Here is a 72089-nt window from a genome sequence, read left to right on the forward strand (position 1 = left end):
GAAGAACATTAGCCAACTCAGATCTCTACAAGGATGGTTCCAGTCAATTAGGCGATTCATCACCCAACTAATGAACCCAACTTAGATATTTAAAAGTCTACCATTCAATCATTTGCTATACAAGAATGTACCATTCAGATGGGAAGCCAAATGTGCAGAATTGTTCTATCAAATCAAGCAATATCTAATGAACCCACTAGTTTTGGTACCACCAATAGCAGGAAATCCACTTATTCTCTACATATCAACAACAGACATATCATTGGGGGCACTATTAGCACAAGAAGATCAAGAAGGTAATCAATGAGATATCTATTACATCAGCAAAACCTTAAATGGATATGAGCACAATTACACATTCATTGAGAAATCTTTCTTAACTGTAGTCTTCGCTTCTCAAAAGTTTCAACATTACATGATAGCTCACACAATCAAGCTAGTAGCCAAAATTGATCCTCTCAAGTATTTACTCAGCAAAGCATCTCTCATAGGTCGACTAGCTAAATGGGTCATGATTCTCGATGAATTTGATATCCACTACACAGAGCGTCAAGCTATCAAAGGATGGGTATTCACATATCAACTAGCTGATGCACCACTACTAGATAAACAACCAATGGAGATCAAATTTCTAGATAGAGATGTCCTTACTGTTACCACCAAGCAATGGACCCTGTACTTTGATGGTTCCTGCACTCGACATGGCTCAGGTACTGACATCTTGTTCATCACTCCTGAAGGACACACCATACCAATATCGTATAGACTCATGTTTCCATGCACAAATAACATTATTGAGTATGAGGCATTGGTTATAGGAATCAAAATGGTCGTGGAATGGAGAATCACAGAATTAAAAGTGTATGGAGATTCCCAATTAGTCATAAATCAGATCAACAATGACTATTAGACAAAAGATGACAAACTGTTGCCATACAAAAGAATGGTGGATGACTTCAAATTGTATTTTGTACACATCACCTTTGAGAAAATACCAAGGTTGGACAACAAAGCAGCTGATGCAAATGGCTACTATCGCTTCACTATTATAAATTCCAGAACAACAGAGTCATTATGAGTTTCTGGTAGAGAAACTATTTTCCCGAACCTATTATAGTTCTACATCCCATGTTACCGGTTGAGACTCTTGATTATACGAAACAATATATGAGTATCTCAAAACCAATACCCTACCCATTGACCTATCTCAAAATAAAAAATGTAACTTTATCCGACAAGTCATCCATTATAGTCTAACTGCTGATACTCTTTACCGTCAAGGTCTAGATGGTACTCTTCTTCGTTGCCTTGATCATAATGAATCTGAATCTTCTTTACAAGAGCGTCATGAAGGTATATGTGGCACACATTCAAGTGGTCCTACTCCTGCTAAAAAACTTCTAAGAATGGGATATTAGTGGCCAACAATGGAAAAGGACTCTTATCAATTCGCAAAGAAATGTCCTAAATGCCAAATCCATGGCAATCTTATACATGCACCAGCACAGGAATTGCACCCCTTTACAACATCTTGGCCTTTTTGTCAGCAGGGACTGGACTTAGTAGGCAAAATACAGCCTTCATCTTCAAATGGACACAAGTTCATTATCATTGCAACATAATATTTTGCAAAATGGATTGAAGCAGTCCCAATGACCACGGTAACTGGAAAACAAATTGCCTCTTTTATTCTTAATTATCTGATCTACAAATACAACATTCCTAGTTCCATCATCACAGATAATGGACGTCCCTTCAAAAACCAGGATGTGTGAGAACTATGTGAACGATTCAAAATCCAACATCGTTTCTCTAGACCTTACTACCCACAGGGGAATGGTCAAGCAGAGGCATCAAATAAAACAATATTGAAAATCTTAAAGAAGATAGTAAATGATGTAGGAAAGGACTGGCATGTGCAACTCAATCTGGCACTTTGGGCATATAGGTCTAACATTCGGATACCTATAGGAGCTATGCCATATTCATTGGTGTATGGATCAGAAGCAATTTTACCTCTTGAGGTAGAAATTCCCTCACTCAGAGTATCTTTGAAAGGCCTCATTTAGGATGAGGAGTATCGAGTAAATAGACTACAAGAACTAGAACTTCTAGATGAAAAGCGACAACATGCCTATAATCACCTCAAAGCATACTAGCAGTGCATGTGTAGAAGCTACAACCACAAAGTCATCCCTTAGAATTTTAAAGTCAGTGATCTCATACTCAAAGAAAATCCCAAAAATCAACAGGATCGAGAAAAGAAGGGGAAGTTTGAACCTAACTGGTTGGGTAGCTATGTCCTCATCTTAGCCTATGGATCAGGCGCCTATCAGCTAACAACTTCAGAAGGTGATGTGCTTGATGAACCAACCAACAACATCCATATGAAGAAATAATATACTTGAGTAGTCTAATACATGGAAAAAGTGAAAAAAAATCAGAAAATAAAAGAAAATAAAAAACAACAAAAGGTGCAATAAAAAAAAAATGGTGAAAACCTGGCAATAGGTGATACTTGTGAGAGAACAACTCTTCTATCTATCTTTGCTCCTATCTTTTGTATCCAAAATTAAGCACCACTGACCACCACCCAACACTTTATCAAAACAACATTATCCAGGACATACTTAGCGTAGTCACTATTCTTGCTTATATGAATATCAATTCATCATATCCCACCATGGCTTGGTAATCACTGTACATATCCACATTGATCGGTACCTCTAGCTAGGGACAACATTCCTCTAACTTCAAACATGTTAATAAAACAAGAATCACAACATGCCAAGATAACTCCTATCAAGAAAAACTCCAGCAGTCAAGAGAACAAAACATTGATCCACTTAACAAATTCACAACACATGATGGATGATTTTTTGAAGTATAATTTATTTACATCTTGCCTGAAGTTTTGACTATTTTTGCACTTGAACTCTTTTGAACTATTGGATCCCCTAAATTTTCTCAATGATGCATCGAGCTAGAGAAAGTGATTGGGAACTCCAATATTTTTGTAGTTTTCTGTTTGTGAGGTGATCACTTGTATTGTGCAAACACTTGTCTTGAGACGTGATTCAAAGCATATCACTGAAGACATTGTTCCACTGTGCGCATACTAATGGTTTAATCTTGTCTATTTTTATGCAAGCAACACTCAGGTCATTTTGGTTCAATTATACCTTGATGCTTGTGCCATCTTGCAATATCCAAATTCATGTAAATTTTGCTCAGGTCATTATGGTTCAAATATACCATTATGCTTGTATAAATTGTCAACATATCAAAATAGCTCAATGATGATAAACACAAAGAAAGCAAAAATATGTGACTATATGGGAATGACAAAAGACCGAATGAGGATGATCAATTAGTTGAATATCATTTTACAATTAGTTGCATATCATTTTACAATTAGTTGCATATCATTTTACAAATAGTTGCATATCATTATCATACGTTTCATTTTCAAGATACATCTCACAACATATCACTATCATACATCTCATTTTCAAGATACATCTCACAGTTCATATCACTGCATCATAATTATAGAGCCATCACATCAAAAGCATTTATCTAAGCATTGCATTATCATCATAGAACCATCACATCAATACATAAATCATCATCCATAAAATGCATCACATGTGGATCAAAAAAATCGGTGTCGTATATATAACTCAAAACTGGTCAAATATACAAAAGATGTCATGTTTGTCCAAATACAACACAATGATCAAAATACAATGGAGGCAAGTCTCTTAGGTATGACTATATCCTCAGGCCGATGGTCTTGTAGTAGATGTCCTGGTACCTAGATCTCTGGGTGGATCATGACGAGATGGCCCAGTCACACCTCTGCTCTCAGTCCTCGAATGAGTCTACATGGATCGACTGGATCTCACCGCAGCATAGCTAGGAGCTCTGTGATCTCTAGGAACCACCTCCTCATATAAACACCTATAGTACTAAGCCTCATTGGCTACATACTACATCTCTCTTAGTGTGTCTCTCATAGAACCACTAGCCACCACTCTATCCAGGATATCCGCTCGAGCCTCTTCTCGACCTAAGCACTCCATCACTGTATCTCGCTCTATGATAATTTGCGTAATCTAACATTGCTGAGCCAATACCTATACCTGCAGCTACTACACTGACAACTGTAGGGTCCTAATCTATGCATCCTCTTGGTGGGTATCCGCATTTGGAGAGGTATCTGTGTCATGGTACCCCTATCGCTATCCCTATCCTCGACACCGGTGGTGGTAACACATCTGATCTCCTCCTTTGAGTTGGTTTCCTACACTCATCCATCCCACCCACAACTGCTATAATCTCACCCACTCCACCAACTCTAGCCATCAACTGCTCACCTCACTAATCCACCTCCTCTCCCCCCTCTATCTCCTCCAATCTCCCCTCCTCTATCTCCCCCACCTCCAGCCACCAAACCTCCCCTCCCTCCCTCATCAACTACTCGCCCCACTAATCCACCTCCTCTCCTCCCTCTATGTCCTCCAATCTCCCCTCCGCTATCTCCTCCATGCCCTCCTCTATCTCCTCTCCTCCCTCTATCTCCTCTCCTCCATCGAACACCTCCCCTCCCATCTCCCCCGTCATCTCCTCCCCCATCTCCATATCCCTCCTCCAGGTCCTCTCCCTCATCTCTCTATCTCCCTAGCCTCTCAGGCTGCTCATCCTCATCATCATCAAAAGTGGGAATCATCTCCGCTAGATCTGACATTCATGCCATGACATGAGCCATGAAGAGTGCTGCAAACTCCTTTGTCATCCCCACATCTACCACCATGTAGGCATAGTCCCATATCTGTCTAGCCAAATGCATGTACTCCTCCACCACCGTAGCACTATCAATAGTTGGACCCCACTCTCACACATCCTTCCTCCGATGAGCGTATAAGCATGCTCTCTATGGTATACCTTGCTCTCAACCATACTGTCGCTGAACTCGGCTGTGCAAGAACCTCTCAATCACAAAAGGCATTTTCCCTATCAAGTATTGTGACATATATACATAGGGCATCTCTAGCCCATCCTCAGCCCACACCTCACACTCCATATACGACCTCCAAATAACCATATCAATGTCATCCAACACCCTCCTCCAATGCTCTAGCTTGCCTAGCTTACGCTAGACAACTATCCCTATATATCCATACACATAAGCACAACGAACTAGCCTATCCATGTCTGCAAGTGGTCTCATTGCGGGAATGTGCTCGCAAGCCCACACCTGTAATAATGTGACCTGGGCTGATAAACTACTGTATCCTAAGTACACCACCTGATGCAAATCTATGTACAAATGGGCCAACATGCAGGACCCCCATGCAAACTGGTGACCCTGTGTCACCATATCCTCAAGAACCAATCCCCATCCCACTGCTAGTCCCTTCGACCTATGGTCAGGACATAAGAAGCGAGCTACAAAACTTGCTAGTACTGATGGTATTGGGGCATAATCAAAATCTATGAACTCCTGCCAAGGGATCTCATATCCACAAATCAGATCATCATGGAAAATCTAGCAAAGCACCTTTATCCCACCCTCCTTGGTCTTCTCATAATGCAATAGGGCCCCTACCATAGGGATCCGTAGAATCTGATAACAGTCCTTTGGAGTGACTGTAATCTCACCTGTAGCCAAGTGAAAGGTGTTGGTGTCATTGTGCCACCTCTCTGCCAATGCTGTTAGTAAACCCCTATTAATGATATACCGAGGCATGTCAAACAAAGAGGACAACCCACATCTCTCAATAATATCTCTATTCGCTTGTGTCAATCATGGAATCAGAGACCATGGCCTCGAAAAATCATTGTCACAATTGAAGAACACCAAGACGTTCCTGTAACAAGCAAAACATGTCCAAATATTAGTTCCCACATCAAATCCGATATATCCAATCAAAAATTCCATATCAACTTGAAACAAATCCAAATCAAATCAAGTTTCATATCAAAAATCAAACCCATATCAAAATCAAAATTCCATATCAACTTGAAACAAATCCAAATCAAATCAAGTTTCATATCAAAAATCAAACCCATATCCAATCAAATTCCATATCAACTTGAAACAAATCCAAATCAAATCTACTTTCATATCAAAAATTCAACCCATATCCAATCAAATTTCATATCAACTTGAAACAAATCCAAATCAAATCAAGTTTCACATATCAAATCCATATCGAGCAAATCAACTCAACTCCATATTGAGAAATAAAATAAAATCCATATCAAAAGACTCATATCAGGAACCATATAGGAACTCATATTGGACATCATATTCACGACAAAAAAATCAAAGATCTAACTCAATAGACAATCAAGATCATCATTCAATCAATCAGCTTAGAACTCCAATAGCAAAAGCAATTCCAACAAAATCTATCAAACAATCACAAATCAGCACAACAAACACAAAGACTGGCTACAACACCCATCCAGGAACACTTGGCAGACACCTACTCACCCCAACCCATCTTCCTTCATCTAATTTTACCCCACAACATCATATTTTCCTCCTAAATCACTACATTTTCTGGCCACACGCTTAGAAATATTCCCTATGCGCTAAGCTACCACCTATGCGCTAGCTAAACTTAGCTATGTGCTACAAACTTTACCCTATGCGCTAGACTACCCTACACGCTACCTTGTTCCACGCATGCGCTACCATTTTAGCCCTATGTGCTAGGTTACCCTATGCACTACCCTTTTCCCACCATATGCTATCCTGTTAGCCCTATGCACTAGGTTACCCTATGCGCTACCCTTTTCCCACCATGCGCTATCCTATTAGTCATATGTGCTATCCTACCCTATGTGCTACCCTAAACCTGTGATGCACCATCCAAAAACACCTCGATGCTACCCTAATTCACTAACCCTACGTGCTAACTGTTTTATCATATGCGCTATGAAAATGACCCTATGCGCTAAATTGCGAGACTCCAACCCAAAACATAAAAAACGTGATCAAAATCGACAAAACAAAAAGCAGAAGGGGCAAAATTTAGATGACTTATAGGTGGACCATACGTGGTGGGCCTCTGGTATCGATGAACATGCTCGAATTGGTGCAAAGCATAAGGAACCGACATTTTGTCACTCTCCAAATGTCACTATCACCAAAAGTCAAAAGGCACAAATGAGACAAATAAAATCTTTTCACCTTTTTATAGGGTAAAAGGAAATTAGGGTTAGTAGGTGGGGCATGTATTTTGCTCGTGCTCTCGCTTGTAACCCTAGAAAACATCATTATCGGGAGATGAATCAATTGATGCGCATTAAAAACAGATGAAATTTTAAAATGCGATCAAATCTACAACAATTATCAACAGCAACCAAATCTTCAATGTTTTTTTATTCATCTCCCGAGGGGGCATTATCAATACCATTTATCAAATCTGGGGCACTACATCGACATCTCGACACACGATATCACACTGATCAAATTTTAGCGACACATCAATTTTCTTTGAATCAACATGTGCACACACGTCACTTCAAAGAGGGGCAAAATGTAGATGTATAAAAATGACCACTTTCCTAAAGGAATATATAATGTTCATTTTATTCTCATTCCTCTATTTAGTTAAATCTAATTTAATTAAATCATCCACATTCCTCTATTTGATTAAATAAATTATTCAATTTATTTATTTAAATTCACCTAAGCCTTTCATATCATTTAATTTAATTAGCTCCCCTTTCTTTCCTTTTTAATTAAATTGTTCACTCCAAATAAATAAATCTAATTTATTTAAATCCTCCACTTGCATCTATTTTGTTGAAATAAAGCAATTTATTTTAATTAAAATTACTCTTCATCCACTTGCATTCTCCTACATCTCCCACTTGCCTCCTAACCCTCTTTCTAAATTCTTCTAGAACCTATCTAATCCTAATCAATTAGCCTAAACCCTTCAATTATCCCCTTTCCCTAAGTTTGAGGATGTCACTTCTCAAATTTGGAGGAAAGTCTTCCAAAGGCATTAAAGCCTTTATGTCTTCAACAATCTAACTTGTTGAGTTTCCCCAAATTTGGAAGGACTATTACAAATTTGTCCCCAAAGTCTTCCAAACCATTAATGGTTAACTAACCCTTGTAGCATGGTTAGAGACTTTTTTCCTAACTCAACCTACATCTAACCCAAGGGTCTCATCAAGCATTCATGGCTTTACCCTTGGTTATCCCTTTAACCATTGTAGAAAAGTTTACCCTTTGGGTAAAAGCTTTATCCAATGGGTAATCTTAACCTAACCTTAAATCTTACCTTCTAAGGTAACCATGAGGTCTTCTCAAGCATTTAATACTTCTTACATCTCCTCTCAAGCATTCTCTTGTTGACAATTATCACCATTTCATTGGTGAGAACTGTAAACATGGATTGATAACTTTCAATCCTGACCCTTGATAGGATCATCCAATCTTGACCCTTCATTGCCCTATTTTTCCTATAAATAGAGCTCTCATTCCTCCATTTATCATCCAAGTCTTTAGCATCAAACTTATAGACATTTTACTAAGCATCTAAATCATCTTTATCTAGCATTTAGCCTCTCTTTGATAGAAATAATCATAACATCTTTATTTGTATAATCGTGGTAGACTAGTATGATATGCTAAGATAGTTTTTCTACTAATCCTTTCATCTTATCATCATATGCATGCTAGTTTAGTTCATATTTTGTAAATATCATGCACATTAGGATTGCATTCATGTTAGATTGATCAAAACATCCCTCATTCTCATGATTGTCATCCCTAAGTCACTTTGCTCAATGATATGAGAGCAAAGACATTGGCTTAAGGGGTCTTGTGAGATAGAGAACAATGGAACATCCCTTGGGAAGTTGAGCTATTCCATATAGCTCCATAATTTGCACCAAGAGTCCAATTCGTGTGTGGGCTAGACAATTATGAGCAGGGTAAAACAACTCTTCCACCAGGAATTCACAACGCTGTTGATTTTCCTGTTTCTGAAGGAGAGAAGCAAGTGTAGCCGTGGCATCTGCTACTTTGTTGTCATTTCTTGGAATCTGCTGAAAAGTTATTTCTACAAAGTATTTCTTGATATCATCAACCATCTTTTTATAAGGCAACAATTTTTCATCCTTTGTTTGGTAATCGTCATTGATTTGATTGATGACAAGCTGAGAGTCTCCAAAGACTTGTAGTTGTGTAATATTCCATTCTATAGCCATTTTGATACTTGTAACCAAAGCTTCATATTCTACTATATTGTTGGTGCATGGAAAGCTTAATTTGTATGCTTTTGGGATTGTATGACCTTGTGGTGTGATGAATAGAATACCTGCTCCTGATTTGTGCTGTGTATATGAACCATCAAAGTATAATTGCCATGTTTTTGTGGTGACTATTAGGATATCAGCATCGAGAAACTCAATGTGTAAAGGATGATCATCTTGAAGTGGTGTCTCTGCTAGTTGGTTTGCAATGACTTGTCCTTTGATAACTTTTCTATCAATATACTCAATAACAAACTCGCTCAGGATCATGATCCATTTTGCTAATTGTCTTGTCAATGTTGCCTTGCTGAGAAAATACTTGAATGGATCAATTTTGGCTATTAACTTGATGGAGTGAGATAGTAAATAGTGTCCTAATTTTTTGAGAAGCAAAAACTACAACCAAGCATGCTTTTTCTGTTGGTGAATATTTGATCTTGTATCCTACTAGTGTTCTGTTGATGTAGTAGACAGCTCGTTCTTTTCCTTCATTATCCTGTTGTGCAAGCAAAACTCCTAATGATGCTTCGGTAGTTGATATATAGAGTAATAATGGTTTTCCTGGAATTGGTGACATTAGGATGGGTGGTTGCATGAGATATGCCTTGATCTTGTTGAATGCATCCTCACATTGATGGTCCCCCTTGAAATTAACATGTTTATGCAATAGATGTGTAAATGGTTGACATTTATCTGCTAGTTGAGCAACAAATCTTCTAATTGATTGTAGTCTTCCTTGGAGTGATCTTAGTTGACTAATATTCTTGGGAGATGCCATTTCCATGATTGCTTTAACCTTAGTTGGATCCACTTCGATACCTCTAGCTGAAACAATGTACCCCAATAAGTTTCTTGAAGTTACACGAAAAGAACATTTCTTAGGGTTTATCCATAGCTTGTATTGTTCTAACCGGTCAAAGATCTTTTCCAGTATCTCTATATGTTCTCCTTTGTTGTATGATTTAGCCAATATGTCATCCACATAGTCTTCCATGAATGTATGCATCATGTCATGAAATATAATTGTCATAGCTCTTTGATATGTACCACCGACATTCTTTAGTCTAAAAGGCATGACGTTTCAGCAAAAAGTACCCCATGGACATGTGAAAGATGTCTTTTCTTGATCTTCAGGTGCTATTTTGATCTGACTGTATCTGGAGAAACCATCCATTAGAGAAAACATGGAGTGTCCAATAGTTAAATCTACAATGATGTTGATGTTAGGCAAAGGAAAGTCATCCTTTGGACATGCGTTATTAAGATCTCTGAAGTCTGTGCATATTCTGATGCTTTTATCTAGTCTGGAAATAGGAATGATGTTGGATACCCATTGAGGATAAGCTATAGGTCTAATGAATCCAACATCCAATAATTTCTTTAGTTCTGCCTTGACTAGAAGAGTAATATGAGGATGCATCTTTCGTAACTTCTGTTTAACTGGTTTGGCTCTTGGACTAACATTTAAGGGATGCATAATAAGCTTTGGATCTAACCCTGACATGTCTGCATATGACTAGGCAAAATTGATTTGTCGTCATTTGAAGAATTCCACATATTGTTGCATTTCTTGCTCAGATAGAGAAGTTGCTTGGTGTAGAATCTTTGGTTGCTCTGATGTGCCAATGTTAACTACCTCTGTTGGTTTGATCAAAATGGATGACCTTTCTTGATAGTGCTCAGGTAAAGTGTCAAATATCCCATCTTCCAGTGCCTCAAGGAGGTTTTCACCGTTAGATGCGTTCTTTCTTTTTACTTTTTCTCGATCTAATGTTGCCAAGAAATGGTTTTCAGCATTAGACCTAATATTCTTTTCTTTATTTTCACTTTTGCGATTAGGAGATTTGGCACCCACTTGACTGGAAGATGCGTTGCTGAAATTCTTGGTGAAATTTGTTACGGGTTTGATTGCATTAAGATATACAGATATAGCATGGTCATTTGGAAAGGTATCAATGGTAGTATGTCCTTCATTTTCCCAATCAATAAGCTCAGGGTGGAGTAGAGGTAAGGGATCTTCAGGTTGGGATGTTTCGAGGATATCAAGGGTCATGATAGATGTATCAAAGTTTTCAATATGTATGACAATGTCTAGAATGATACTTTCATCAGAATGACATTGCAAAAGGAGTTCCTGATCATCCTTGATTAAGTCCGAGTTAGCCGAATGTGATTCTAATTCAAGTGAACTAGTTCTTGATGTTTGTCCTACATATGTGTGAACTACATCAACTTCTACATCTCCTTCAAAGCAATTTTCTTCAGAGTGATAGGAATCCCATTCCCATTCATTAGAATCTGTATCACTTGCAGCCTGCAATCTACAAATTTGGTCATATAGCATTTCTTCTGCTTTTGTGGCTATTTTTTTTTCTTCTTTCATATTCAACCTCTCCAGGATTGAGATTGAGTTCTGTCAATCTTGATATGAGCTCTCCTTGATTAATATTAGGTTCATGTTTGTTTTGATTGAGATTTAATGCTGCTTGAGAGGTGCTTTTAGTTTGTTTCTCTTGTTGATTTTGAAGCTTTCTTCTTTTCCCATTTCGTGTTTGCTTGTGCTTGTTGTTTAGCTGATTTTTCTTCCCTTTCAATTGCCAGTTGTTCTTGTCTGTTTTCATATTCCTCTTGTTGTTGACTAAAAGATGTGTTTTTCGGTAGAGTGACTTGTCCATACCCTAAGCCTGTTTTGTCAATAGTCTACTGAGTATGAGGCTAAATAGGTTCTGAGATACCTTCTTTTCTTTTTCCTATAGGACCCGTTCCGGTGTATCCCATTCTTTGAAGAATGTTAAATCCTTTTCCATATTTTTCTATAGGTATTATGACATTGTTGACCTTTTGTTGAACTTCTTCATCTTTGTATAGCCACTGTAGCACATCTTTGTCTTCTATCTCCTCTGATAAGGTTCCAACACTAATGAATGCTCCATCAAATATCGAAAGATGTTTCACAATTGGTTTTTGTTTAGAGTTTGATGGTTTTCCAAAGGATTTAGGAGAAAGTGGTAATTGTGATATTGAATATTCTCCATTCTCTCAATCTCTTAGCTGCATTTGTTTTTCCATACTTGATAAAATAAAGGAAAATGATTGTTCCTTGGATTGTGTGTTCGAAGATGTTGCCTCCCTATTATGAGGAACAATGACTTCTTGAATTGGTTTAAGATTACTACAATACTGAAATGGATTTGAATCTGCTGAAATCATGATTTCCTGCCCATTGTAGGGACATTTTAAGCACTGATGATATGTAGATGGAACAACTTGTATGTCATGTATCCAAAGTCTTCCCAAGAGTATGTTATATGATAAGTTCTGAATCTAGAACTTGGCATGCTGTGTCTTTTAGCAAAGGTCCCACTCTGATTGATAACATTACAATTCCTTTAGAGGAACATTCTTCTTCATCATACGCTTTGATATTGATCTTTTTTTGGGGATCAAATGCATCTTCTGAATATCCTAGAGCATGGACTAGACTCAAAGAGCAAATGTTTAAGCCGACTCCTCCATCTATCAGGACACATTTAACTCGCGTCTTATGAATGATGACTTCGATATGCAATGGAGCATTATGAGGATGTTGTAGGGACATGTCATCTTCTTCAGTGAATGATAAGAAATGAGTGGTTGTGAGGTGTACCACCATGGTTTGGAATTGATCAATATCAAGATCTTTGGATACTATTGTATTGATTAATGTTCTTTCTAGAATTTCTTTGTGTGCAGGTGAAAGCTTTAAAAGTTCTAAGATGGATATTTTTGTGGGTGTTTTCTGTAATTGCTCCACTAGACTGTATTGTTTTGCAGTAGTGGATGATGCATTTGTTGTAAGACCCGGCAAAACAACTTTGGCTTTGCTTCTTGTGATAGCATGAGAATGTTCTTGATTTTTTTTCTTTAACTACAATCACATTTACCACATTGTCATATGTATGAGCGTAGTTTACCTTCACTTTACCCTTACCATTATTTGTTGTTGATGATTCATCTTTCTTATAGTTTGGAAATGGAGTCTTAAAAGTTGTATGAGATTCATTTGTTGTATGTCCATCCATAGTTATTACTCCATTATCAATCAAATCTTGTATGACATGTTAAAACTTTTGACAATTATCTGTGTGATGTCCCTTGTTTCGATGGAAATCACAATAATGGTTATCATTCCACCAAGGTGGTTTTATTTGAGGTTTGTAGTTCCTTTCTTTTGGTAAAGTGATCAATTTGTTTGTGAGAAGTGTCTTTAGTGCTGACCCCAGGGGTTCACCAATGTTTGTAAATTGTCTTTGAAAGAAAGTTTTGATAGTTTCTTTTTGGTGATTGTTGTTTTGCTGAGCCGCTGCTGAGTGAGTAGATAAATTAAAAACTGATTGTTTTGGTTTCACATTGTTGTTATCTACTATTGCATCGTTGACAACATTTCAATTTCTATTCCAAAATTTTGGCTTATCATTATGATTGTTGTTATTGTTGTTGTTAGGAGGATCAACTCCTTCTTTGTATATTTTCAATTCACCTTTCTTTATCATGGCTTCCTCCATTTTGATTTCATTATCAATCATTTTTCTGAAACTTTGATTTCCTTGCATTTTTAGATGATAGCTCATTTGATCATTTAAGTTGTCGATGAATATGTCCATTTTTTCATACTCTGGCACTGTGTGAGGATACTGCAAAGCTAACCATCTCCATCATTGTAAAAATGTCATGAAAGGTTCTCCACTTTTTTGTTTGGCATTACATAGGTCTAGCATTGTTATTTCATGTTGTATGTTGTAAGAGTATTGTGAAACAAACTTATCCACCAACTCTGAGAATGATTTGATTCTAGGTGGAAGTTTGGAGAACCATTCAATAGCTAGTCCAGTTAAGCTTTTCGAAATTAATCTCATTAAGTAGGTATCCTCATGTGCAAACTCCATACTCATTGTGAAAAATTCTAATATATGATCTTGAGGGTCAGTGCTTCCATCATATTTTTCATATCTAGGAGTTTCAAAACCTATAGGAAATGGTATCATGTTTAGATTTATGTCGAATGGATAAGGATAAATTTCTTGAAGTGAGTATCTTCTAACATTTCCTCTCTGCATATCTTGAATTTGTGTTTGCAGTGTTTGTAGTTGTTGCATGAGAGTTGTGATAGGATTATCAACATGATTTGTTCTTGCATAACCATGATTTTGCATTCTAGGAGGATCCAGATCTCTTCTTGTGTCATCTCTAGTCCTTCTTGTATCTTCATTGAATTGAATGTTATTCGGAATTTCTTCTTCATCTCTTTTGGGTATGTAAGTTTCTTCATTGGTTCTAGTATTACTGGGAATTGGCATGTCATTCATTTTGAGACCAAAGATATCCTCATATTGTTTGTTAGTAAGGGGAGGGTCACTTTTCTTTTGTGTCAATTTGTTTACATTAAAAATCTTGGGGGAGTGTAGCACCAGATTTGGCTAACATTAGGAAATATTTTTCTTTTTCTCCCTCCAACAAGTTTTGCGTAAATTTATCGAATTGAGGATCTTTTTTGATGTCTTTGATATTTTGTTCTGTTATTTCTCCTTCAACTTGTATTTCATCTTCATGTTCCATGGTTATAGTTGTTTCCACTGTTTCAATTTCTGTCTCTATGATTCTTCGTCTCTGAGCTCTAGTTAGAATGGGCATACACATGTGTTAGACATTGTGCTAGAATTTGATTGTCCAAAAGTTGTTTTGATAAGTGATCAATTGTCAATGTAAATGTGATAGCGCGATATGACACGAAAAGATGATTCAAGTGTTTAAAAGTTTGCAAGTTTTTCGATCTTCGGTTTTGGAGTAATGATGATGATTTGAAAAAGACCAAGTCCAATAGGAACGATATATCCTACAATGTGGGACAATATTATCCTGACCAACCATTTTAGTTTCATGATAAAGGATGATATATCCTGATGAGAAACTATGTTTGAGTGATCAGTTTATCAAACAGGGTGATACTGCACTTTGAGATGTTTAGATCTTGAACTTGTTGAGGGTGAGCACTTGAAAATATTAAGGTGTTTATGTTCTAAAGTCTGATTTGATGGATAATAACTTGACCAAGCAAACAAAGGAGACAATCCAAGCACAAAGTGACATATAACCGAGTGTTTATGATTACTACAAATTGATAAAGCAGAAATGACATATCCAAAAAAGGCATACAGGACACAACTTTGGATTGGCAGAAACAGAGGCTCGTACGATAGACTATATAGCCCCAAATGATAAAAGATACAAGGCCATATGACAAACTAGGATTTTCATGTAAAAAAGAAAAGGCTCGTACGATAGACTATATAGCCCCAAACGACAAAAGATACAAGGCCATACGATAAACTAGGATTTTCATGTGCAAAAGAACAGGCTCGTATGACAAAAGTTTCTAATGCATACGACTAAAGATTGATCTCATACGACAAATGACTAGTCATTACAACAAACTTTTATGAACCATACGACAAGATAAATGTTTCATACGACAAATAATAGAACATAGGTAAATGTGTTTGTTTGGTCAAATTTTGATCAATGAATTCTGATGTTTTGCTTATGTTTTTGAGTTTTTAGATGTATGATTTTTTGATTTAGGGATAAATACATAGAAAACATGTGATATGATAAGTGACCTCAAGCATGCTAAACCCTAAGAAAGTTGGCTAAGGAGAGAAAGCCTTTGCTTGCAAACTTAGGTACACACCCAATAGCTAATTAGAATACGGTCGCTGAGTCTCATGCAATGGATTTTGAACATCATATTATCCAACTCCAAATGCTAATGGGGGCATGATATGGCAAGTGTCTTGGGAGAGCTACTATCTCTCTTGCACAAAGATTATTACCCTTTCGGAGGTGAATCAGGTAGCTTCTCATTTAATCGGAACTAGTAAGGGATCTGTTTGACTCGTCGGGGTATAATACTCAATTAAGAGGTCTCCCAGCCTTGAAAAACAAGGATTGATATACCCGAAGGTATGGAGGAGAGCTATTCCCAAGCACTTTCATTGACTTGATTTTCATCAAATCACATTTATTGTATAGTGGGTTGGATTACTTGGCATTAGCCGTTCCCACTTAGGTCGTTCCCCTCTCACCGACCTTAATTGCTAAGAGTTATTAGCTCCTTGGGAGGGTAGACCCACTAAAGATATGCACTCATGAAAGTAAAAGATGAGTCTAGCTTTTTGATCACCTAAGAAAGGTGAGAGCATACTCTCCTATCATCACAAACACAAAATACATGATTGTTCATTCCTTTAGAAAAAGACAAGTGTGCCTAGAAAGATTTAAGAAATACACAAAGTTTTGTTGAATCCTTTTTAGGCAACCTGCAAAATAGATCCATTAGTAATCATGATGTGTTTGGTTGAAATAAGTCTTTGGCTAGCGTATCTTTGACAATCGTCCTACAAAACTAGTTGGGCTGTAAAAAAAGCTCATAAACAAACTAGGGTTAGCATTAATAATGATCAGATTAAAACTTGAAAACCCTAAAATGCAGTCTATTTAAGAAAAACAAAAGCAAAAAGTCATACGACATACTTTACCAGCTCATATGACAAAACTTTAGATCTCATGCGAAAAAAGAAACAGGTTCGTACGACAGAGAAATGAGCTTATACAAGTAAAGGAATATTTTCATGCCAACTCACAAACAAGTTCGTACGATCCAGCAAAGGAGCTCGTACGAGTTTCTAAACCAAACTCGGGCAGAGATGAGTGTTGATGAAGCTTGAGAGGCCAAAAATGATAATTTCGGCCCCACGGTGGGTGCCAAAATGTCATACTTGTGAATCGTATACCTGCAGCTGCAACACAAAATACTCAATAGATCATTACAAGAATGGTTAGCAAATTTAAAACAAGTAAAGATAAAACCATGGCTAATCGATCTATTGCCTCCTAATAAATCCGAGTGTGGATTTTCTCTCAGATATGGATAAGCAAATTCCAGTGACTTGAATACACGTAGACGAAGGATTTGAGATGATAATGATGCATTTAAGATAGAAAATAGAATTATTAAGCTACATGATTCAACAATTATGCTAGAAAATAAGCTAGATCTAAGAATGCAATTGCGCATAATAACAATGCTCAAATGATATGCTAAGAGATATTATGCCTATAGTAACAATGACTGAAATGCAAATGAGATGGGATGATTATTGCTCCAAAATGGGATCTATTTATAGGATTTCCAAGGCCAGGGGTGAGGTGACAGGAATCAACGGTCAAGATTAAGTCTGAAGATATCAATGGTGAAATTGGAGGAGGTTGGAAAAGAGGTTGGATGAAAGGGAACATTTGTCATCTCTATGGTGACAAGTGTCAAGAGACTTCCAAGAAAGGGGACATGTGGCCCAAGAATGCCATGTGTCTCAAGGGCAGAGTATCCACACCATAGGAGGTTAGGAAAAGGAGGTTAGGAAAAGGAGGTTAGGATGCATGTGGGTAATTTGAATTTAGAAATTCAAATAAGACTAATTAATTTTTAACAACTCATAAATTGATTTGTTTTAATTAATTAGGAGATTAGAAGAAATTATTTTGAATGGGGAAGAATTAATTAATCAAAGGGGATTATTGAAATGAACCTATTAAATAAATCCTTAGATTTATTAATAAGTAGATGAAAAGGGAGAATTTAATCAAATTCTTGATAAATTCAATTAAATTGGGGAGGGAGATCAATTAAATAATTGCTTATTCAATTAATTATCTTCAAACCATTTTTAGATGTATACACATACAACACAAATTTCTATCCAACATTTGACCAACAAAAACATCAAAACAAAGAGCAAACAAGATATCAAATTATATGACCATCCTTCAAATCTTGAGAAAAAAGGAATCTTCATCAACATGTCAATTTGAAGAAAAGACCATTGAGTTCAAAATCTTTCATCAAAAGAAGGAAATCTTTCTATCTCAATAGACAAATTTTTAACTCACACAGAGCCTTCTTGCGTCATATACGTCTTTATCTTCAAGGAAAATCCAACAAGTTTGATAAAGAGTCTCTTAACAACAGAGATTTTACTAAGTATAGAGCTTTGAGTTATCACAAAACAAAGGAGGCAAAATCAACCTTGCTTTCTTTCCAAACATCTGCATTACATATAACATAGCTTGAGAAGAACCACCAACCCCTGAGTGAGAGGAAGAAGAAGAAGTCCCATTTGTTACACAAAGTTTTTATTGAGGTCCATATTCTATCCACTCTCACATTCATACGTCATCAATCCATTCAACTCTCAAAACATAAAAAGGTCTTGTCCTAATTTCTTTTTAGATATTGCTTAAATCAAAACAACACATCACTTTTTAGAGTGTCTCTACATCTAGGATAAATCATCCTAAGAGGCATTTCTATGGAGGTTAAAACTAGTCTATGAGTTCATCCTCTCATTCCTAGGTAGCTTGGTTTGTAACACATTTCAAACCTTTCTATACCTTATCACATCAACATTGTTGACAACACAAAGATAAATGCATAAAATAAATTTGATAACTTCAAACCTTCAGTGTTAGAGATCCATCTTTTAAACACTTCACAAAACATTTATCTCTCATTCCATCACCAACTCATAATCACTTTCACAAAATCTCAAAAACTTGCAAGACAAAATGGCTCACACCATATCAAAAACTAGACAACTAGAGATCAAAGAAGAGGAGGACAAAAACCTCAATGCCTTTCAATAAGCCATTGAAGGAGGTCCAAATGATGAAGATCCTAGTACCCCAACTCCTGAAGCAATAGAAAGAGCACAACACAACCCCAGATTCTATCAACTTTTTGATGAAATCCTTAAAAACAACGCAGATGCTCATTTTTTGAGACTTGCTCAAGAGGGAGCTAAACTACCCTCTGATTTTGATACTGCACAAATATGTCAAACATCAGAAAACCATAGCCATAATGAGGTTGGAAGAGGTAGAGATTACTTCCGATATTACCTTAATCAAGGAAACCTCCCACCTCCTCCTAACAAAATAGACATGTTGAGGCAACAAGTCGAGAATCTCGCCCAACAACTCCAAAGTGGTGTGAAGACTACCCAGTTTTCACTTAGTGATATTTGTCCCTATCCCTTTGATAGGAACCTACATATGCCACCTTTTCCATGAGGGTTTGAAACACCTAAGTTTGAAAAGTATCAGGGAAAAGGAGACCCTAGGGATGATGTCCGGGAATTTCACTCAGCTTGCCTTAAAGTGGCATATGAAGACACATATCTAATGCGCCTCTTTCCTCAGAGTTTGGGGGCAACAACCACGCAATGGTTTTCCCAATTACCAAGCGACATTAGGACATTCGAGGAACTAGTCCAAAAGTTCATCGTGCATTATTCACACAGCATAGAACGCGATGTTACCATGAAAGATTTGTGAAATACCAAACAAAATCCAGGGGAGCTATTTTCAGCTTTCCTACAATGGTGGAGACAACTGTCTAGTAGACGTTCTCTTCATCTACCTAAACGAGAGCTAGTGGAAATATTTATTTCCAACTTGAACGATGAAATGGAATTCCACCTAGACATGAAGGGCACAGAGTCCTTTGAAGACATGTTCACCCAGTGATTAAAATGTGAATGGGCCCTTATCAAAAAGGGACTTATCAAGATATACAATGACCCAAAAGATGGCCCTCGATCGTGTTTTAGCAGTGATAAACCTAACTTCTGGAATAAGAACAAAAACATCATCAATGATGGGGTCATAGATGCAAGGACCATAAAGAGTGCACAACCTGTGGTCAGATTTGCATGGAAAAATCCCCCTCCTAAAAACAACACCATTGCTCCTCCACAAAATCAAGGTCGCAATGCACCACAAGAGGAACCAAGACAACGACAAAAAAAATTATAAACCAAAACATGCATACACACCCTTAGGGAAACCCATCAAAATGGTATTGCATCAATTGGTCTCTTCAAATCTAGTGACCTTACCAAAGATATCTAACTATGAACCTTAGGTCAAACCTCCATGGTGGAAAGATAATGAACATTGTGAATTCCACCAAGAGAAAGGACATAAAAAAAGTAACTGCCATAGACTGAAAGATCTTGTTCAAGATCTTATTGACCGAGGAGAAATTGAAATCGAAGGACACGACCCAAAAAACTCAAATGATGATCATCTCATGTTCAAAAATTTGCTTTCATCTCATGATCAAAGGGGTCCTTCCACCTTAGGGAGAAACACAAATACAACTAATTATACGCGAGCTACCTATAAATATACCATGAATCACCTATATGATGCCAATGAACAAATTGCAACCCTCACCATCAAAGATCCGAGCCCTATCTACAATGTTGTTACATGTCATAGCAAGATCACTATTAAAGAATCTCCACAAGGAACAACATCCATCCCCAAGCAGTATAACCTTGTGGAACAATTTGACAAAACACCTGCACTCATCTCCATACTAGAGCTCTTACACCTATCTCCATCCCACAAAAATATCTTGGACCAAGCTCTCCAAGAAGTGTCAACCCCTGCCAACCTTAATACAGATCAATTTCAAGCTATGGTTGGTAATCTGAGGTCATCAGCATGTCTCACTTTCTTTGAAAGCGACAATACATCCTTCCAACAACCTCATAACACCTCACTCCATATTGAAGGATTTGTGAACCAACATAGGATCAAGTGAGTCTTGATTGATAATAGCGTCAGTCTGAATACATGTATATTACAGTTGGTCACAACATTGGGATATGCAATAGAATCAGTGGACCCCTGCAAAAAGATAGCCATAAAAGCCTATGATGATGCAAAGCATTCTTCCAAAGGAGCATTTGTGTTACCAATTCGAGTGGGCCCAGTGGTGAAGCACATCATCTGTCAAGTTCTGGACCTTCCTCTGCCATATAATATCTTTTTAGGAAGACCTTGGATACACGCCATGCAGGCCGTTCCATCCACCTATCATCAGTTTATCAAGTTTCCCCATAATGGTGTAGAAATCACAATCCTGGGTGATGCAAATCCATTTGCATATTGTAACAATATTAACCATCAACTAGAGATCACCATTCCTAACAACAGAGAAGCCACCTCATGCACATCATATGTTAGTCAAGCCTCTCTTTCTAGTTCAATCACCCCTATACCAAAGCAAGAGAAGTTGAAAATGAAAATGGCTGAGGAAGGTCCTAGGGAATATAATCTAAGCCAACTCTTTTGTGTTGGGAAATTACCCTTTTCTCATAGAACTTATGGCAAGCCTTAGAGGTTACGTCAACCACCACTGGTCAAGCCAACATGCACTCTGGCAAAATTCATCCCTGGAAAAAGTCAGGAAGAGGAGACCAAAGATGAGGACCTAACAGAATGGATCTACAAAGACCCTATCAAAGACATCCCATAGGATAAACTACCCAATGATAAATATGGCAAAGGTCTTATTATCATGCAGCGAATGGGCTATGATGGCTAGAGTGTTTTGGGACCTTCCAAGAAAGGATGAAATGAGCCCTTATAACCAGAATTAAAACCCAAAGATAACACTGGATTAGGTTTTGAAAAGGAATCTCTTCCTAAGCTCAAATTCAAAGGAAAACCCAACAAACCTCTATATCAACCTAATACTCTAAAGAGGCCACCCTTGATTATATCGGCAGCACCAAGAACAACACCAACTTCCCCAACAAGGCTGAGAATTCTATCAGTAGCATCCACAACACCACTCACACTGCTAAAAATACCTGTAAAACCCATAATCCCACTAGCAACACCAATCATCCTACCAATCCAACCAACAACCCCATCAGCAACAACAACCACATCAACAACACCATTAGTAGTATTCTGTACCCCCAACAGCATCAACAGAACTGGTAAACCAATCAGCAATATCAGTGACACCCACAATACCAACAATTCCATCACCAACAGTACATTAGCCGATCACAACTACAGTGTTCAACTCAAAAGATATCCCGGTTTGGTATAGTAATCGAATACTAGAAAGTGACTCAGAGACTGACTCACATGGGTGGGAATTTTATTCTGTACATCTTAATACTTCAGATGAGGAAGACGGATCACCACCTCCACCTCGCAAAGAAATCCCTATTTACGGAGAGGCATAGATTAAAACCTCTTGGGTTCTTGAACTGGAAACACCTTCCATAGACCCTACATCACATCCTACGCCCGATTCTGATAGGGAGAGTACCATCAATGACCTTCACCATAGTGTCTTAACCCTCACTGACACATCCCATGAACTTAACTTGATCGATGAGGTAATGCCCATTATCCATCGTGAACTCATCGAATGGAACCAACCTAATCCTCCATGTCTTGACCAATTCCAAAATGATTAGGCGATCATTGAATTTTTGGAACTATGGGATAACATACCAAGCAGGGATCACAAAGCTGGATTTACCATCGAACTTGATAGTGCAACATACATTGGGGTGGATGCCAAAGTTTTCAACTGCAAAAATATCACAATAAAACATGGATCCTCCAGTGAAAACTACACTGTGGCATTGTTTGATCACAAAAAAGTAAAAAGAAAGAACGTATCCAACGGTGAAAACCTCTCTGAGGCACCTATGGATGAAAGGTTTGACATCCTCCCCTCTAGTACAAATTAGGAGAGATCGACAATCCTAATCAAGGAAATAAAAGAATTCAATGTGGGGACCCCTGAGACTCCTCACCAAATACATTTGGCATCTCTACTCAATCCAGAGGAACAACCAAAATTTATAGAATTCTTCAAGAAGCATCAAATCAACTTCACATGGTCTTACGCAGACATGCCTAGCCTGATTTGGTCATGCATCACCTAACCGTGGCAAAAGGAGATAAACTGGTAAAACAAAAGCTCAAAAAGATGCACCCACAGATTGTTGCACTTGTCAAAGAAGAACTCAAAAAGCTCTTAGATGTAGGTTTCATCCGACCAATCGATTATGTTGATTGGATCTCCAATATAATACCTATTGGTAAACCAAATGGGGGCATCCGTATCTATATCGATTTCAAAGATCTAAATAAGGCATGTCCTAAGCATGACTTCCCCCTACCAAACATCAACATGATTGTGGACCTAATGATGGGACATGCCATGCTTTCTCTTATGGATAGCTTTTCAGGGCACAACCAAATAAAGATCACCCCAGAAGATCAACATAAAACTGCCTTCACATGCCCATGGGGAACATACTATTGGAATGTGATGCCTTTTGGTCTAAAGAATGTAGGGGTGACCTATCAAAGAGATATGACCACCCTCTTTCATGATATGATGCATACCATAATGGAGGATTATGTTGATGACTTACTGGCAAAATCATTAACAAGAGAAGGTCATCTTGCCATATTAGATAAAATCTTTGACAGACTAGTACAATATCATGTTCGACTCAATCCAAAGAAATGTGTCTTTGGAGTAACCTCAGGGAAGCTTCTAGGGTACATTGTCTCAAGCAAAGGCATTGAAGTAGATTTGGCAAAATTCAAAGCAATCATGGACATGCCACCTCCCAAGAACATTAGTTAATTAAGGACACTACAAGGGCACCTACAATCAATTTAGAGATTCATTGCACAACTGGTAGACAAGTGTCATCCCTTCACGCATCTATTACATAAAAATATCCGCTTTCAATGGGATACAAAGTGCCAGCAAGCATTCCAAATGCTTAAAGATTACCCGATGAATACACCGTTGCTAATCCCACTAGATCCAAGTAGACCTGTATTACTATATATTTCAGCTACTAATACAACATTAGGAGTACTACTAGCACAACACAATGCAAAAGGGAAAGAGTGTGTAATTTACTACATCTCTCGCACACTCGTCAACTATGAACTCAATTACACACCTATTGAGCGAGCTTGCCTAGCAGTTATCTTGGTAGCCACAAACTGAGGCACTACATGTTGACACATAAAGCACAACTCATTGCCAAGATTGATCCACTAAAGTACCTACTCAAGAAAGCAACATTGATAGGCCGCTTAACCAAATGGGTGATGATTTTGAGTGAATTTGATATTGAGTATGTGGACCGTAAGGCTATCCAGGTCCAAGCTATTGTAGATTCATTGGCCGATGCACCGCTAAAAGGTGATCATCCTCTTGTTTCTAACTTCCCAGATGAAGAGATCTTCATGATCACAATAGCACAACCTTGGAAGTTATACTTTGATGTCTCATATACTAGACATGGCTCGGGGGCAGACATTCTATTTATCACACCTCAAGGTGACAGTATCCCGAAGTCTTACAGGCTAAATTTTCCATGTACAAACAACATAGCAGAATATGAGGCCTTGATCACAGGACTCAGACTAACCATACAATGGAAACTGAAAGAGGTACAGGTATATGGCGACTCCCAACTGGTCATCCGAAAAGTCACAGATGAATATCAAAACAAGGATGATAAGATTATGTTGTACAAACAAATGGTGGACAGTGTAAAAGCATCATTTACAACTATCACCTTTGAGCAGATACCCAGAGATCATAATCAAGCTGCTGACACCATGGCTACAATTGCATCTCTCTTAGATCTTCCACATAATTCAACATGCTACAAGTTCTTGGTATTTCAGCTTTGGAATCCCTCTTATGATATCCCTAAATCCGAGATGATATGTCACCTTACCTATTCTGATTCCCCATGGTACGGTGAGTTCTACACCTACCTATGTGGTCACACACTTCCTCCTAACCAATCGAATAACCAATGCAAAACCTTCATCCTACAAACCACTCGATACACTATCATCGCTAAAACCCTATACTGACACAGTCTTGATGGTACTCTCCTTCGATGTTTGGAATAGGATGAGACAACAAAGGCCTTGGAAGAGGTACATGAAGGAATTTATGGGACTCACTCAAGCGGTCCTTCCTTAGCAAAGAAGATCATGCGCTCTAGATACTATTGGCCATCCATGAAAAAGGACTCCTACTATTTTATCAGAAAATGCAAGAATTGCCAAGTTCACAGAGACTTGATACATGCACCAACACAGGAATTGCAACCAATCACAACACCATGGCCCCTTTGTCAATGGGGACTTTTCCTTGTGGGTAAAATTCATCCATCTTCATCTAACAGCCACAAATTTATCATTACCACCATTGAATACTTCACAAAGTGGATCAAAGCTGTTCCACTTACCCAAGTCACAGGCAAGCAGATCGCCTCATTCATCCTTATTTACATCATCAGCTAGTATGGTGTACCCATGTCCATCATCACAGATAATGGACTTTCTTTCAAAAATTAGGATGTCCGTGAGCTCTGTGAGAAGTTTCACATCCAACACCGCTTTTGCACTCCCTATTACCCACAAGGAAATGGTCAGGCTAAAGCATCAAATGAGAACATATTGAGAATCCTCAAGAAGACAGTCAATGATGTTGGCCGTGATTGGCACGTTCAATTGAATCCAACACTATGAGCATATCGAACTAGCATTCAAACCCCTACAGGCGCAACTCCCTACTCACTGGTCTATGGACCAGAATCCATCCTTCCTATTGAGGTTGAGATACCATCTCTACGGGTTTCCTTGCATAATATGATAGATGATGATTCATATCGAGTCTCCCATCTTCAAGACTTGGAACTACTTGATGAAAGGCGACAAGCTGCATACAACCACCTCAAGGCCTATCAGCAACACATGAGCAGAATCTATAATCATCGAGTTAAACCTCATACATTTGAGGTAGGTGATCTTGTTCTTAGGGAAAGTTTGAATCAAATTGGCTAGGTCCATATGTTATCACTGCTGTATTTGGGTCCGGGGCATATCAGTTGGCTACTTCAGAAGGAGAACCGCTAGCAGATCCGATCAACAACATGCACCTCAAACGGTTTCATACATAACCTGTACAGAGCATCAGGCTCCAATACATACTAGAAAAACACCAAAAGAATTCAAAAAAATGTCCTAAAGAAAATACAAAAAAAATCAAAAAATAGTAAAGAAAAATCATTCATCCAAACAGTGAACAACCACTCTGGTGGCACCTTGGGTAAGTACGATGGTGAAAACCTAGCAAATAGGTGCCAATCGTAAAGGCTAGGGCTCCATTGTCTTTCAGACTTATTGTGATCACATTCATTATATCCATGCAGCCATCAGTCAAACCATGGCTTGTTCTTGATTTGCAATCGGGAATAGTACTACATGCATCCTGCATCCTGCTTTTCATTGTAATGTCTAAAAACTGGGGGCAATGCTCTTAAACTATTGATGGAAGTGGATTATACATTACTTGTGATTTATTGAGTTCTTTATTCAAAACTGTCTAGAAATAATACCAAAAACATTCAAAAACACTCACCAAATATCCAAAAAAACATTAAAAAATACTCACAAAATTCAAAAACATCATAAAACATCAAAAATCAATCAAAAACATTGCAACGCATAAAAAATCCTTTGTACATACAAATCACAAACATACATCAAACAAACATTTTGAGCTACTCAAACAATGATCACTTATCAAATCAACCAAACAATCAACATCGACACACAAACTGCCTTAACAAGGATGTATCCTTCCTTACCAAAACAAAGACATGATAACATTTTCTTTGCAAGAAAATTATGTTTAAGCTATCAAGTACTTGGTTGGTTGGTTAGTTATTTATTGATTTATATCAGGTTCGTATGCTACTCCGGGATATCTGCAAGTGATTTGAGTAGTCAGGATGGTTCCTAAGTATTGTTTATTGTTTGCAAATTGTTCCAATGAAGTTTCGAGGCATGTACTAATGGTGTCTACATGGGAAGTTCACTAAGCTACATGATCATATGCAACAATATAATCATGGATCACTATGACTTAGTGACTATAGCGTATACCTCAGCCATCTACACATGAACCAGAATGGATGGTCCATATTCTTTATATATACTACTTGCTTACAGGTACAATTCTCCAAACTTGGTTCCTACTGCCTCATCCAAGATTGATACTACCATGCTCAATGATGAAAAATAAAGCACAATTGATCATCATTTCATCTTATTTGTATATATTGCATTATGTTGCATTCCATCCATCCATACAACTGCATATCACTCATACATAGTAATGACAATGCATACTCTCTTTTATCGACCTTCTTCCATAGGAATCTGTCCTAGGTCCTCCATATCTTCTATCTGACACTGAATCCCCCCCTCACTTTGCCTATCTAGGTCATCATCATAAATCCCTTCATCATTTCCCATCAAACCAATCAAGCAAGTTACTCTGTCTACACAGGTACATCGACTCACACACACCTAGACTATCAACAGATACTTTGATCAAGTATCTTCGGGTCTCAACAGGTAATCGATTATGGCAATCCTAGACTACAACAGGTATTTATTACAATGACCTAGTCTCAACGGGGCTGCTATGATTCAACACAAACAACCTACAACACAAACACTTATCAATTGATCAACCAATCAAACACAATCACAACGGACAATTACATCAATTGTCTAAGTCTCAATGAGTATTTTTCTTCAGATACCTTGACTTCATTAGGCAATTACAATAATTGTCTAAGTCACAATAGGTCACTTTGATTCACTTACTCAGACTTTATCTAGTCCAAGCAAACAACTGACATCAACTGTCATGATTGTCCTCAACCGGGGCAATTAAACCGATTGCACCAGTTTGTCCAACCAATTCTGATCAATTGTATAGCATCAATCAAAATAACACACTACATTTGTACTATATCTCTTGCATGACCTAAGGGTACTCACTGGCTTCCCCTTTCTCCGTATTCACCTCGTTTTCTCCCATTCTTTCACCATTATTTCTAAAATTCTTCTATTCTACCTTCCCCCCAACTTCTTTCTCTTTTTCAAGAGATCGCTCGATTTTTCAAAAAAAATTGGCCCATCTCTCCAGGGGGCATACCACCAAGTAAATTAAAATTTATGGGGCATATTTCTTCACACCTATTTTTCTTTCTTTGAAACGACGCGATAAAATGCACCGTCTCAAAGAGGGTCAAATGTAGTCACATAAATCTGTCCACTTAATTAAATGAATATTTACTACTTATTTGATTATTTAACCTTCAATAATTAGTTGATTAAATTAATATTTAATTAATTCATCCTCAACCCTTTCTCCTATTAATTAAATAAATTATTTAATTTATTTAAATTAATTCATCAAACCAAATTCACAATCAATTAAATGAATAAACCATATTTATTTAATTTCACTCCCCTTTCTTCTTTTAAATAAATAATTAAAACATTTATTTAAATCCCTAAACTACCCCCCACTTGCATTCTCCTACAAATGCAAGTTGCAACTACAATTGAAATAAATAAATTTTATTTTAATTAAAATCCTATTTTCCCTCACCCACCAAACCCACTTGCAATCCTAAATCCCCTTCTAGACTCTTCTAACCAATTTATAAGTTCTTCTAATCCATTCCTAATTAGCCTAATCCCATTTCCTAAATATTGTCACATTCCTAAGCAACTTGAAGTCACTTCTCAAAGCCTCAAAGCCTTTGAAAAGCATTTAATGCTTTATGTGTTCAACAAGCTAACCCCTAAAGTCTTCCAAACCACTAATGGCTCTTACATATCCATTTATGGTTAAATCCACTTGCCCCCATGGTTAGAGACTTTATCTCTAACTCAACCCTCATTTGACTCATTGGTCTCTTCAAGCAGTTATTGCTTTGACCATGCTTATCCTCACTAACTCTTGCACAAGAGTTTATGCATTGGATAAAGGCATTATTTATTGGATAATGGCTTTATTCATTCAACTCAACATTAACCTTACCTCCCAAGTTAACCTTCAAGTCATGTCAAGAATTTAATGCATCTTCCCTCTCCCCTCAACCCATCTCATGTTGACATTTGTCATCCTAGGATTGGATTGAAAGTCCTCACATGGATCATAAACCCATCAATCCTGACCCTTGTTGAGATTACTCAATCTCAACCATCCATTGCTCCATTTTACTTATAAATAGAGCTCACATTCCTCATTTTCAAATCCTCAAGCCTCAAGAATTCTCAAGCACATCTATAATGCTGAAATGTTGCATGCATCTAAGTTATAGTGAAATTTAGGAGAGCATTTTAGCATAATCTACATTTGTCTTTTTGGTTAAAATTAACATTAATTAATTAAATAACATCTCATATTTAGCTTGTTTTACCCTTGCATTGGCATCTCATAATCATTTCAATCTTGAATCTCCATAAGACATCCAAAATAGTACAAAAAGCTACTAAGAGCTACACTCATTTGGAACTTGGGGAGGAGAGGAAGAAGGGAGGAGAAGCTACAAGCATGTTGGAGGGCATTTGGGGATGTTTCATTGCATTCCTTCATTTTGTTAAGCTTTCCATTTTATGTTTGGTATCTCTCTTGATATGCTTGCTTAGGATAGTCTTTCATTTATAATTTCTGACACTAACACTAACATTTGAATTGCTCCTTGTGTTTGTGTGTCTTTCTAACATCCTTTTTGCAGAGCATCTGTTTTCATCTGAGACATCTGCATACCAGTTGCACTCTTTATCTGTAGCTACTCAGCCTTGCCTTCTTCATCATTAGCTTGAACAACATCTCACCTAGTTTGTCAAGGTGACAAACCCATCACTTCTTTACTCTTCCTTCTATGTCTCGGTAGTGCATCATTTCATCACATGTTGATCTGGTGCACATCCTTGATCTCATGTACTTAAGGAAACTTAGTGTTTCACTTGTTCATTTGGTGTGAGCCTTCAATCACCTACCTTCTACTCTTCTCTCTTATTGTGGTGAACTATGATGCATTTCATGCATAATAGGAGATAAGATCCACTTACTGGTGAGAGTGGATCCTTGTCATCTGTATCCTACAATGCACCAATGTGGCATCCCTATTTGAGCAACATATCTTCAAATTGACACATGTGATCTGGTTGGGGCACATTCACTATCAGTCACCTCTTCAAATAGTGACTGCATCTTTATCCATTGGGAGTCTTGTTGGTTGACATCCACATAGTGTATTGGTGACATGTACATTCTTCTCCTTTGGTGTTGATGTGATTTAGGTAACATTCCCTCTCTTCATCACAATCAACCGACCAACATCTTTCTCTCTTACAGATGTCATTATTTACCAATTGTTATATCATACCGATCTCCTGTCCATATCTTCCACACAAGTCAAACACTAAGTTGTGTATCGGTGACTCTAATGACCATTATGCTGGATGACATTCTCTCCCTTACCGATGACCTACAAAGGAAGGTGACATCAAAGACATCACATTCAATATGCATCAATGACAGTGTTTCACATACATCTCTTATAGTGGTAGCCATCCTATACCAGTTGACATCAATGAAAACACAATGCCAACAATTTCCCCATTTGGCATTGATGTAAACACATGTAGTATCCAACATACTACATATTATCTCTCCCTCTTTGTGTGATTCATGGATTCTCACACATGTAGTATGCAGTATACTACAAAATCTCTCTCTCTCCCTTTGACAACAATGGCAAAGGGCACTGTCAGGGTTTCTCTCCTCCTTGTGTCTACTGGATAGTGACAAAGATGTTTCTCCTCGTTTGTTCTAATAGATGCATCTTCTCGTTTAACCTTCATACTTTTGCAACCTCTCAAATCACAACATTTGAGATGGAGGGCTTAACCATCAACTGACACCAATTGCTTAGCAACCAAGTGTATATATAAACCAGAACCTTAATGTATACACAAGACTGAAACCAATTGATGACACATGTGTCAGTGAGTACATCATACCTATCAGTCAGATTGCATCATCACCCTTTTGATATGCAAAAGCCATTCTGACAACAAAATGCTGATACCAATTGTATTTCTTTCGGTACCAAATGCAAGTTCTCTTGTGCAGGTAACTCTCCTTCTCCTGGTGGTCCAGTTGTGACTTCAATTGAATAGGCATTGAAATATCTCACAACCCCTGATACTTCCAAAGACATAAACATGTCAGTATAACCATAGATACTTGCATACCCTCTGTGTCTAGCAAGTCTGACACAAATCAGGAAAACATGGTTTTTGACTCCCCCTGAGTCATGCACCGCAGGTCCACATTTGCCGGTCAAGGCCAATACCGAAACTCTAATCATCTCCACATATCGGTTAAGTTGTGCATATGTGATCAACTGATAATATTTCAGCTCCATTATATCCACCACAACTTATGACATGATCCTAGATGTACACAATGCCATACAATGTCATCATCATGCCATGAATCAAACCGGTTAGCCCTAAAAGGATGCATGCATACATAATCAACAACCGGGCCATCATATGTCATTTAGGTCTTTTCCAATACCACCTAAGACATAAACTCCTCATTTCATGCTACCGTGGCTAATGAAATGATCTCAAACCTCATTGTCTTACATACCCTGCAAGTACCTGTTCAACATTCATGCCGGTAACATTTTGCACACCAGTTCCTTGTACCAGTCCATCATCACTATCGGAGAACCTTCATGAACTCCTATCTTCTTGTGTCAAGTTGCATCTGATCCTATTTGCAATTTCCATCCATTAACACATGCAGTAGTGATCCATCTCTCATTTGTAGGTGTGTAGCCAAGGCAACCACTACACACACTTGCAATCTCATTTTCTTCCTTCTTACTGACAGTATCTTGTTCCTCCATGTGTCCTTCACTAAGGGGGTGGATGATAAGGTCAGTGTACTACTCCCCCTAATGTCCTTGATCTCCTTTAAACCTTAGGAGATATCACCTGTGCATTGAATGCACAGTGTCGGTCCAAGGTCCTACTCTCCTTTTTCTTCCTCCATACCTATATGACTTCACTTTTCTTCCCAATTTTAGTCTCGGTAGTAGGTCTTACCTTCTTTTTCTAATGAATCCTTCCATTTTCAGATTCTTCTTCATAACCAAAAGTAGTGCTATAGTAGCACAAAACATTCATGCCAATCTCATGATTGGGGAACCTTCTAACATACTGATTAGACAATCTTCTCTTGGTCATGTTGTTTTGACCGGCAACCAAAACTGGTGGACCTCTTGATCCTATAGGGACATTTCTCCTTTAGTTCCATGAAGGTCTCTAACTTTGATATGCTCTATAATCATTTCTACGTTGAGCATAACTGCTATACGGACTTCCATATAATAGCAAGTTCTTCTTCTTGCATTCAAACTCTCTATGGCCAAACACTATTTGCATAACTGGAAGAAGAATTATGCATGTTTCTACTACTTGATACATTTTGCTCATATGCATTATATCTATGAGATCCTAGATTGCCCCTACTAGATCCCTTTCTACTTTCTTCTACCCTATGGCCATAACCATTACATGCAAAGTAATAACTGGAGAAGGAAGGTTTATAACTTACAAACTTATTTTGCCATGCATGGGGAGATCTTACAAGTTTAGTATCTCCATTTCTGCTTCTCTGGGGACGGATCCTAGGTTGTTCATTTCCTGCAGCTCTTCTATCTGATATCTTCTTTTCCCATGCTTGCTTTGTCCTGTGGGTGGTAGCATTTCCTTGTCCTCTACTAGTAGGGGGTCTTCTTGGTTGTCTTCCTCTATTCTTTCTTCCAGTGGAGCTGTCTTCTCTCATCTTCCCTTTTCCTTTGGGATCTGCATTGTTTCTCCTTCTTACAACACTAGTCTTCATCCTTGTCTACATGTCTTCACTAGTTGTGGTTAGATCAACCTTCTCCCGGGGAGAATTTCTAACTATGAAGGACTATCCCATGTTATCTCCATTTGAGGAGACAAACATAATGTCATTGTGGGGGAAATTATCACTAGTGGAGCATTCACTGACACCACTTACTAATCCACAAGTATCCTTGGCATACTTTTTCTTTTTCAACATTTTGTCTAAGGCATCACTACTGCCATCAAACCAAATTCTCACCTTGAGCTCATCCTGACATTTCTCAAGGTCATTTCAGAGACTCTCCATTTCTCCAACTAGCTGCTGATATTCTTTATATTTTGCCTCTAGCTCAAATGCTAGATCTTTACAACAACACTCCTTGGTGTCTTCTTGTTGAGTCTTCAAATCTGAGATGCATTTCTCAGATTCCTCAAGGCATTTGATCAACTGGTTTTTCTCCACAACTATAGAATTCTTGAATAACTTGTATTTTCTCACTCTATTGAGTTCTTCAAGTGCATTTACAAGTTCTCCTTCAAGATCAACTTCTGCTTCCTCTTCTTCTTCACCTTCACTATCACTACCAAACACATCTTGCTGGTGGGAGTGATATGCAGGATCATTCTCAGATGTGTGCCTCTCATCTTCTGATTCTTGATCCATGAAGAGGTGGGTTCCTTCTTCATCATTGTTGTGGCAGCTAATAGATCTGCCTTCATCATCTGCAGATACATGAGATGCATTTCTCATCCTATCTTCACAAGCCGGTTCTGCAGTAGTAGGCTCATTTCCATATAGCTTCTTCAATCTATCCCATAAGCTTTTTGTCAATCTACATCTATCCACTTGTGAGGAAACATCATCTAATAACCCATAGAGTATAGCCTTCATTGCTACATCATTACACTGGTTTCTTCTTTCTGCATCTGAATTGGTGGGAGGATCAACTTTACTAGGGCAGCCATTTACAATAGACATCCAGACATCATACCCTAATCAAGATAGGTAGACTTCCATTATGCAAATCCAAATGGAATAGTTTGAACCATCAAATACCAGAGCTAGGATTGACACTGAACAAACCATTGTGTCCTTAAGCCAGAATCTACCCAAGCTAGAGAAAGCTTACCAATTGGGAGCCTAGGCTCTCATACCAATTGTTAGACACAATGTGCTACTGAGAGGGGGTGAATTAGTGGTTCTCAAACTTTTTCATTTTCTATCCTATGTGTGTATACCAGTTAACAAATCTAACAAAAAGTAGGCTTACCGATTAGATGGGAGACTAACACAAATGCACTCACACATAAAAGGGACATCACATAACACCAACATATACGAGGAAAACCCAAGATGGTAAAAAACCTAGGTGAGAAATGCTACTAGAGTCTACTACTCCAATCCAGCCTCACAATGAAACTCTGATTACAATGTTTAGGGCACCAACCAAGGAGCACCAACCCAAGGAGCTACAACCCCTGCACCAAGCTCCAACTTAGTGATCTTGAATAAACATAATCAATTACAAAAGTAATAGCCTTGATACAAATGAACTTTGTAACTCTTCTGCAAATCTCTTCACCAGTTCTCCTCTCTCAAATTTTGTATTGGTTCTCTGCTTACCTCTCTGCTGCAACCCTATCTCATGATGTAACTAACTCTCTTTTGCACCTTCATTGGTTCAGTCCCTTCTTCTTCTTTGTCAATTCTTTCTCTGTCAGTTCTCTCTGCTACACTACTACTCTCCACCGGTACTACACTTTGTTGGTTATTTGCTTGCCTTCTTTGCAATCTTTTGCAATTCTTCTCTATCGGTTATGTCACTACCAGTTTACTCTGTCAAACTCAATGGCTGACTACCAGTTTCCTCATTGTTGCCAGTTGAACTCTTCAACCCTATTCTCTCTCACACTCAATCTCTTCTTCTTCTTCTTGGTGACCACTTGACTAGATTCACTTCTTCAGTAGCAACACCCTCTCATTCCACGACAACGTTCATCGATTTTGTCTTGCATATTTATAAATTGGTTTTCCCGCCAAAAAAAATTTAAAACTTCAGGCGGTTAGGGTTTCTTCTTCGACCTTGAGGCAAACCAAATCCAATCAGATCTCATGAGATTTGATTGCCTTGATTGATGAACTACAACATATCAACCAATCCCACCATTTTCGTGCCTCCTAGCACACACCTTCCTTATTTAGTAGTATGTTTTTAATCTACCAGCTAATTTTTTGGTTGATCACCAAGAATGGTTTTGTGGTTTCCTTCACCAACCTTGATCTGCTCAAATGGTCTAATCTGGATCTCTGTTGTCCATTTGACCTTGAGCCGCAAACCTTTGCTATGCATCCCATGAATCACACAATTGACATAAATGTTGACCTGTCAGCAACTACCTCACCGACAACACATCCACCATTCTCTGCATGCATGCCACCTCAATTCCACGTGGCATTCTTGTCGATATCCATCTCAGCAAAGACCTTAGTGTTGGCTAGACTCGGTTACTGACAATCAACACACAACAGCTCCATCTTTTCTGTCGATTCTCTAAACCTGCCCGTATCTCTCACTTTGTCGGTTCATCAACATGTCTGCACTTTGCTGCTTGTCTTCCGGTAGAACACTCAACTGACAACACTCTTTCTAACCTACCTCATGCACATCTTCATCAAATGGGAGTTTTCTGCATCCGCACTTTGTCAGCATTACCAGTGGACATACTTACTGGTAGGCACCCTGATGACACCATGTCATCAACCTTCAACTATTTCCATCTAAGGCATCTGCATACCAGTTGCACTCTCTCACTAATACATTTGCCCTAAAATTCTGATGACCGTTTCTGATGGAGAAGGTATATTGTGAACAAATTTGATTTTTATTTGAAAAATTGCCCACATTTGTTAGAATTTCGACGATAATTCAATATATGTTTTTGACAGAGAAGGAATTGGCAATGACATTTGTGTTTTTTACAAAAAAAGCCTACATTCGTCGAAATTTCGATGACAATGGGCATTACTTAAAAAAAAAAAAGACCAAGACATTTCAAATCATTTTCGTGGCCTCTTCCCATTCTGACATTGTCGCCCCAGCAGCATATTGCTGCCCACAGTTCCACCTTTATCAAACCCCAATAACTGTATCGAGGTTGTGTCTATGTAATACCATGACTGGTTTTTTCTGGGAGGATGGAACCATAACCTTTCTCGAGTGAGCTAAACAATCCAATGAAGCTGGCTACCTCGCGTCTTTTTCTACCCTTGTTTAGGAAGGGAATCTTGGTGAAATCCAAGAATAGAGATAGATAGTGGTGAACGTTGTGAGTTAGATTTGTCTATTGGTTTCGCTCAGTCCAGCTCAAAACCATACTAAATTAACGAGGCTCTTGTTCTTGTGGGTTTTATATCTCGAACTGTTGTTGGAGGATTTGCATACAGAGTGAACAAAAAGAGCTAAAGATAATGTAGTATTGCTAGTCTTGCCTGTGGCTGTGGGCTATGATCATTCGGGCCTTGAAGTGGACCCGCAGGGGAGAGAGGGATGAGGGCAGAGGCACAGGATGGGTAGAGGCGAGTTGAAGCAGATCAAAATCTACAATAAACCTAGAAGTAATCTCTTTTAGATTAAAAACCTAAAAGCAAACATATTATCTTTCTATGGAATATCTTCAAGGACGTGCACTGACAAATTCAATTGGAAACCTTGGCATTACTGATGCATATGCTGCTACTCTCAACAAGTTGGGTCATGACATTTAGAATATAGTAGAGCAGGTATAGTTATCTGTGAGTTTTGCGATTTCAGTTTACTTGTATCAGAAAAACATATTATGCCTAACTAGAGCATAATGACTTCAAAAGTTAATAATTTTGACATTAATTTGCAAGTGCAACACATATTGTTAACCACGAATTAACTTTTTTGAGTTTATTGCATATTTTACACATAATTGTTTGTTAAATCTATAAATTCCTTTACCATGGACAAATATAAAACTTTTAATTCCTTCAATTTGATAATCATGGCACTAAATCTTATCTTCATTTTCCATATACATTCACAACCATTATTTGCGGTGAAAGTTGAACTTCCAAGGATAGCCACCAGGGTGTTTTTGCCTTCCAGATGTACTTCTGGTGTTTCTCATTTCTTATTCTAATACTTGATCACACTTATGGTGTATATTTACTATGTGTTCTCCATGTTAATGGTCCCCTCTTAAGTAGACATCATTAGGAAACATGTAATGATAGTTTATTGATATAAATAAATTATTCAATTGTACCCAAGTTCTTAGGAAATGCAATGTACTTGTTATATGTGAATCACTTCAAGAGCATTGCTAGGGAAGGACAAGAAGACCATCGGTTAAACCTAGCATGTCATAGTGCAATTTACAGATTGTGGCCTCTTCATGAGTAGCCCAGTTTATGCTTTCACATTCCATTTCCAATCACATAAGGCACATAATGGCATCACTCGCATCTTGAAGCCTTGAGCAAGAGTGGAGCTTAGGCTTGACATGCAATGGTTTTTTGTGGCACATCCCTCTATTCGTCTCTTAAGCCAAAGAGTTTGCTTGTGATTTACTAATAAACAACATACAACACACACAGAACAATGAAGCCATATTACTCACAAAGACACATATACAAAGAGAAATAACTTTTTAAGTCTGTTTCCAATGAATAGACAAGTAGACAAGCATGCAAGTGAGACCCTATTATTTAATCCTAAAAATTGAGTGACTAAAGAGGTCAGATTTAGGGTGACATCTATACATATACATAAGATAAAAAAGCTGCACTTGAATTATACAACAGTTCAACACTATACTTCCAAGGTCTTAGGGGTACATATGATTGGGTGTATACACCAATGAAGAAGATTCATACCATCAACATATTTCATATAATCACCTTTGACATTATAAAATGATTTTGAAACTGTATCTCTTCGCTGCCATATCCATAAGTTTCATGGCCATCTCCCTGGACAAGTTTATTGCTCAGATTCGTCATGCTTGACATGTATTCATGGACGTACCATTGTTGTGTAATCATTTTTTGTTGGGAACTATATTTAAGAAACACATCCTAGGGGAATAACTTGCAAATCACAAACATTCATTAACTCGGATGCCAAGTTTGAGGAGTATATATGTCATCAAATTCACCTATAAATTTTGATCTGATCTTAACACTTTTTGTTTTCATGACATTTGAGTAAAGTAGACCACAACTGCAATTGTTATGGAACCTAGGAAGCTGCTTAAAATTTCAGATTGATCAACCTTGTGAGTAAACCATGACTCCATTGGGTTTGTCATAACAATTTACGCACCATCCATGATTAGTCCATAATCTTTCATGATTAACAATAGCAAACTTATCCAATGTCACATAACACCATGCAATGAAACTTAAGACATAACTCATTATTCTTCTGTATGAGATTTTTTAACCAAGATTATCATATTTCAGCTTGTGTGATAAGTTTTGGCATGGGAATCAACTAATAGACAACATAGATATTTATCATCAACCTCATTTTTTTTCACCAAAGGGATAAAAATTTATTAAACACAATGAGAATTATAGAGCAAGAAGGGCCAGTAGCTCAACAAAGAACATCAAAGCATTGCACTTCCCTATCTTCAGCAACTAACTACTCCAGCATGTGAGACTACTCCAAAGATAATTGTCCCCTATCCATAATGTTCCATCGTATTCATACTATTAGTATTTGAATCATTTACAATTGTGGTGCACACATTTGAGCAACTCATTGCTATCTAATCTCCATTTGCATAACCTAAGAAGGTAGATACAACTAAATAATCTTAAAAGAATTGCATATGAAGGGCACTATTAGAAAAGAACTTATGTACCATGCTAGTCTATGTAGCTACTACTAATTACTGCATAGAAATAGATACATGTGTTAGAATGTGTTGAAATAGTAGCTAGCTTGGATACCTATCTATTGTATTTTAATGTTTTCAATGACAATTAAAATACACATGTATTATCTATTATGTAAATCGAACTTAGGGTTGGGCCCAAATACATGTAACTTGTAATTATGTGTTGCTTGGGCAAGACCTATATATAATGTAACTTGTGGATAGGACACGCCCTATAAATGTAACTTGTAATTTGGTCTGACCCTAATTGGGTGATATAACTTATGGTCCTATATTGAATGTAACTTGTAGATAGGGTAGGTGCAATATGTATTTTGAGCAATTATGTAATTGGGCTGGGCCCAAACTCATGTAGCCTGTGATAAAGGCAATAAAGCAATAACGTCTTAATAGGTCAAGAACTATTTGGACGATATATATAATACTACTATTAAATTAACAAGGTAGGCCGACTTGAGACTTGACTCCACAAGTCAAGTATATAAGCAAATCATTTGCATGGCATAATGAATCAATAACGTACAAGGCAAATTATTCTTAAGGTTGTCAACACGTAATTTTCTCTCCAACATTTGGCAATCTCTCTCTCTCTCTTGTGCGAACTTTCTCCTCATCCATTGTGTGAAGGTTGGCTATTAGGTGATACTAAGGATAAATATTCAAAGAGTATAATAATTACACTAATACATATATCACTCTCCTGCCTTTGTTAATTTGATATAAGGTCCCTCTATCCTGTCAATGCATGATAGCCTCGATAAGGTAAATGATTGGATGAGAGATAAATGAAGTCTCTGATTCAATTATCTATCCTATTGATAAACTATGATGAAGACTTCAAGCTATTGTTCCTTCATTTGATGATCATTCTTAAATTTGTATATATTCAACCATACTTGTAAAGTTTGATCAATGCTTAACTACCGATAATCATTGGTTGTAAACCTCATAGCACAAAATACTGATTGGTATCGGTTTACATTAAAATGAATGCACTTTGAGTAATATCGGTTAACATATTAACTATGAACACCGATTGTTATCGGGCTTAAGCAATGCTCTCTGATTAATATCGTTTAATATATTAACTGTGAACATTGATTGTTATCGGGCTTAACTAATACATATCGATTAGTATCGGTTGTCTTGCATATGATAGATACGTCGATTAAGTATCAGGTTGTTTGTTAAGTGATATACACCGATTTAGGTTTCTATCCTCCTCCTTTGTTAACATCCCCTCCCCCATTGTCTAATATATGTATGAATTTTCCAACAACTTTTAATATCACAACAAGAGATAATTTTGTATGAGTTTCTTAAAGCCAACTTTATTACTCTCCCCTTGAAAAATTGAAGAAAAAACCATAAACAAAATTAGGAAAATCCTTTTTTCAAGCATCATCAACTATTACACTAATGAATGTCATGATTTGGAGATTAAAATTCAACAACTTATTGTAGTTCTAGTAACATTTAAATAATAGGTGACAATGAGTTATACACTCATCATATCCCTTCTAAATGACATTTATAACCTATTATGTTTTTATCTTGCTATACGACATTGGTAGCTTATACCTATTAGGGGCTCATTGTCATTCATGGTACTATGATTTCATGTGCAATCATACTTGGGAGGCAACTTAATAGCCTAGTTCTTCTTGTCTCTACATTGTGGAGCAAGAATAATAGTTGTCAATTGTTCCTCTTTTTTAAGGATCCACTTTACCTTTGTTGATTTTTATCTTTTATAACTTAATATCCTTTCTTGCATAGAATTGTCCTAAATCCAAATTCTCTCCTTGCTTGGACATGTGTGTTCCTTGATTATGACCTCTTTCATTTTTTTGTAGGAAAATAAACAAAGACATCAATCTCTCCTCTCTACTTATACACAAAATGGCTAATTGAAACCACTTCATATACACAAAATGTCTCCTTGCACTGATCGAGCCTCAAAAATATGACACCCTTGTTCAACAAGGGTTGATACTCTACAACATGATGTCTGTCATTCTTGAGCTCAAGGTGGTTGCTTTCATGCTCGATAAAAATATGATCAAAACTTTTTGTAGTTTCACAACTTGCTAGCCAATGAAATCCATGATGTAACATGAATCACCCAACATTACACAACTTGTTAGCTAGTAGTATTCACGTTTCTTCTATTTCCTTTTATCATATGACTAATAGTAAGCATCTCCTTAGTAGACCTAGAAGTCATATCTCTCCTCCCATGATAGAGTGTTCAAGTAGAATTGTTGGGACTAGGAGGTGCGGATTGACCAGATCCTCCACCTGTCGGATGTAGACAAAATTAATATTTTTTGGATTAGGATGGTACACAAAATCTACTATCAAAAGGTTGTAAAAAATTCTTGGGACTAGGAGGTGTGAAATGGCCTACTCTTATGCTTTTCATGCCATCAAAATTTGAGTTTGATTGTCATCATTAACTTTTCCAAATTCTTCACATGTAACTCCTGAATCAATTTCCTACACACAAAATGATGAAAAATAGGTTTGTTGATGGAGGCTTTCCTAGGTCAAACCTCGGGTTGTGAATTAACCTTGAAGTATAATATTTTCCTTTTGAGGGAAAGGATAGATCTAATCTAAAAATGCTTAAAATTGAACATGATACCTTGATGAATCTTTCTTGAATCCTCACACAAGGTTTTAGGATGTCATGCAGAATGGTGTGCTTTAACTTGAATTCTCCTTTAATGCTTGATGAATGCTTGATTGCTTGTTCACTTGGAATTGAATTGATTTTATCATTAAGAGATCACTTGAATTGTAGGTAAACCCCTTCAAATGATAGGGTAGGCTTCCTTTTATACCTAATATATGTCTTGAAAGCATTTTATCTTGGTGGCTTTAAATTAAAGTACTTTCTCTTCTATCTGGTATTGGTGGAGCAGAGGTTGTATTGCATCGACCTAGGATACATATTTTCGCAGATACAACACAAGTTAAATGTATCCCAGGTCGATGCAAAGAAACCTCTGCTCCAGAGATCACCAGAAAATAGAGAAAGAACTTTAATTTAATCGCATCAAGATAAAAGGCTTTCAAGACAGATAAATGGTATGCAACTGTATCTATTTGGAACGCATTACCCAAACAATGCAATCAATCAGTCGCCTTTGAAAAGAAAGTGGTATGATGAAATCTTTTAGCATAAAATAGATGAAATGCACTCCATACTACTACTGCATAATATTTTGGTCGATGATACTTTTAAAATAGTAAAGGAAGGTGTATGGAACTAGCGTACTCTTCTGCTTTTCATTCCATCAAAATATGAGTTTGATTGTCATCATTTACTTTGCCAAATTCTTCACACGTAACTCCTGAATCAATTTCCTACACACAAAATGATGAAAATAGGTTTGTTGATGAGGGCTTTCCTAGGTCAAATAGGTTTGAATATACCTTGAAGTGTGCAATATGGAAGGTTTGTATTCTTAATCTCCTGCCCATTTCTTAATTTAAAAGATGATATCTTTATTAAATATCTCCTCTATTTTTGGAGGTAGACATCTTTAGGAAAAGATCTCTTCCTCCCTCTTTAAAATGATCCCTTTAGATCTAATCTAAAAATGCTTAAAATTGAACATGATACCTTGATGAATATTTCTTGAATCCTCACACAAGGTTTTAGGATGTCATGCAGACTGTTGATCATGAATGTTGTGCTTTAACTTGAATTCTCCTTCAATGCTTGATGAATGCTTGATTGCTTGTTCACTTGGAATTGAATTGATTTTATAATTAAGAGCTCACTTGAATTATAGGTATACCCCTTAAAATGAAAGGGTAGGCTTCCTTTTATACGTAATCATACATAAAGTGTTTGAATTTTTTTCTCACACATGAGGCAAGAAATGAGGGGTCATATTTTGGGTCCCAATCATGAGTACCAGGGCACCTAAGGCGTCCTAGTCTTGTCAATTTAGGATGTGACATGCTAAAGTGGGCATCAATGTCTCAAGATCAGATGGACCTTAAGTGATTGTCTCCCTTGCATATGATTTGTTTGGGTGATAAACTTCACCATTCTACTCACAAGAATTTTATTAAGTCTCAAATATAGGGATCATAACTTATTAATGATGCAGTGAAAGTCCTTCATGAAGGACTTCTAGAAGTATTTTTGGATGAGTCTTTGTCAAGTGCAGAGAAAAAACAATTGATGCTTAATGGATTTAAGGAACATTATTTCAAATTGGAAGCCAAAGTTTATTTGAAGGATGTAGAGAAGAAGGTGAAAGAGAAAAGACTAGAAGTTTTGGTGATTAGATGTGCAACAACACATATCCAACTACAAGAAAGCATAATTTTCTTTTTAGAAAAGTGTAAAGGATGTAGTGGCGGCATACATGTTTTAAAGGCAATGGCATAAATATACTAAGGATATTAAGGGTCACATAGATATTATAGCATCACAAATTGTACAACTATCCAACACTATAGACATGAAGAATGATGTAGAAGGAAATGAAAGGCTTCAAATAGAAAACTTGTACATGCAACTAAATCCATTGACTAATCAGAAGAACAAAATTAAGAAACGGTTCAATCATCTAAGAGATGTTGCAGACTTGCAACTCACCAGCTACTTAGTTTTTGTGGGTCATAATTGTTTTTGTTTTGGTTATGGTTGTGGTGTTTGTAGGGAGACCTTTACAAATTTATATCTATTTTCACTATTTAATGGTTTATAGGTTTGTAATGGTAATTTAATATTCTTTCATATTTTTGTATAGATTCTTTATAATAGCCTATTATAGTGATTTGTTCTATTATGGATAAGGTTGGGGGCCAGATGGCTTTGCTGTCGATGAATGAAAGCATTGCATGAGTTCTACTTTTAAAAATTACATGAAACATTTTTAATTTATTTGATTCAGTGCTATTTGAAAAAAAGTTTATCAATGATGTTTCCTTTCTCCAAGAATTGGATCTAGGATCTTTCGGTTAGATAATCTGTAACATCCAATGACTAAATATTTTCTTTACAAATGCTTATTTTATTTAATTATCATTTGAGTGTGAATTATAATTTATATTTGTGCAGAAGTAGAAGATACAAGTTGAAGACTCGTGAGCAAGTAAATTTTGTAAAAGAAAGCAAGCAAACATTATCTTGAATGACATGGAAACAAGCTCATCAACTGCCTACAAGAGAGAAATTGGAGAAAAGCAGAGGAAAGTGTTAAAGGGTGATAAATACATATAGAGTATGCAATACAAACAAACAATGTTTGGAGTGTTTGATATGACGTCTCTAATTTATGTGCATAGGGACTAACTATTTTTGGAGTTCCTAGGAAACCTATTGGGCCACGCTTAGAGGAAATCAATGTGTTCATGCAAGGGGCACCTTTTTTCTATTATGAGAATGATGCTTTTGCATCGAAGGATATTTGGAAGGCAATATCCGACAATTTCTATAGTGTGGAACCAGAGTTGGCAGACTCGAAGTACTTTTCAGTTTCCAAAAGACCAAGAAGTTATAAACATAATCTCGCAATAGAAGGGTGATTTCAAGCATTACCTCTCCCCCCCCATGACTATTCAGGAAGCACTTCCTTAGACAAAGGACTATGGGCCTCCATGGGATCAAAGAAAAAAATTGAATTGCTAGATTGTAGACGATGTGGTGTGTCCTTCGTGAAGAACTCTGCACTATAATTAAAAATTCACGAGGGAAACTACAAGATAGTGAATAGAAATACATTCTTGAAAAGTGGGAAGAATGGATCTTGGTTTGGGTGGAGCCAAGTCAGGTGGCTCCTTTAGAGGTTGACGAAATAGAAATCATATTAGGATTTGAAAAAGATCACACTCGTGGAGCTTTGTGTGAACAAAAATAGCAATCTGGATTGAATTGTAGTACAAAGACTGTACCTCATTCTATGGTTGCAATGTATAGTTCTCTGCAAAATCAACCACCGATACAATAGTGCCAATCGGGAAAGAGTTCTTACACATCCTGAACTGTTGATCCAACCACTGAGACCTATGGGTGTGCCTTGCATACTTATAGAAAATATTTTCCTTAAAATCCAAAAAAAATCAGCAATACTCACTTTTCTTGAGACTAATCCACATCTAGAACCTTCACCTCCACTCTTCAAAGTATATTTCACTATCTCATATCTTTTTTTCTCAAAATAATTCTTTCCAAACTCGTGTTCGCTGCCGTCATGAAAACATGAAACAAACTTTGACAACCCACCACATTCTGAGCACTTCTCATTCAAACAATCATTTCTATAGAAATAGCAGCCATCATCTCTAGGGCATAAAAATAGATCTTGCAAGTCTCTTGATGATCTCGGAAATAGCATTGCATCACACTCCTGCAATATCTCATTAGTATGCATTGTAGAACGAATATGACATAAAAGTTCATGGTATATTGAAAACTCCACATGGTACTTGCAACAACAAGTATTGCAAATCTTAAGAGGAACACAATAAAATGGTTTCAAAGATTCAAAGGCCCTTTGTGATATTTGCAAAGTTGGATGTAATTCACTAATTTTTTTGTACAACATTGCTTGGCTTGATTCCAAGAAATGTTTGGGATGCAGTGTGCAGTCTTGGTTGCCGATTCTTAATTTCAAAACGTCCTTTACATTGGGTGACACTCTAGAATTAGAGTGCCAAAATTGTTGAATCTCCTCCTTCACATTGTCAGTCAACTTTCTATCAACACGTGGAAGCCTCCCACCAAAAGCCCATGTATCTTGATGAAGTGGATTGTCAAGTCTTTGTCTTCGTGCAAGTGCTCTATCCAAAGTTTTATGGTTTATGTTAAAATCAACACAAGTTTGTCTCATTTGACAAGCCTTCCTCAATTGATGGCTTACTAAGGAGGTTGTAATCACTCTTCGAGTGGCTCTCTTATCTCTTTCTTTGGTATTCTTTCCAATAGAATTAAGAGCGTCAAATAGATTTTTTGCAATAATAGAATTTCTCTCCATCTTCTTGTTCATACGAATCTTTGATTTGTTTAGCAATGGTCTCATCTTTATCATCTTTAGCAATTGAACAAAGAGTTGGTATTTCTCGGTCAATGTCTTATTGCTAATATTTTGGTTGAAAAGTTGTGTAGCCCACAACCAAATGGTTCTTGTTGACCTCTTGCCTTCAAGATTTGCAATAATATTCTCATCGATTTCAAATAACCATTTTGGGGTTCTTGAAGGTCTTGGATTTGGAATTTGTCTTTCATCCATGAGAGGGTCTTCATTTCTAAAGTAATTAGGTGTTACATATGGTTCACTTGGTTGAGCAATTCCACCTTCAATGTCAAAGTTTTCCACATTTTCACCTCCTATGTCAAAATTTTCCACATGTTGAGCATTTTCATTATCACTCTCAACATTTTCAACATTTTCAAAATTTTCACTTTCAAAATCTGCATTTTCATTTTCAATAACTTGTGGCACATTTTCAAATTAAATTCCTCTTCACTTGAAGTAACATTAGCAATATTTAACATACCTTGTCTTCTCCTCCTATGACATTCTCTATCTCTTTCTCTATACACTTCAATTTGGTCATTTTGAAAATTTTCTTTTGCGTTTAGACTTCCGACGACTACTACTCCCCATTTCCCTCCACATAGATTCTCCTACATGATTGACAATGTAAGATTTGACTTTAAGAATCTCCCAAAAGCACAAATTTGTCTCAACCTATCTGAAAACTTGTTATCATCGACATAAAACCGAATATGCAGACTATGGGCCGTTGGAATCCACAAAATGGCCCACAAGGCTCTTTTTTATGTACAAAAATCGGATATCTAATTTTAATGTATAAATTTGTGGTCCCCAAAAATTTTCCCGTTGCCACCTTTTTTTCACTAAACTACCACATTAATGGCAATGGAAGAAATTGGATATCCGATTAAGTTCGATATCAGATTTTATTAGTCATATTTTAGAGAGAGAGAGAGAGAGAGAGAGAGAGAGAGAGAGAGAGAGAGAGAGAGAGAGAGAGAGAGATATTAGGGGAGAGAGAGAAAGAGAGAGAGAGAGAGAGAGAGAGAGAGAGAGAGAGAGAGAGAGAGAGAGGAGGAGAGGGAGAGAGAGAGAGGAGGAGAGAGAGAGAGATTAGGGAAGAAATAGAGAGAGAGAGGAGGAGAGGGAGAGAGAGAGAGAGGAGGAGAGGGAGAGAGAGAGAGAGAGATTAGGGGAGAAAGAGAGAGAGAGGAGGAGAGGGAGAGAGAGAGGAGGAGAGAGAGAGAGGAGAGGGAGAGAGAGAGATTTGGGTCATATTGTGTCCTACGACCCCTTAGGACACCATATGACCCATAACGACACAATTTGGTGTCTTAAGGGGTGACAACATATGACGCCTATGGACACCATATGACGCCTAATGACACCATATGTCATAAGGGGTCGTATGTTGTCCTTAGGGGTCATATGGTGTCCCATGAACCCATATGACCCCTTAAACACCATATTTGGTTGTTATGGGTCATATTGTGTCCTAGTGGGTCATATTATGTCATATGACCCCTTTAAGATATCATATGACCCCTTAGGACACCATATGACCCCTAATGACACCATATTGGGTTGTTTTGGGTCATATGGTGTCCTAAGGGGTCATATTATGTCCTATGACCCCTTAGGACACCATATGACCCATAATGACACAATTTGGTGTCTTAAGGGGTCATATGGTGTCCTAAGACACCATATGACTCCTATGGACACCATATGACCCCTAACGACACCATATGGTGTCATAAGGAGTCGTATTTTTTCCTTAGGTGTCATATGGTGTCCCATGAACCCTTATGACCCCTTAGGACATCATACAACCCGTTAGGACACCATATAACCCATAACAAGACAATTTGGTGTCATAAGGGGTCATATGGTGTCCTAGGACACCATATGACCCCTAACGACACCATATGGTGTCATAAGGGGTCATATGTTGTTCTTAGGGGTCATATGGTGTCCCATAAACCCTTATGACCCCTTAGGACACCATACGACCCATTAGGACACCATATGACCCATAATGACACAATTTGGTGTCTTAAGGGGTCATATGGTGTCCTAGGACACCATATGACCCCTATGGGCACCATGTGACCCCTAACGACACCATATGGTGTCATAAGGGGTCCTATGTTGTCCTTAGGGGTGATATGGTGTCCCATTAACCCTTATGATCCCTTAGGACACCATACGACCTGTTATGACACCATATTGGGTCGCTTTGGGTCTTATGGTGTCCTAAGGGGTCATATTAAATCCTACGACCCCTTAGGACACCATATGACCCCTAACGACACCATATGGTGTCATAAGGGGTCCTGTGGTGTCCTATGACCCCTTAGGACACCATATGACCCATAACAACATAATTTGGAGTCTCAAGGGGTCATATGGTGTCGTAGGACACCATATGATGCCTATGGACACCATATGACCCCTAACGACACTATATGGTGTCATAATGGGTCATATGTTGTCCTTAGGGGCCATATGGTGTCCCATGAACCCTTATGACCCCTTAGGACACCATACAACCCATTATGACACCATATTGGGTCACTTTGGGTCCTATGGTCTTCTAAGGGGTCATATTATGTCCTACGACCCCTTAGGACACCATATGAACCCTAACGACACCATATGGTGTCATAAGGGGTCCTATGGTGTCCATAGAGGTCATATGGTGTCCTACGACCCCTTAGGACACCATATGACCCCTTAAGACACCATATTTGGTCATTATGGGTCATCTTGTGTCATATGACCCCTTAGGACACCATATGACCCCTAATGACACCATATTGGATTGCTTTGGGTCATATTCTGTCCTACGACCCCTTAGGAAACCATATGACCCATAATGACACAATTTGGTGTCTTAAGGGGTCATATGGTGTCCTAGGACACCATATGACCCCCTAATGACACCATATGTGTCATAAGGCGTTGTATGTTTTTCTTAGGGGTCATATGGGTGTCTCATGAACCCTTATGACCCCTTAGGACACCATACAACCCGTTACGACATCATATTGGGTCTCTTTGGGTCCTATGGTGTCCATGAAGCCTTATGAACCCTTAGGACACCATACGACCCATTATGACACCATATTGGGTCGCTTTGGGTCCTATGGTGTCTTAATCTCTCTCTCTCTCCCCCTCTCCCCTAATCTCCCTCTCTCTCCCCCAAATCTCTCTCTCCCTTCCTTCTCTCTCTCTCTCTCTCTCCCCTAATCTTTCTCTATCCCTCTCCCCTAATCTATCCATCTATCTCTCTCCCCTAATCTCTCTCTCTCTCTCTCTCCTCTCTCTCTCTCTCTCTCTCTCCCTCTCCCCTCCCCACTCTCTCTCTGTCTCTCTCTTTGTCTATTTGTCTCCCCTAATCTCTCTATATCCCTCTCCCCTATTCTCTCCATCTCTCTCTCTCTCTCCCTCTATCTCGTTATCTCTCTCCCTTCCTGCTCCCCATCTCTCCCTTCCCTCCCCCCCCTCTCTCTCTCTCTCTCTATCCCTCCCCTCTCTATCCCTCTCTCTCCCTCTCCCCCCCCCCTCTCTCTCTCTCTCTCCCTCTCCCTAATATCATATACTAATTTATTTATAAATTAATATATTAATATATTAATAAACATTAGATTAATTATGGGCAAATTTAGTTAGAGAATTTACTTATTAAAATCAGATATCTGATATAATTAATCGGACATCCGATTTTTGTAGTCAACTTTTTAAATTTCAAATTTTGGCTGGGGAATGCTTTGGTATTTGGCTTGGAAGTGACAAGCCTGGAAAGTCAACTGAAAAAACGTGTTTTTTCAGTATTTCTTGATTTTCCAGACTTTACACTGGTGGCTGACGACTTTTTTGGTAGCCAAAATTGATAAAACGAAAATTATTTTTAAGGACATTCCCATATTTCCAACAATATAAGGCTTGTCTTATTTCGACTTTAATAAATAATAATTATTTATTTTCTAATTGAATTCTGACAATAGTCCTGATTGATAGACTAATTGAAAAACACTCATAACTTTCAAATGGTATAACATTTTTTGAATCTGAAACATGCATCACATCCTATGCTTCGTCTACTATAGGGAAAAATTGTAGTAAAAAATTCATAAATAATTATTATAAAGGTGGTCAGACCTAGGAGTTTCTGAATTTCTGAAAAGTTGTAGTAAAAAATTCATAAATAATTATTTACTTTATAAAAAATTAAAAAAACATGCGTCACATCCGAACATGAGTCTAATACCTATATTATAAATATTATAAAAAAATATTATAATTTAATTATGATTAGGGTGGTCAGACATACATCTACTTCTTATTTTTTTCCTGAAATTTTAGTACCACTGCATTGAAATTTGAAATTTTCATCAAATAGGATTTTTTTTTTCCAAAAAACAACTAGTAGCTTAGAAACTACATTCAATTTTCTATATATTCTCTTCTTACATATTTTAAAAATAATGTTCACAACTTATTCAAATTTTTATGTCAAGTTGCATAACTCCGATTTTCTGAAATTTCATTGCCACTTAAGGGCCTGTTTTGGCACACCGTGATCCTGCACATACCCATATATGTTATCATGATTCCATAATATAATATCATATCAAAATCATCAAATACCACTTTTCAATAATTCCCAAGTTTGGACCAAAAACTAGTCATGAGGCCAATTACCATTGCTGAATGAATGAATGAAAGATTTTAATGATGTCCACGAGACTGAATAGTCTATGGGACCAAGACAAACACCCTTAACTGATGGACCTCAAAAACCCTAAAATTTCAAAGTGTATAAAATGAAAATGCAATATTAGCCTTCTGATTCTAATCAATTCAACAATACAATACTCCCTCGATTTGTCATTTCAACATCCCAAATAGAATTGAACAACATAACCTCATATATACTCGTAATTTCCAAATTTGGTTCATACAAATCATATAATCATCCAAATGGAGAGATTTAAATTGGAAGAATACTTTAATTCACTCAACAACTCATTTGCAATAAACTAAAATTAATTCAATTGAAAAACAAAGGAGGAATTTGAGTTCCTACCTCAAACTTGACCAAATCTTCAAATTGACAATGTAATTGAACATAATTGAGATGAGACATGAGTTTCTTAAGTGAAGTTACCCATAAACTATGTACAATTGTTCTAATTCTTGTAGCATAAACCACAATGAATCTACACCTATAGTCCAAAGTAATCTAGCGACGCATGCTATCTGTAGTCACATAAATCTGTCCAGCTTAATTAAATGAATATTTCGTATTTATTTGATTAAAAATCCACTAGCCACCAATTAATTAAATTAATATTTAATTAATTCATCCCCAAACATTCTTCTATTAATTAAATAAATTATTCAATTTATTTTAATTAATTCATTAAATCCAATTCCAATCAATTAAATAAATAAATCAATTTATTTAATTAAAATCCCCCTTTCCCTCTTTTAAATAAATTAACATTTATTTAAATCATTTTAAAACCCCCCCCCACTTGCATTTTCCTACAAATGCAACTTGCACACATCTTGAAATAAATGAATTTTTATTTTAAATAAAATCCTATTTTCCCTCACCCACCAAATCCACTTGCAAAATCTAATCCCTTTCTAGATTCTTCTAACCCCTTCCTAATTAGCCTAATCCATCCCCTAATTATTGTCACATTCCTAAGCAAAATGGAGTCACTTCTCAAATGGCCCAAAGTCTTGGATAACCATTGAAGGTTTTCAACCTTCAACCACCAAAAACCCCAAAGTCTTTGAAAACCATTAAAGGCTTCCAACTTTCAACCACTTAACCCCCAAAGTCTTCCAAGACCACTAATGGCTCTTACATGACCATTTATGTCTCTTACATAACCATTTATGGTTATTTCAATCTTGTCTCCCCAAACATTTATTGTTTGACCATATTCATCCATTTCACATTTGCACAAGATTTTATCCATTGGATAAAAGCTTTATTCTTTGAATAAAGAGTTTATTCATTCAACCAACCTTGACTCAAAATCCCAAGGTCATATCAGGCATTTAATGCTTATTCCCTCCTCTCTCAACCTATCTCACATTGACACTTGTCATTCTGAGATTGGGTTGAAAGCCCTCACATGGATTTGAAATCATTCAATCCTGACCCTTGTTGAGATTGTTCAATCTCAACCATCCATTGCTCCATTTTTCCTATAAATAGAGCCCATTCCTTCATAATCCAGATCCTGAAAACTTGTAAGCATTTAGACTATAGCCATTTTAGAGAGCATTTTAGCATAAACAATCTAAATCTTGTCTTTTTGGTAAAATACTTCATTTTAGCATTAAAATAGCTTTTCATTTCATGTTTGGAGCTATTCTATAATCTCAATCCTCCATAAGCATCCATAGTGCAAAAAGCTGCTGAGAGCTACACTATTTTGGAACTTGGAGAGGAGAGGAACAAGGGAGAAGAAGCTAAGGCCATGCTAAGAGGCAGTTGGAGATGTCTCATGATCATTTGTTCTATTTATTAGATATATTTAGCATGTCTCTTTTAGTGTCTCTTTTGGAATGCCTTCATGTTTTAGTTTTTGATTGACTAACGCTAATGCTTTGTGTGTTTTGTGTTGTTTGATCTTAGACTAACCTTGTGCCATTTAGGAGGGCGTCATTTGGTGAACCCGACGTGAATCGAAGCACCTAAAAAAACAATTTTTTTTAACCCAACTAACATGTTTGAATGTTGAACTTGACACACAGGTCGCGTTTTGACGCTTTTGTCGCGTTTTAGCGCTATTGTTTTTTTGTCTTTTAGCGCTTTTGTTCTTACAATAGCGCTATTGTCAAAGAATTAGCGTTTTTGCCAGTATTTTGGCGCTTTTGTTCATTAATTAGCGCTTTTGTATTTATATTAGCGCTTTTGTATTGTTGTAAAAATCTTTTCTTTTAGCGCTTTTGTAATATTCTAGCGCGTTTGTGTTAAAGTAGCACTTCTGTTTTCACACAGACTAGCGCTATTGTAACAGAACATTGTAAAAAAAAGGCCTTGTAATTGATAAAATTATTTTTCTTAGGTTTGTGAGAGGCAGAATATATATGGAATATAACATTTAAGTATAAGTGAATACTTTAAGTTATATTCCATATATACTTTCAGGATGTTTGAGAGGGGTTTCAGACCTCTAGGAGTTGTAATGCAAAATCTAGTTTTTGGAAGATCCTCCAAATTTCAGACTTAGTCAAATTTCAGGGCATTTCAGAATCAGGATTTGTAAAATTTGTAACTGAAAAATTGAGTATCTTAGGCTTGTGGAAGCCCCCCTTGAACACCGATTTTTACTAACTTGTTTTTGTTCATACAGGTTAACAACCCAACATAAAAATCACAAATTTGTCATTTAGTGCTTAAAAAGAACTTAAAACTACAAAACCACAAAAAAAAAACAGTTTTTCATTGTTTTCTAGTTAGGCCTCATTTTCTTTGGTGCTTAAAATTAACAACACAAAATTTGATTTCATTGCATCAATTGGGACCTAAAATTTACAATCCACATTTCAAGAATTTGGTGCAGTAAAAAGAACAATCCACTTGTCTTTATTTTTGGCAAAAACAAATTTTCCTTCATGCAATCGTGTTTTTCATTAAGTTGACCAGGACTTTCAACTTCTAGATTACAAAACATATTGCTTTGAAGTTAAAATGAACACCATGGCTGTTGGAGCAACATCTCCAAATAGTTAGATCACATTTGCAAAATGTTGGATTAAAAAGAACAAGTGAATTTGGTGTTTGGCACGCTTGTGCACAAAAGTCAGTCGAGTGGTCCTACCTCTAACACACACTATCCTCTCCCTCGGCTTTCGTGGTCCTAGGTGCAAGAGAAAAGTGTTAGTAACGCTCAAATTTTATCTTTTTAAGAGAGGCCTGCCAAGGGATCGATACTCTTGGGAACGACCTCGAGCAGTAAATCCTTCGAGCCGCTATAGAAATCAGGTGAGAGCGAAAGCTGTAGCCTTGGGTATAGCTGTTCCTACAGTGTAACTGGCCGAAAGGACAAATGGGCCCCACCACCAATTACAAGGCTCTTAAGTGAGTTACTGCAGAATGAACTTATGTCCAAAGCCATCGAACATGACTAAACACCTTTAAGTAGTAGCCCACCTGTTCTATTGATTGAGGATATTTGAGGTATAGTTTAGTGCAAGAGCATAGATGGTTTTGCTCCCAAGATACTCACCATACATATTTCCTTGAGTAGAAACATAGCTTTTTGAAAAGTCACTTGTGGCTTGATAAAAGTGGTGACTCCCCCATCATAGGGATCATCTATTTGTTATGCTCGTGCAAGACTTAGTATATCACATCCTTACCTGCCACAGCGGGATTCATAAGGTATGTAGTACCAAAGTCGAAGAAATATCAAGATGTGGGCTAAATTTATCACAACTGGCCATCTGACCATAGGGATAAAGAGTGTTTGAAGTGTGTTCGTTTTACAGACCTAGTGCAAATTGAGCCGACTTCAGGCTTTGGAAATACACCTTAAAATAAATCTAAAGGAAGGGTCAAAAACAAGTCCAAGAATTGGGTTGATCTAGACCCATACTAATTTGTGCCTTTGAGGCTACAATCTTGTGTTTGTGTGCTTGCTTTGTTTTCTTGTCAAGGAAAAATCAAAAAAAAAAATCAGAAAATCAATCCCAAAAACAAAGTATTCATCCAACATCTGTCAACACAACCAAAAATACCAAAAACAAAGTGCAAACAACACAGAGTCACAACTTTTATGACCATTCTTCATATCTTGCGAAAGAAGAAGTGTCATCAGAATATCAACTTGAAAAGGAGACCATTGAGCTCAAAGGCTTTAATCAAAAGGAGGAAATTCTTCTATCTCAATAGACAAATCTTTGTCTCACATAGAGTTTTTCTATATCGCATTCGTCTGTACCTTCAAGGTAAAACAAACGAATTTGATTCTGAATCATTGAACTGCAGAGCTTTTATGCAATATAGAGCTCTGAGTTATCACAAAAATCAAGGAGGAAAGATTAATCCCAACTTCTTCCCAAACATCTGTATCACCTACAACACAGCTCGAGAAGTACCACCAACGCCTGAAAGGGAAGAGATAGAGTTTGTTCCATTTGTGACACAAAGTTTTTATTGAAAGATTGAAGTTGAAAACAAAAACATCCATCATCTCATTCATACATCATCACTTCATCATCAATCCATCCCAAAACTCTCAAAACATTAAGAGGTTCTTGTCCCAAGATTCCTTTTTTAGATATTGCTTGAAACCAAACACATCACATCACTTTTTAGATTGTTTCTACATCTAGGATAAGCTCATCCTAAGAGACACATCTACGCAGGTTAAAACTAGTTCATGAGTGAATCCTCTCATTACTAGGTAGTTAAATCTGTAACACATCTCAGATTTCTCTACACCTTATCACATCAAAACTTATAAAAACAAGCAAGCAATTCAAAGAAGGAATTTCGGTTACATCTACCTTAAAAGTGCTAGAGATCTACGTGCAACACAAATCATCAACCATCAATCTTTCATTTCATCGAACAACTCATCATCATCTTCAATCAACTTCAAAACAAACTTGCAAACAAAATGGCTCAAACCCAATCACGGTCAAGGCAACGAAAAATTGAAATTGAAGGACATGACCCAAAAACAACCAATAATGATCATCAGATGTTCAAGAATCCACTTCCATCACAAGATCAAAGGGGTCCTTCCACTTCCCGGCGAGGCACTGATACCACTGATTATACACAGGCTGCGTATAACTATATTGTAAATCACCTGTATGATGTCAGTGAACAAGTTGCAACTATAACCTTCAAAAATCCCAACTCCAATTGCAATGTTGTTACGCGTCGTGGCAAGGTCACCATCAAGGCAGCTCCACAAGGCACCACCTCCATCCCAAAGCAGTACAATCTTGTGGAACAATTAGACAAAACCCCTGCACTTATATCCATTTTGGAGCTTTTGCGTCTGTCACCCTCTCATAAAACTATCTTGGATCAAGCACTCCAAGAAGCGTCAGTCCCTGCAAACCTGAACACAGACCAATTTCAAGCCATGGTTGGAAATCTAAAGTCATCACCTTGTCTCACTTTTTCCGAAAGTGACAACTCTTCGTTCCAACAACCTCATAACGCCTCACTCCACATTGAAGGCTTTGTCAACCAACACAGGATCAAGCGAGTCTTGATAGATAATGGAGCAGGCCTAAACATTTGTACACTACAGTTGGTCACAGCATTGGGATATGCACTAGAATCAGTGGATCCTCGCAAGAAGATCACCATCAAGGCCTATGATGATGTAGAGCGTTCATCCAAAGGAGCTGTGGTACTACCAATCCGAGTAGGTCCTGTGGTAAAACACATAATTTGTCAGGTTCTGGACCTTCCTCTGCCATATAATCTATTATTAGGAAGACCTTGGATACATGCCATGCAAGCCGTTCCATCTACCTACCATCAATGTATCAAGTTCCCACATAACAGTGTAGAGATCACAATCCTGGGCGACGCAAATCCCTTTGCATTTTGCCATAATATCAGCCATCAACTAGAGATTACTGTTCCTAATAATAGGGAAGCCATTTCCTCCACATCATATGTAAATCCCGCCTCTCTTGCCAGTTCAAACACTCCTATACCCAAGCAAGAAAAGCTTAAAATGAAAGTCGCAGAGGAAGGTCCTGGAGAATACAACTTGAGTCAGCTCTTTTGTGTGGGACAAATGCCCACTTCTCCTAGAACACATGGTAAACCACAGCAGTTGCTCCAGCAACCACTAATCACGCTAGCATGTGCCTTAACCCCTTTCATCCTTGGAAAGAGTCAAGAGGAAGAAACACAAGATGAGGACCTAGCGGACTGGATCTATAAGGATCCCATCACCACTGACAAACCCCAAGTTACACTTCCTACGGACCAGTATGGTAAAGGCCTCCTCATTATGCAAAGAATGGGGTATGATGGTCAGAGTGCTTTGGGATACTGCAAACAAGGACGACACGAACCGCTGCTGCCGGAATTCAAGCCCAAAGGTAATACAGGCCTAGGTTTTGAAAAAGAGATCCTTCCTAAACTCAGATTCAAAGGAAAACCTAGCAAACCATTTTGTCCACCTACTGCAAAGAGGACACCTTTCATAATCAAAGCACCATCAAGCACTATCCCCACTGCCCCATCGAGGCTCACAAACCCACCGCAACCGTCATCAATATCATTCATCCCACCAAACGAACCAGTAATCCCATCAATAACACCAATAGTAGCAGCAACTGTATCAGAACCCGCAGCAACATCTATGGCACCAGTAGTTCCAGCAGAAACCACTGAATCAACCTTACCAATACTTCCGATAACAAATACTTTTATCCCCATCACGGTTCCTGCAGCACCGATCATCACAAAGATACATAAACCAATCACACCTGCCGTATTTAACTCCAAAGACATCCCAGTATGGTATAGCAATCGGATGCTGGAAAGTGATTTAGAGACTGACTCACATGAGTGGGAATTTGATTCTGTATAGCTTAACCCTTCAGATGAGGAAGACACATCACCACCTCCGCCCCGCAAAGACATCCCTGTTTATGGAGAAGCACAGATAAAGACCACTTGGGTACCTGAGCTGGAAACATCTTCCATAGACCCTACGTCTCATCCTACGCCTGATTCTGACAGGGAGAGTACCATCAACGACCTTCACCACACTGTCTTAACCCTCACTGATACATCACCTGCACTTAATCTAATTGATGAAGTAATCCCTATTATACACCCTGAACTCATCGAATGGAACCAACCAAATCCCCCATGTCTTGACCTCTTCCAGAACGATGAGGCTATCATTGACTTTTTAGAATTAAGGGATAATCTACCAAGCGGGGATCACAAAGCTGGATTCGCCATTGAACTTAACAGCGCAGCATACTTCGGGGTGGATGCCAAACCCTTCAGCTGCAAAAATATAACAATAAAACATGGATCTTCCAGTGACAACCACACTGTGGCACTGTTTGATCCGACAAAAGTAAAAAGAAAGAGCGTATCCAATGGTGAAAACCTCTTTGAGGCACCTGAGGATGAAGGGTTTGACATTCTCCCTGCTAATGCACAACAGGAACGATCAACGATTCTCATCGAGGAAACCAAAGAATACAATGTGGGGACTCCTGAAAATCCTCATATCATACATCTGGCATCTCTTCTCACTCCAGAGGAACAGCCTCAATTCATAGAGTTCTTCCAGAAGCGTCAGATCAACTTTGCATGGTCATATGCAGACATGCCTGGGCTTGATCCGGATTTAGTCATGCATCACCTCACCGTAGCAGAAGGAGCCAAACCTGTCAAGCAGAAGCTTCGTAAGATGCATCCCCAGATTGCAGTGCTAGTCAAAACAGAACTCAAGAAACTTCTGGATGTTGGTTTCATTAGACCAATTGATTATGCAGAATGGATCTCCAACATTGTGCCAGTCGGCAAACCAAAAGGGGGCATCCGCATTTGTACAGACTTCAGAGATCTGAATAAGGCATGTCCCTAAGGATGACTTTCCCCTACCAAATATTGACATCATAGTGGATCTAACAGCAGGACATGCCATGCTTTCACTCATGGATGGCTTTTCAGGATACAATCAAATAAAGATCGCACCAGAGGACCAACATAAGACAGCCTTCACATGTCCATGGGGCACATATTGCTGGAATGTAATGCCTTTTTGTCTCAAGAATGCAGGAGCAACCTATCAAAGAGCAATGACCACCATCTTCCATGACATGATGCATACCATGATGGAAGATTATGTGGATGACTTACTAGCAAAATAACTTACTAGAGAAGGACCTCTCCACATCTTAGATCAAATCTTTGATAGACTGGAACAATATCATGTTCGACTCAACCCAAAGAAATGTGTCTTTGGAGTGACCTCTGGGAAACTTCTAGGATACATTGTCTCAAGCAAAGGTATTGAGGTCGATCCAGCAAAGGTTAAGGCAATAATGGACATGCCACCTCCAAAGAATATCAGTCAGCTAAGGACACTACAAGGGCAGCTTCAATCCATCCGAAGATTCATTGCACAATTGGCTGATAAGTGTCACCCATTTACACATCTGCTACACAAGAACATACGCTTTCAGTGGGATGACAAATGCCAACAAGCATTTCAGACGCTTAAAGACTATCTCATGAATCCACCATTGCTGATGCCACCAGATCCAAGAAGACCATTATTACTCTATATCTCGGCAACAAGTATAGCATTGGGTGTACTACTGGCACAACATAATGCAGAAGGAAAAGAGTGTGTTGTTTACTACATCTCTCGCACACTGGTGGGCTATGAACTCAATTACACACCTATTGAGCGAGCTTGCCCAGTAGTAATCTTAGCATCCACTAAACTGAGGCACTATCTGTTGACGCACAAGGTACAACTCATCGCAAAGATTGATCCACTCAAGTATTTACTCAGCAAAGCAGCATTGACAGGCCGCTTGGCCAAATGGGTGATGATTCTAAGTGAATTTGACATTGAGTATGTAGACCGTAAAGCTATCAAAGGTCAGGTTATTGCAGATCAGTTGGCCGATGCACCACTCATAGGCGATCATCCTCTCATTTCCAATTTTTCAGATGAAGAGATATTCATGATCACAGAAGCACAGCTGTGGAAACTATATTTTGATGGTTCATACACTAGGCATGGCTCGGGGGCAGGCCTTCTGTTTATCACACCTCAAGGTGATAGCATCCCGAAGTCTTACAGGCTCACATTTCCATGCACAAACAACATAACAGAATATGAGGCTTTGATCACAGGACTCAGGCTCGCCATACAATGGAAATTAAAAGACCTACAAGTATATGGCGACTCGCAACTGGTCATTCGACAAGCAACTGATGAGTATCAGACCAAAGATGATAAACTCATGCCATACAAGCAAATGGTGGAGAATCTAAAGACATCATTTAATACTATCACTTTTGAGCAGATACCGAGAGATCAGAATCGAGTTGCTGACGCTATGGCTACCATCGCATCTCTCCTAGATCTTCCACAGAATTCAACACGCTACGAGTTCTTGGTAGAACAACTTTGGATCCCCGCTTATGATATCCCTGAATCCGAAATGATATGTCACCTTGTCGGTTCTGAATCCCCATGGTATGGTGAATTCTACACCTATCTCCGCGATCATACCCTTCCTCCCAACCAATCAAATAACCAACGTAAAACCTTCATTCGCCAAACTGCTCGATATACCATTATTGCCGAAACCCTATACCGACGTAGTCTTGATGGTACTCTCCTTCGATGTCTGGAACAAGATGAGATAACAAAGGCTTTGGAAGCGGTACATGAAGGAATTTGCGGGACTCACTCCAGTGGTCCATCACTAGCCAAGAAACTCATACGAGCTGGATACTATTGGCCATCTATGGAAAAGGATTCCTACTACTTTGTCAGGAAATGCAAGAAATGTCAAGTTCATGGCGACCTGATACATGCACCAGCACAGGAACTGCAACCAATCACAACACCATGGCCTTTCTGTCAATGGGGCCTTGACCTTGTGGGTAAGATTCATCCATCTTCATCCAACGGCCATAAATTCATTATTACCGCCACCGAATATTTCACCAAGTGGATCGAAGCTGTTCCACTTACCCAAGTCACCGGCAAGCAGATCGCCTCATTCATCCTCAATTACATCATCTGCCGGTATGGTGTACCCATGTCCATCATCACAGATAATGGTCTTCCTTTCAAAAATCAGGATGTCCGTGGACTTTGTGAGAAATTTCATATCCAACACCGCTTTTCCACTCCCTATTACCCACAAGGCAATGGTCAGGCCGAAGCATCCAATAAAAACATATTGAGGATCCTAAAGAAGACAGTCAATGATGCCGGTCGTGATTGGCATGTTCAATTGAATCCAGCATTATGGGCATATCGCACTAGCATTCGAACCCCTACAGGTGCAACTCCTTATTCATTGGTCTATGGTGCAGAAGCTATCTTACCTATTGAGGTTGAGATACCATCATTACGAGTTTCCTTGCATAATCTCATCGATGATGAAGCATACAGAGTATCCCGTCTTCAGGACTTAGAGTTACTTAATGAGAAACGACAAGCTGCATATAATCACCTCAAAGCCTATCAGCAGCGCATGAGCAGAAGCTACAATCACCGAGTTAGACCTCGTACATTTGAGGTAGGTGATCTTGTTCTACGAGAGAATCCTCGCAACCAACCCAACAGAGAACATCAGGGTAAGTTTGAATCAAACTGGCTGGGCCCATATGTTGTCACTGCTGTGTTCGGGTCCGGGGCATATCAGTTGGCTACTTTAGAAGGAGAACCACTCGCAGATCCAATCAATAGAATGCACCTCAAACGGTTTTATACCTAAGGTGTACAGAGCATCAGGCTCCCCTGCATACCAGAAAATACCAAAAACATTCACAAAAACATCAAAAATACCAAAAACATTCAGAAAATGTCCTAAAGAAAATACAAAAACATTCAAAAAAGTAAAGAAAAAAATCATGCATCCAAACGGTGAACAACCACTCCGGTGGCACCTTGGGTAAGTGCGATGGTGAAAACCTGGCAAACAGGCGCCACTCGTAAAGGCAATGGCTCCAGTATCTTTCAGGCTCGTTGCAATCACATTCATACATACACACATCCATCCATCCCAACCACGGCTTGTTATTTGATCTGCAATTAAGAAAGTACTCCATGCGTCTAGCATCCCACCTTTTCATAGTCAGGTCTACAAACTGGGGGCAATACCCTTACCCTAGTGATGGAAGTGGATTCTACATTGTCTTATGTGTCATTACGCTCTTCATTCAGGCAATCATCAGAAAATACCAAAAACATTCAAAAATGTCTCAACACAAAATCCAAAAAACATGCAAAAAAATGTCTCACAAAAATACCAAAAACAGTCAAAACAATTCAAAATCCAAAAACATCGGAAAACCCATTGAAAATCACACAAAAACATGGCAACACCTTGTACATACTCATCCCTGCAGATACCAAACAAGCATTGATAAAATACTCACAAACTGACCATTTACCAATCAAACCAAAACAATCGACATCAACAATCAAACTGTCTTTAAAACAAGGATGCATCCTTCCTTACCAAAACAAAGACAAAGTGACGTTTTCTTTGACAAGAAAATTATGTTAAGCTATCAAATACTTGGTTGATTCGTGAGTACAATCGTTTGTTTATCTGTATCAGGATCTTTCAGCATGGTTTTGTATCGTTTGCACATTATTTCCGATGAAGTTCTGGGGCATGTACTAATGGTGTCTACGTGGGAAGTTCACCAAGCTACGTGATCTTATGCAAAATACAGTCATAGATCATTACGGCTTGCTGACTACAGCGTATACCTCGACCATATGAGCATGAACCATTACCAAGGATCCATATTCTTTATTCTTTATGTATATACTGTTTGGTTGCAGGTACAATGCTCATTCTTTGGTTCCTCTTCCTCCAAATTGGATAAAGGTTTTATTTTCTTAGTACGGTATGAACTTGTCTCAGGATATGATCAGCCTAAGATCAAGGAGGACGATCCAAGTCATGCATGAACGGTGATAATCTTTGTCTGTTCCGCAAGCAATACTCTGGTCGACTTGATCCATTATATCAAGTTGCTTGTATTAACTTGCTATATCAAATCCATGTAAGAAATACTCTGGTCATCTTGAATCATTATGTCAAGATGCTTGTATTCTCTTCCAACATTTTAAAGCTCAATGATGAAAATAGAGCACTATGGATCGTCATTCCATCTCATCTGTATATACTGCATTCCGTTGCATTCCACCCATCCATACATTCATAATAGCTGCATATCATGCATACAGAGTCATAATAATGCATACTCTATTTTCCTCTTCTTCCATAGGAATGCGTAATAGGTCCTCCATTTCTTCTATCTAACATCAAATCCCCCCCCTCACCCTCCCCATCTCGATAATCAACATCACATACCCTACATCGTTTCTCAATCAACCCAATCAAGCCACGTTCATCACTATCCATCTCTAAATAGGAGGGATTGTGTTTCCCATCCTCATTCATCCACACAATCAAGCAAGTTACTCTGTCTACACAGATACATCGACTCCCACACACCTAGACTATCAACAGATACTCTGATCAAGTATCTTCGGGTCTCAACAGGTAATCGATTATGGTAATCCTAGACTACATCAGACATTTATCATAATGACCTAGTCTCAACGGGGCTGCCATGATTCCCCACAACCATCCATCACACGCACACACTATCAATTGATCACCCAATCAAACACAATCCAACGGACAATTACATCAATTGTCTACGTCTCAACGAGTATTTTGCTTCATATACCTTGACTTCATCGGGCAATTACATCAATTGTCTAAGTCACATCAGGTCACTTTGATTCACTTACTCAGACTTTATCATGTCCAAGCGACCAACTGACATCAACTGTCACGCTTTGACTTGACCGGGGCAATTCAACCGATTGCACCAGATTGTTCAACCAATTTTGATCAATTGTATCGCACCAATCCAAACCCCACACTACATCTGCTATGTATCTCTTGCATGACCTCAGGGTACTTGCTGGCTTGTTGTTTCTCTATATTCACTCCATGTTTCCCCCGTTTTCTTCTATTTTTAACCAGTATACCTAACTTCTTCTCTTCTATCACCCTGCCAATTTTCATTCTTTTTCGAGAGATCGCCCGATTTTTCGAAATTTTTCGGCCCATCTCTCGAGGGGGCATACCACCCATTAAATTTACATTTTATGGGGCATTTCTTCACACCAGTTTTTCTTTCTTTGAAACAATGCGATAAACCGCACCGTCTCAAAGAGGGGCAAATGTAGTCACATAAATCTGTCCAGCTTAATTAAATGAATATTTCGTATTTATTTGATTAAAAATCCACTAGCCACCAATTAATTAAATTAATATTTAATTAATTCATCCCCAAACATTCTTCTATTAATTAAATAAATTATTCAATTTATTTTAATTAATTCATTAAATCCAATTCCAATCAATTAAATAAATAAATCAATTTATTTAATTAAAATCCCCCTTTCCCTCTTTTAAATAAATTAACATTTATTTAAATCATTTTAAAACCCCCCCCCCACTTGCATTTTCCTACAAATGCAACTTGCACACATCTTGAAATAAATGAATTTTTATTTTAAATAAAATCCTATTTTCCCTCACCCACCAAATCCACTTGCAAAATCTAATCCCTTTCTAGATTCTTCTAACCCCTTCCTAATTAGCCTAATCCATCCCCTAATTATTGTCACATTCCTAAGCAAAATGGAGTCACTTCTCAAATGGCCCAAAGTCTTGGATAACCATTGAAGGTTTTCAACCTTCAACCACCAAAAACCCCAAAGTCTTTGAAAACCATTAAAGGCTTCCAACTTTCAACCACTTAACCCCCAAAGTCTTCCAAGACCACTAATGGCTCTTACATGACCATTTATGTCTCTTACATAACCATTTATGGTTATTTCAATCTTGTCTCCCCAAACATTTATTGTTTGACCATATTCATCCATTTCACATTTGCACAAGATTTTATCCATTGGATAAAAGCTTTATTCTTTGAATAAAGAGTTTATTCATTCAACCAACCTTGACTCAAAATCCCAAGGTCATATCAGGCATTTAATGCTTATTCCCTCCTCTCTCAACCTATCTCACATTGACACTTGTCATTCTGAGATTGGGTTGAAAGCCCTCACATGGATTTGAAATCATTCAATCCTGACCCTTGTTGAGATTGTTCAATCTCAACCATCCATTGCTCCATTTTTCCTATAAATAGAGCCCATTCCTTCATAATCCAGATCCTGAAAACTTGTAAGCATTTAGACTATAGCCATTTTAGAGAGCATTTTAGCATAAACAATCTAAATCTTGTCTTTTTGGTAAAATACTTCATTTTAGCATTAAAATAGCTTTTCATTTCATGTTTGGAGCTATTCTATAATCTCAATCCTCCATAAGCATCCATAGTGCAAAAAGCTACTGAGAGCTACACTATTTTGGAACTTGGAGAGGAGAGGAACAAGGGAGAAGAAGCTAAGGCCATGCTAAGAGGCAGTTGGAGATGTCTCATGATCATTTGTTCTATTTATTAGATATATTTAGCATGTCTCTTTTAGTGTCTCTTTTGGAATGCCTTCATGTTTTAGTTTTTGATTGACTAACACTAATGCTCTGTGTGTTTTGTGTTGTTTGATCTTAGACTAACATTGTGTCATTTAGGAGGGCATCACTATCTAAAATCCAAAATCATGAGTATTGGATCCAAGAGTATAGCACAAAAATTCGATTATAGCAATTTGTTATACATAACATATCAAAGCAATTTGCAACCATATCTATTTAAGAACGGTTCAACATATAAACTCTTATCTTTCTTTTGTTTGGTAAGCATTATCAGCTATAATGAATATATAATACTGTAAAGAAGTCTTTATTGTTCATTATATAAATCGGGATATGTATAATATGTTATCGTTATATATATTTAATTGTAATAGATAAGATTTGAAAAATATGTTTTATGTTTATATGTATTTATTCAAATAACTGATCTTTTGTCATTGAAATATAAGGATATATACCACTTTATTACCATTGAAAATTACTCACTGAGAATTAAAACAAAATAAATCTAGGATATGGAACAAAATTTTCTTAAGGTTTGACAATGGATTTATCCCTCAAATCAATCACAAAATTAACTATATAGATCAATATCTTACTTGAAATCACATAGAGAAAGCTTATTTATTGACCATGAACATGTTACCTTAGGATGAGCTTAGATATGAATTTGGAGTTATCAAAGCAATGTTAACAACATGTATTAGACATCTAGGATAGTAGCACAGAGAAAGTGGAATATAAGATAGGTGAGAGTGAAGTGCCTTGGATGGAATGTTGGAAGAGATGTGTGAGACCCCTGCACACCCCATAGAAGCATCTAGAAGCCATAAAAAATTTCCATAGACCAAATATTAATGATTGTCCTAAGGGTACCAATCCCTTACACCAGTATGCACAAACCTTGGTGTCACAATGGTAATGAAATGTCCTAAGACTAGGTGTGTATATGTAATGGTAATGAAATGTCCTAAGACTATCCCTTACACCAGTATGCACAAATCCCACTAGGTGTGTATATGTAATGGTAATGAAATGTCCTAAGACTATCCCTTACACCAGTATGCACAAACCTTGGTGTCACAATGGTGTTGGTGTGGCATTGGGCCAATGGTGGTTGACTGTTACAATTAGGACAATGATCTCAAACACAATTTATGGTGTTTATAACTCTAATGTCCCAATCTACTTGTATATATTTTCACAAAACAATTAACAACCCAACCATAGATATTAATAAGATTTCCCCATAAAATGCATGCAAAACATATCATCATTAATAGGGTAACTGACTTGCATTTAGTAAGAGACCTCAATGAGTGGAGTTTCATGGTGAAAAGAGTACTTGCAATAAAGATATTGAAATCAACGAGACATTATGCATTCAAAAATCCACAAGGAAGATCTAATATTTATGAATGAAATTGCAAATCAATCTAAGTTACATGTTTGATATCTTATATCATGGCAACATAAAATATATATATGCACTCAACATACCTCTTTGCTTGTTTATTTGAGAATGTTGCTAGGAATTAATAAGTGAATGATACATTGATCTACACATGAATCATTTGTACTTTCCCGATACTTTCATCCCTTGGTCAAGGTCGCGTACCCCCTAACACTTGAATATTGTTTCCACCCTCATGATTACTTGAAGTCCATGCTCAAATCACACTAAATGACAATAGTTAGTACAAAATAGTGACCATAGCCAAGGAAGTCCAAATTTACTCATACTCAACATAATAAGAAATAACTAAATCATCTAGACCATTATTCATAACATAACCTCTTTTTCACATCATGGAAGGCCAAAATTATAAGGATCACACTTCTTCAAAGGAGCCATTGTTCAGAGCCACCAAACTATCAACAAGAGTAGAAGCTATTAGGCTCATACAATTTTAGGAAATATAAAGAGTTGAATCAGAAGCGAGAAAAAAAAATGAAAAATTGTTGAAATATAATCTTCACAATTTTGACATCATGAGTGCAAACAATCCAATGAGGATGACAAAGCTAAATAGTGTGATGACGATCAGAGCCATCCAATCTAGGAGGCATAATATGAGACTGTTTCTGAACCAATGCTAAGGGCTATTATGATTTGAAGCTTCTCTTAAATCCTCACATTTTGTTGTCAGATAATGAGGTAGAAGAGGTAGATTCAAAGTCTTAGAATGAGGTCGATAGATATATATGGATGGTAATATATGAAAGGATATATGATATATATATGAAGGCCATGGTAGAGGAGAATAATTACTTCACACTAAGTGAAGTTATGGAGGTAGTTGCCATGGATGTAAAGTGGGGAGTGTAAAGGAGTCTTTGGATTCATGAAGAACATTAAGGAGAAAAGGTTAGTTATATCAAGGAAAAATAAAGAAAAAGGGAAGTGATAAAGAAAGGAGGAAGAAAATAGGGAAGAAAGTAAAGAAATAAAGAGGGAGATCTAATTTATTTTGGTATGTAGCCTCTACTACTCTTTTTCTTGTTGAATGATTTTGCAATATTTTGAGAAGACTGCAAGACATGAAGTAATGCTCATAATGCATGAAGGAGCTATGTAAAGCACAAACCATACATATGAATACATGCAAGGTGTGAATCATACATGTAAACCATGAAGTAATACATAAATGCACATAAGGTACAAGCATATATGAGAAAGGTTCTCATGGAGTGGACATACTAAAGACACATTGATCATGAAGCATACAATAGAGAGGTATTCATGGAAAAGACATCTGAAAACATCTCATTCATGAAGTAACAAAATGCTAAAGAAAATGACAAGTAATAAAAAAACTTACAAGGATGAGGCATATTGGTGCAGGAGCACCTAAGGGTTGAAATGCCCTTAACCAATTTTGGCTTGTGAGACCTTCTAGTGGTCATGTAAATACATAAGGACTGGCTCTAGTCCATTTGTATGGTTGTTTCTTTGTAGTTATTGAAATTTTTCCTTATCGGAAAGACCTACCCCGATTGGCAAGTCTTACCTCGATGAGTTCACCAAAGTGTGGAGTGGTTGTATCGGGTATTGACAGTAGTGGTTCACACTTACCCTGATGACCTGATAAGTCATCAGTGTTTAGAGTGTTGTTATCAGGTATCAGGGAGAGTAGTTTCAAGTTACCCCGATGACTCGATAAGAAAGCGTTGTCTTGTTAGTTCATTGGTGAAGCCATCGGGTATCCGAAGGAGCGGTTTCACGTTACCTTGATGACCTGATGTGTAAGCATTAGAATTGGAATGTGCTCAATGGGTGGTGTTATCAGAGATCGGTAAGAGGGGTTTCGTACTACACCAATGACCTGACGGGACCACCTCACTTGCTAAGTTGGCATCGGCCATCGAAAGTCAGGTTTGAAGTCTTCCCGATGAGCCAATGGAAAATGTGAAGCAATGTGTGTTGTCATCGGCCATTAGAAGCAACATTTTGATGTTACACCGATGACCCGATAAGAAGTGCAGAGCGCAGAAAGTTGTCATCGGCCATCGGAAGTCAGGTTTTGATGTTACACCAATGACCCGATGGAACCTATGAAATAGTTACAATTGGAAACCATTGGTAATGAGATCTATCTCGTTCAATAGGAGGAGTTCACAACAGAGGATGGAATGTATAAAAAGACCCAACGGGCATCTGTAAGAGGTTAATCATTGATCATTGATCGTTGATCATTGTTTATCGATAGCCTCGGAGAACACATTTTGTTTTTCTGAAATGCAATAGAGAAATCAATTTTCTGGTTTTCAAATAGAGTTTAATTTCTGTTTGTTTCTCGTATGCTGTTAATGTAATTGTTTCTTTTCTCTGTTATGTGACTTATTGTTTTGAACCCATGAATAAACTTGGGATCTGTAAAAAAGCTTTCCTTTTCAGTTTTTGTTATCTGTTCGCAATAACCATATGGCTCTGACTTGAAACTCCACAAGATCATTGGAGGTTGTCAAGTAGAGCCAAATATGTACAGTAGGTTTTCATTTGAAAGAGACCAGGAAATGGTAATCGCCATTTCTGCATACTGAGCCTACGCAAGCTTGTTGATAGTCCGGCTAGGTATCAATAATTTGAAGGAGATAACTTGTAGGGGAAGGAAACTACTGAGAACTGGAAGAAGATCCAAAAGGCTATGAGCCTAAAAACAAGACATTGTGTAACCAAAGGGGGGAAAGTTTGCTAAACCAAACAAGACTATGGTGAGTTCATTATCACTATTGTGAAGTCATCGAGAGTATGGTGATAGTCATTCCTTATAGGATCCTCTCAATACTATCCAAATCAGTCTAAAAGGAAAGCAACTATCCATTCCCATGCTCATGCATACTTACATGACTAATGCTGCCCTTGTGTATCCTAAACATTCGAGAGACCTTATCTAACTTGCCTAGTCAATGTGGTTGCTGTCCTAATATGAAATACTGAGTTCTACCCTTGCCTCTGCATCAAACTTCTCACATCATGTTTCTTCAACAAAACACACTAATATGAATTGAGCCAACAACATGAGGATAGGGTCAAGTATCATGGCACCTAATCATAATACGTGAAGATGGGGTTCACACATAAGTGTTGGCTCTCAACAATGCCACACTTCCAAAATTGCCAATCTCAAGACTTCTCCTATTGGGTCAACACTCATTGATGGCCACAAGGCCAAATCAATGTATCTAGGCTTCAAACTCCTTACTCTAGGCTTGGAGGACCCTACACAAGGTCTATGAACACTCACTTGGTATTACAATAGAAAGAGCCTTCCTCTAGAACTTTGTTTGCAATGCACACATCATTGGTAATAATTGTTATGATGGATGGTCTATTAGGACAGTAAATAAAATGCTTATTCTTTTTCCACCCTTTGAAACTACAATAAGGTATGTGACTTGGCAGGGTCCCCACACATCACTTCAACAAAAAACATTAGGAAATTCAACCTTTTGCCTTCTCAATGCATCTTTTTTGTCTTTCACTAGTTTTCTCAGTTTGATACATAGGGATATCAGACCTTTCATGGCATCATCACATGCGCCTTCCAATATGTAGTCCTTTCATATTTTAGGTGCCTACACACTATGTTGTTGTTAAGTATTGATATAGTCTTAAGAAATCTCATGACTCCATTACATGTCCACACATGGGTTTACAAACACAACTCTATCAAAACAAAAACAATATCACTAGTAAAACTATGACTGTGACAATCAATACCCTTAGGACAGTCATAGAAATTTAATCTATTTCATTTGGTTTTGATTCACAAACCCTTCTGAAGGTTTCATAGGGTCACCTCACCCCTCTCTGTCATCAACCACTTCAAAATACCAATCGCTTGGTCTTCCCACCAAATTATTCACTCTTATTGCCTTTTACTGTCTGATACATAGAGATATCAGACTGTCCTCATGCCCAAACACATACCAAATCTAATTTGGAGCCCTGCACACAACATAATATGATACATAGCATGAAAAAGGGCCTTCCTAGACATTTGGGTGAATTTATATGCATGGGAGACCAAACTATACATTATTTACTCCTCTCGATAAACACTAGGCAGGGTTTTGACATTTTTTGGAAAAACTATGATATCTTCTTTTAAACACTATGAAATTCAATGCCACAAAAAGACAAAATGAAGTTAACTCTATAAACTACAATCTTGTATTTATTTTTAATTGATGCTTTCCTACATTGTTTGATCTACCATCTTGTTAGAAATCTCATCTCTATTATGCTTTGATGGATGTCGCATCCTGTTACAAACCTCACATTTTGGCACTAACAGAAAGGATTTTAGCCAAGGTTGTGGAATATGGCTTTTAAATCTACCAATTATCATTCCATCTTGTGCATATGGATTTTACATGTAGAAGAAATAAATTTGATAAATAGGCCATATGGTGGATGATAAGTGAAGGATGTAAGTAATAAAGGTGTGGCACTAGTGGCTTTGTTACATGAAGGTGACTAGAGGTTGTGGAAGGAGAAATGGTGGAAGTTGGATCTATGGTAGTGGGAGTAGATGTTATTTACGAATGAAAATGTTAAGCTAATACTCATAAAATAGCTAGGAATCCAACTTAAGGCATTCTATTTGTTAATAAATTTATGTACCATTGAGCTGCTGCCCCCTTTCTTACCATTCCATTGTTGGCTTGAGTGTAGATTATTTTCAACACCCATTATAAGACACATTATAGGTTCTTGGGGATCCTAACCTAACCTAGCTTTGATAACATTTTGAGCTAATACTCATGGACTAGTTAGGTTACCAAGATATGACCTTCTATTTGTTGTTAGAATGCGATCTATGACTAAGTATTAGAGGATCTTACTAACTTGGGTATCATGCTTTTATGTGTCTCTAACATGACTCCTAGTAACTATATAAGGATCTTACTAGTCCTAGATCTATGCAAACATTTTAGTCATCTTGTGATAGTCAAAGAGGGCAATAGTAATAAGTCTTCATGATGGAAGTCCATTAAAGGTGGTAGTCAACATAGTGAAAAAGCCTAATCATGTTTAGATCAATAGGCAACCCTAAGAACAAGAAAAAATAGTCATGTGATAATGCATAGGACAACCTTAATGCCCAAGTTTAGAGAGCATATACAAGATGAATAATGATAGTCTACTAGCAGGGATAAAGATAGGGGTAAGTTTAGTGTCAGGTATGTATAAGCATGAATTTCCTAAGTTAGCATTAGAGTATATATCAGCTAGTATGATATACATATTTAAATTTAGATTTG

Source organism: Cryptomeria japonica, chromosome 7 (assembly GCF_030272615.1).
Source record: "Cryptomeria japonica chromosome 7, Sugi_1.0, whole genome shotgun sequence".
Taxonomy (NCBI): domain Eukaryota; kingdom Viridiplantae; phylum Streptophyta; class Pinopsida; order Cupressales; family Cupressaceae; genus Cryptomeria; species Cryptomeria japonica.